This window comes from Tachyglossus aculeatus, chromosome 24 (genome assembly GCF_015852505.1).
Source record: "Tachyglossus aculeatus isolate mTacAcu1 chromosome 24, mTacAcu1.pri, whole genome shotgun sequence".
Lineage (NCBI taxonomy): Eukaryota > Metazoa > Chordata > Mammalia > Monotremata > Tachyglossidae > Tachyglossus > Tachyglossus aculeatus.
The window spans coordinates 4,612,861-4,684,949 of record NC_052089.1 but is presented as its reverse complement, the minus strand read 5'-3'; the positions used below and the strand labels follow the sequence as shown (position 1 = coordinate 4,684,949).

General features: G+C 47.4%; 1 protein-coding gene across 1 annotated transcript; it reads right to left on the bottom strand.

The window, feature by feature from the left end:
* Window positions 1–19,795: 19,795 nt before the first annotated feature.
* Window positions 19,796–29,243, bottom strand: LOC119945103 (olfactory receptor 14A16-like). Its single transcript, XM_038766132.1, has 3 exons — window positions 29,153–29,243; window positions 27,307–27,445; window positions 19,796–20,447 (listed from the first exon to the last, which is right to left on the bottom strand). The coding sequence occupies exons 1-3, from the start codon at window positions 29,241–29,243 to the stop codon at window positions 19,796–19,798; spliced, it is 882 nt and encodes a 293-aa protein (XP_038622060.1).
* Window positions 29,244–72,089: the final 42,846 nt, after the last annotated feature.

The window sequence follows — 72,089 nt, the reverse complement described above, 5'->3', positions numbered from 1 at the left end:
GGGGAGTAACATGCCCAGAGCGTTTCTGGACAAAGACAATCCGGGCAGCGGCATGAAGTATGGATTGAAGTCGGGAGAGACACGAGGATGGGAGATCAGAGAGGAGGTTGTTGCAGTAGTCCAGACGGGATAGGATGAGAGCTTGAACGAGCAGGGTAGCGGTTTGGATGGAGAGGAAAGGGCGGATCATGGCAATGTTGCGGAGCTGAGACCGGCAGGTTTTGGTGACGGCTTGGATGTGAGGGGTGAATGAGAGAGCGGAGTCGAGGATGACACCAAGGTTGGGGCTTGTGAGACGGGAAGGATGGTAGTGCCGTCAACAGAGATGGGAAAGTCAGGGAGAGGACAAGGTTTGGGAGGGAAGACAAGGAGCTCAGTCTTCGACATGTTGAGCTTTAGGTGGCGGGCGGACATCCAGATGGAGATGTCCTGAAGGCAGGAGGAGATGCGAGCCTGGAGGGAGGGGGAGAGAGCAGGGGCAGAGATGTAGATCTGGGTGTCATCAGCGTAGAGATGATAGTTGAAGCCGTGGGAGCGAATGAGGTCACCAAGAGAGTGAGTGTATATTGAGAACAGAAGGGGACCAAGCACTGAACCTTGGGGAACCCCCACAGTAAGAGGATGGGAGGGGGAGGAGGAGCCTGCAAAAGAGACTGAGAAAGAACGACCGGAGAGATAAGAGGAGAACCAGGAGAGGACGGAGTCTGTGAAGCCAAGGTCAGATAACGTGTGGAGGAGAAGGGGGTGGTCCACAGTGTCAAAGGCAGCTGAGAGGTCGAGGAGGATTAGGACAGAGTATGAGCCGTTGGATTTGGCAAGCAGGAGGTCATTGGTGACCTTTGAGAGCGCAGTTTCCGTGGAATGAAGGGGACGGAAGCCAGACTGGAGGGGGTCGAGGAGAGAGTTGTTGTTGAGGAACACCTTCCCCTTCATGTCTGACAGATCACCACTCTCCCTATCTTCAAAGCCTTATTAAAATCCCATCTTCCCCAAGAGGCCTTCCACAACTAAGCCTTCATTTCTCCTGCTCCTTCTCCCTTCTTTGACATCTATGTGCTTGGATCTGTAACTTTTGGGCACTTGATATTCCTCTACACTGTGTTGAGCAATGGACTAAAAGCCAGCTCACACACTTCACTTCACTCCTCTACAGCCAATCCCACTCTGCCACTTGTTTGGTGTGTGACCTTGGACCCGTCCCTTACCTTCTCTGTGCCTCAATTACCTCATCTGTAAAATGGGAATTGAGAATGTGAGCCCCATGTTGAACAAGGGACTGTGCCCAACCCAATTTGCTTGTATCCACTACGGTGTCGCTCTTAACCGATGCCATAATTATTACTATTATTATACTGAACTCACCCAAGCTCTGCATACTGTAAGCGCTCAATAAATATGATTGATTGACTGAATGACCAATGCATGGGAGAATACAGTTGAAGAAACTGAGGCTCAGAGGGGCGAATTAACCTGCCCAAGTTTATAGCGGACAAGAGGCCAAACTAGGCTTCACAATCCACTGCTCTTTTCTGTAGATTGCCCCGCTGAGACCCTCATTTTCCACCCCTCTGCAGTGTCCAGAGGGGATAATCAGAGCTGGTTAACGTCCCCTCCTCCTCGATACCAACTCTCCTCACGTCTGTGGCGTCCCGGGGAATACCCAAGGTAGTCCCTTTGGGCAAGTCACTTCAGGTCTTGGAATCTCAGTTCCCTCAACTTTAAATGGGGATGAAAATGGGACCCCCATGTGGGACATGGACTGTGTCCAACCTGATTAGTTTTTATCTACCCCAGAACTTAGTACAGTGCCTGGCACATAGTGAGTGCTTGACAAAGACCATAGAATTAAAGAAGCACGTCACAGTCACTGTCGCAACCGTTCCATCTTCCTCACGCATCTCAACAGTCTGTGGAGTTTGGATCCGGGGAGATCTGAGAGCTGATGTCACCCCTTCCCTTCCCTTGTTTCCACTGCGGCGTCCCCTGAGGCCACACAAGTATGCATTCTGGGCTCACCCCCAGGGATGCCAACTCCCTAGCCCCTGAAGGCTTCTGGGTAATAAAGTCAAAAGTTTCCCCGCTGTTCCCTGAGGCCCGCAAACAACCAGACACACCTACGGGTTGTCCTTTTTTGACCAGCTACCTGTTCAAATGGAGGCCAGAGCCTTGTCGAATTTACCCAGCAGAAACAGGTGACATCACCATCTATCATTGATCAATCTATTGATTTATGGAGCTTTTAATGTGTGCAGAGCATTATACTAAGCGTTTGGGAGAGTAATAATGATAATGATTATGGTATTTGTTAAGTGCTTACTATGAGGCAAGTACTGTTCTACAGTATAACAGAGTTGGTAGACGTGTTCGCGGTCCACAATGTGCTTATAGTCTAGAGGGGGAGACAGACATAAACATAAATAAATTCTGGATTTAATTCATTCATTGTAATTTATTATATAATATAATACAATATAATGTACAATAATATAATAAATCGGTGGATATAATATACTCTACTCGCCCCTCCCTCAACCCCACATATTTATGCACATAAATGTAATTTGTGGGTTTATACAAACGTCTGTCTTCCCCTCTGGACTCTAACTAAGCTTCTTGTGGGAAGGGAATGTGTTTACCAACTCTGTTATACTGTACTCTCCTGAAGCGCTTAATACAGTTCTCTGCATACATTAAACACTCAATAAACATGAGTGGTTGATTGATTGGAATGTACATAAGTGCCGACTCAATGGCATTTAATAATAAACAACGATAATAATTCCACCACTAGATTGTAAGATTCTTTACGGAAGGGATCATGTCAACCTTTTCTATTGTACTCTCCCAAGGGCTTAGTACAGTTATGTGCACATAGTAAACACTCAAATACCATTGAGTGATGTTGTTAGGCTATGTTAATAGCTTATTTACTAAACCGCTTTTCCCAGTCTGTAGGGGGCAAATGCGGAGATCCAGACTCCCCTAACCCTAGAGTAATTGTATTCCTCTATCATGTCCTTGAAAATGTATCAGCCTACGTTTTCAGCATTAGTATTGAAATTAAAAATCCGGGGCACACATTGCGAAACCAGACCATCTGGTCTGAGTTACCACTCTAGAACATCTGGTGAAGCATGCAACTAAATAGATAGAACGTTTTCTTATGTGTGTCCTCATGTAACACTTATGTCACATCATGTTACATAGCAGGTGTGATCTAGTGGAAACACAAGTGCAGGGTAGTCAGCTAAGACATGTCAGTCAAGCATGGCTTAGTGGAAAGAGCCTGGGTTTGGGAGTCAGAGGACATTGGTTCTAATCCCAGATCCACGACTTGTGTGCTGTGAGACCTTGGGTAAGCCATCTAGCTTCTCTGTGTCTCAGTTACCTCATCTGTAAAATGAGGATTAAAACTGTGAGCCCCCTCAGTGAGACTACCTGATTAACTCATAGTTACCCCAGCGCTTAGAACAATGTTCAGCACATAGTAAGCGCTTAAAAATACCATTATTATTATTATTATTATTGAGCGCTTAGTAAGCTTGGGAGAGTACAACAGAGTTGGTAGACACAATCAAAGTAATCAATGGTATTCACTAAGTGCTTGCCTATTGCAGAACACTGTACTAAGTGCTTGTGAGGGTCCAGTACAACAGAATTGGCAGACACATTCCCTGTCCCAGGAAGCTCCAAATCTAGAGCGCAGAGAGAGTCATTAAAATAAATTACATTTATGTACATAGGTGCTGTGGAGCTGATGGTGAAGTGACAAATCCAAGTGTATAGGAGACACGAAAGTGGGAAAGTCAGGAAAGGTGGGCTTATTTGGGGAAGGCGTATTGGAGGAGATGTGACTTTATCAATGTTTTGAAGGTGGGGAGAATGTTGGTCGGGTGTATATGGAGAGGGAGGGAGTTCCAGGCTAGGGGGAGGCCTTGGAAAAGGGGTCGGCGGTGAGATAAATGAGATCAGAGCAGAGTGACTAAGTTGATGTTAGAGGAGTGGAGTGGGAAGGTTGGCCTGTAATAACAGTAACAATAATAATAATGATAATAATGATGGCATTTGTTAAACGCTTACTATGTGCCAAGCACTGTTCTACGCGCTGAGGTGGATACAAGGTATTCAGGTAGTCCCACTTGGGGCTCACAATCTTAACCGCCATTTTAGAGATAAGGTTACTGAGGCCAATTGAAGTTAAGTGACTTGCCCAAAGTCGCATAGCTGATATGTGGCGGATCCGAGATTAGAACCCACGACCTGTGACTCCCAAGCCCAGGTGAGGAAATGTCAGGAATTGTCTAGTACCTCAGAAGGCACTGCTACCTTCTGAGGTAAGAAGGGAAGAATAAATAATCTGCTAGTGCCTACGAAGACCTGGATACTACTTGGAAAAGACTCACACTTTACTTTTCACTTCTCACTGCCCTCTCATCCTACCAATCTGGATAAGACCATCTTCCAGAAGGAAATGGCCAATCTCACGGAGGTTTCTGAATTCCTCCTGCTGAGTTTATCGGAGGTCTGGGAGCTGCAGCTGATCCAGGCCGCGCTATTCCTTCTGGTCTACCTCCAGGCCCTGATGGGGATTCTCCTCATCGTCGCCGTCACCGCCCTCGACCACCTCCTCCATAACCCCATGTACTTCTTCCTCAGGAACCTGTCCGTCATCGACCTCTGCTTCATCTCCATCACCGTCCCCCAGGCCATTCACAACTCCCTGACCGACCATAGAGAAATCGTCTCCCTGCCCTGTGCTTCCCAAGTGTTTGTGCTCATACTTAGTGCCTGTGCAGAGACTCCCCTGCTCACAGCGATGTCCTTCGACTGCTAAAAGGCCATCTGCCTCCACCTGCGCTACGGGATCATCAAGGATGATGGGGCCTGCGGGAAGATAGCGGCTGTCTCGTGGATCTTTCGCGCACTAAATGCCATGACGCAAATCATCTCCACCTTCTCCGTCCCTGCCTGGAGGTTCAACGTCCTCCCCCAAGTCTTCTGTGACATCCCTCAGCTCATCAGCCTCGCGGGGCCCAGTGGAAATCTCTAGGAACCTGTGACAAATGTCTTTTCAGTCGGTTTCACCTTCGGTTATTTCATCGCCAGCGTTGTCTCGTACGTGTATATCTTCTGGACCATGCTGAGGATGCCGGCCGCCGAGGGTCGGGCCAAAGCCTTCTCCACCTGCCTGCCTCACCTCGCCGTCGTGACTTTCTTCGTAGCAAATAGCGCCTTCTCCTACCTCAAGCCCGTGTCAGCCTCCCCCTCGGCCCTGGATATGCTGATGTCGGGTTCTACACCGTGGTGCCCCCCACCCTGAACCCCGTAATCTACAGCCTGAGGAACCGGGACATGAAGGCCACCCCGAGGAGAATGATAGCGGGGAAAGGGGAAATGCCTCTAAAATGGCACAGTAGAACATCCTTCTTCATGAGGTCATAGGCCCTTCTAGACCGAATAACGCTGGGTCCCTACCCATTGGCATCGGTCCCACAGGACTCACCGGTGATGAGGGAGTCTTCTGTGGAGAAAGATGGCTGGCCTGTTTACTGAGACCTCAGGATCAAGGTCCACCATGCCTGAATTGATTACAGCACCAGCCGTCTACAGATAGCGGTAGCTGTGAAGATTGGCTTTTTTCTGTAGTATTTGTAAAGCGCTTATTACCAATCAATCAATCGTATTTATTGAGCCCTTACTGTGTGCAGAGTACTGTATCAGGCTCTTGGAAGAACAGTACAACAATAAATGGACATTCCCTGCCCACAAGTTAACAGCCTAGGGGGGAGGCAGACATTACTATAAATAAACAAATTACTGATATAAACATAAGTGCAGCGGGGTGGGAGCGGGATGAATAAAGGTTGCAAATCCAAGTGCAAGGACAACTCAGAAAGTAGTAAAAGAAGAGGAAATGGGGGCTTAATTGGAGAAGGGCTCCTGAGGAGAAGTGCTCTTAATAAAACTCTAAAGATGGAGAGAGTGAGAGCTCAGAGGAGGGTCATAAAACTGGTCAGCTTGCCAGAGCCTCGTTCGGTATTGGAATGTCTCTACATTATAGATTCATTGTAATCGGTGACTTTATCTGTTTATTTTTATATTCTACTCCTCCCAAGCGCTTACTACAGTGCTTTGCACGCGCCAAAGACGATTGAGTGTATTTGTGACCATGGACATTCTCGTGGGTGAGGGAGATAATGTTAATGGGACAAACAGCCCTGCTGAACGTCGAGGATAAAGTCACCTCTGGACTCCTGTTCCAGGTAACGAGTCTCTCAGGACGAGCCCAGAGCTGGTCCTACTGGGGGAACCCCTTTCCCAGCCCCAGGAAGAACATCGACTGCTCTCTCCGAGGAGCTCAGAGCACTGGTTTTATGCCCTACTCTTTCCCGTCACTGCCACAAACCCGCATTAGGAGACGAGGAGGAGGAAGTCAGCGTCCCCAACCCTGAACTGTCCCGGTGAGTCAAAGTCAATCGCTCAATCGTAATTATAGACAACTTACTAGGTGCAGAGCACTGTACTGATACAATTGAGCTGATAGGATCTGTGCCCACACAGAGCTTAAAACTGACTGTGCGCAGAGCGCTATGCTAAGTGCTTGGGAGAGTCCAGTATAACAGAATGATGATGACGATGATGATGGTATTTGTTAAGCGCTTACTATGTGCCAAGCCCTGTTCTAAGCGCTGGGGTAAATACAAGGTAATCAGGTTGTCCCACGTGGGGCTCACAGTCTCAATACCCATTTTACAGATGAGATTACTGATGCACAGAGAAGTTAAGTGACTTGCCCAAAGTCGCACAGCTAGGTGATGGAGCCGGGATTATAACCCACAAGCCCAGACTCTTTCCATTAAACCACGCCACTTCTCTAGTGTGTATACACAATGCCCGCCCTCAAGAAGCTTAGAAAGTAGTGTGAAAAAGAGACATTTAAATGAATTACAGATAGATAGTGTAGCAGAATATAAGGATATGTACGTATGTGAGAAGCAGCATGGCCTAGTGGAAAGATTACGAGTTTCAGAGCACCTGGGTTCTAATTCAAGCTCCACCACTTATCGGCTTTGCGACCTTGAGCAAGTCACTTCACTTCTCTGTACCTCAGTTACCTCATCTATATAATGGGGATTGAGACTGTGACCATCATGTGGAACATGGACTGAGTCCAACCTGATAAGCTTGTATCTACCCCGACACTTAGTATAGTGCTTGGCACATAGTAACCTCTTAACGAATACCACCAAAAAAAAGGGTATTTGGTGGAACTGGGATCAGAACCCAGGTTCCCTGACTCCCAGGCTTTCCACTAGGCCAGACTGCTTCCCAATTTCAGACCAGGATGGAAGATATACCTCCCAAGCACTTAGTACAGTGCTCTGCACACAGTAAGCGCTCAATAAATACAATTGATGATTGATGATGATGATATAGAATACAAGTACAGGTTGTAAATAGGGCCCATATAAAAAGCCAGGAATTCAGAGAAGATGGAACCTGAAGTATGGGTGTGATATGAGAGGCCAGGCATGGGTTGTGGGTGGAAACCTTGCCTCTGTGGAAAAGCTATTGACCACCCGAAGGGGAGAGTTAGAATTTAGGAGTTAAGAGGTGTGGACTGCAAACCCTTAGTTGAAACCAGTTGAAACTAAGCTGTCAGGATGCCAAGAATAGGACAAAGGACAATGAAGCTGAGACTAGACTAACCTCGAAGCTCCCTTAGGACAGGGAACTTGTCTTCCAATTCTGTTCTACTGTACTGCCTCCGAGGCTTACTACAGTCCTCTGCACTCGGAAAGTTCTCAATAAATACCATTGATTGATCAATTGCCTACTGGACTGCCTTTGCGGCTATGAATAACCTATTCTACCTACCTGTATCGGATTCCCTCAGTTATTTTCTGGTTGGGTTGAAGAGGAGCCTTCCTGCAAAACACACTCAAAATAAGGAAGGGAACCTATATTCATTTTCTTAACATATATTTATATTAATGTCCGTCTCCTCCACTAGACTGTAAACTCGTTGTGGGCCGGGGTGGTTTCCACTAATTCTGTTCTATAGTACTCTCCCAAGCCCTTAATACAATGCCCTGCACACAGAAAGCGCTCAGAAATCACCATTAATGTTGAAGAAATATTCGGCAGTGTAGGTAATTCTTTCATTTCTAGACTGTGAGCCCTGTGTGGGTAGGGATTGTCTCTGTTACTGAATTATACTTTCCAAGTGTTTAGTACAGTGCTCTGAACACAGTAAGCGCTCAATAAATACGATTGAATGATACCAGCGTGTCATTATGACACACACCAAAAAGGTGCTTGCAGAAATGAACAATTAATCAATGGTATTTATTGAGCACTTACTGTGGGCAGAGCCCTGAACTAAGTGCTTGGGAGAGTGAAATAGAACAGAGTTTGGAGAGTGTAGTAGAACAGGGTAGGTAGACAATATAAAAACATCTTTGTAAAGTGTATGTGTGTGAGAGAGAGAAAGGGGTGGGTGGGTGGGGTGTTAGCACCCCAGACCCTTTTTCATTGCTCCAAAGCCATTGCCTTCCCATCCTGGGTCTCTGCGAAAGTGAAAATGAAGACCTAGAAGCCAAAATGGAACGAGGCCGATAGTTGAAAATAAAAATAGAGATTTTCAGATTCCCTCCTGCAAATGTGATCCTTCTCTGTGCCTCCATGGGAAATCCCCAGAAAATCATGAAAATGGGAAACACCACCAAGGTGAGAGAATTCCTCCTGCTGAGATTCTCGGAGGTCCGGGAGCTGCATCTGGTCCACGCCACACTGTTCCTCCTGGCGGCCCTCACGGGGCCTCATCGTCATGGTCTCCGTCACCGTCCTCGACCTGTGCCTCCACACCCCCATGTACGTATTCCTCAGGAAACTGTCCATTCTCGACCTCGGCCTCATCTCCGTCACCGTCCCCAAATCCATTCATAATTCCCTGATCAATGGCAGAGCCATCTCTCTATGGGGCTGTGTAGCTCAGGTCGCTTTTGTGATTTCATTTGCTTTCTCGGAGTTGTCCGTCCTCACGGCAATATCCTACGACTGCTACACGGCCATCTGCTGCCCCTTGCATTATGGAGTCATCATGGACCGAGGGGCCTGTGGGACGATGGCGGCCTCCTCCTGGATCAGCGGGAGCCTGTTCGGGGAGATGTACACAGCCTGGACATTATCGCTGAGCTTCTGTAGCTCTAACTTGATCCAGCAGTTTTTCTGCAATATATCTTCCTTACCGAAGATCTCCTGTTCTGAAACGCATGTTGTCATCGATGTCAGCGTGGCCACTGTATTTAGCTGGACTTTCATCTCCTACACTTTAATCGTCGTCTCGTAAGTGCTGGGCCGTGCTGAGGATGCTGGCCTCCGCGGGTTGGAAAAAAGCTTTCTCCACTTGCTTGCCCCACCTCGTCGTTGTCACCATCTTCCTCTCGACTGGAGCCACTGCCTCAGGAATCTGACCCTGACTTTCATCTCCTTCACCTCAATAGTCGTCTCGTAAGTGCTGAGCCGTGCTGAGGATGCTGGCCACCGAGGCTGGAAAAAAACTTTCTCCACCTGCCTGTCCCACCTCGTCGTCGTCACCATCTTCCTCTCGACTGGAGCCGATGCCTCAGGCATGTGACCCTGGACCGGCTTGGTGCCCGGCCCTCTGCCCTGAACGCCCTCATCTACAGCCTGAGGAACCGGTACATGAAGGCCACCCTGTGGAGGGTTCTGCGGGGGCATATATTCCTCCAGAATAAAGATCCCCTCTATTTGACCTGACCTTTGCCCCCAGAATGTTTCCAAACCCCCTGGGTTTGAACTGAACTGTACCAAGTGATGTTATTTCTCTTTGGTGATCAAGCAGTCAGTGGTGTTTATTGAGCGTTTACTCTGTGCAACGCACTGTACTAAGCGTTTGGGAGAGTCCAACACAACAGAATTGGCAGAGACGTTACCCTCCCAGAAGGTACTTACAATCTTATCCACTCTTCTCTACCCTATCTCCCTTCCCTTGACTTCCCAGATTCAAAATCCTTCCCTGATTAAATTGCTATTTATCAAAAATCATGGCATTCCGTTTTCAGCTGAATCATGTCCATTACAGATCATTCTCCCTATCTTCACAGCCTTAATGAAGTCAAATCTCCTCCAAAAGGTCTTCCCTGACCAAGCTCTCATTTCCTCTTCTCCCACGCCCTTCTGCATCACCCTAGCACTTCGATTTGCTCTCTTTATTCACTCCTCCTTCAGCCCCACAGGACATATGTCAATATCCATAATTTATTTATTTATATCAATTTCTGTCTCTCCCACTAGTCCATAAGGTCACTGCGGGCAGGGAACTTTTCTACCACCTGTGTTGCATTGTTCTGTCCCAAGCGCTTAGTACAGCGTTCTGCACACTGTAAGCACTCAATAAATACCACTGATTGATTGATTGGCCAATATGGTCCCGGATTACTTTCCGTGCAATATCTTAACATTACGTGGCTAGCTGTCGTCTCTCTAGAAGCCAGCTGCTCTCCCACAATTGATTCCCAATGCTTGCTACTGTTGCAATGTAATAACTGAGGTGGTTGGAGTCGGCAATGTTGAATACTATGCTATTGAAGTCGGCAAAATATAGAGACGGTCCTTACCAACAGCGGGCTCACAGTTTAGAAGGGAGAGACAGACAACAAAGCAAAACATGTAGACATGTGTCAAAATCGACAGAACAAATAGAATTATAGCTATATGCACATCATTAACAAAATAAAGAGTATGGCAAATATGTAAAAGTAAAATAGAGTAATAAAACTGTACAAATATATACAAGTGCTGTGAGGACGGAAATGAGTTAGGGCGGGGATGGGGAAGAGGAGAGGAAAAAGAGGGCTCAGTCTGGGAAGGCCTCCTGGAGGAGGTGATCTCTCAGTAGGGCTTTGAAGGGAGGACGAGACCTAGCTTGGCAGATGTGTGGAGGGAGGAAATTCCAGAACGGGGGAATGACTTGGGCCGGGGGTCGACGGAGGGACAGGTGAGAACGAGGTACAGTGAGGAAGTTAGCAGCAGAGGAGTAGAGGGTGCGGGCTGTGCTGTAGAAGTTTGAGAAGGGTTGTGAGGTAGGAGGGGGTGAGGTGATGGAGAGCTTTGAAGCCAATAATAAAGATTTTTTGCTTCATGAGAAGGTTGATAGGCAACCACTGGAGATTTTTGAGAAGGGGAGTGACATGCCCAGAGCGCTTCTGTACAAAGAGAATCCGGGCTGCAGAGTGAAGCATATAATAAAGCAGGGAGAGATAGGAGGATGGGACATCAGAGAGGAGCCTGATGCTGTAATCCAATCGGGATAGGATGACAGATTGAACCAGTAAGGAAGCGGTTTAGATGGAGAGGAAAGGGAGGATCTTGGCGATGTTCTGGTGGTAAGACCCGCAGGTTTCGGTGACGGATTGGGTGAGTGGGGTGACTGAGAAAGCGGAATCGAGGATGACACCAAGGTTGCGGGCTTGTGAGAAAGGACCGATGGAAGTGCCGTCTACAGTGATGGGAAAGTCAGGGAGAGGACAAGGTTTGGGAGGGAAGAAAAGGAGTTCAGTCTTGGGTATATTGAGTTTTAGATGGCGGGCAGACATCCAGATGGAGATTTCCTGAAGGCAGGAGGAGACCCGAGCCTGAAGGGAGGGAGAGAGAGCAGGGGCAGGGATGCAGATTTGGGTGTCATCAGCGTAGAGATGATAGTGGAAGCCGTGGGAGCGAATGAGTTCACCAAGGAAGTGAGTGTAGATAGAGAACAGAAGGGGACCAAGAGCTGACCCTTGAGGAACCCCTACAGTAAGGGGATGGGAGAAGGAGGAGGATCCCGCAAAGGAGACTGAGAATGAACGGCCGGAGAGATCAGAGGAGAACCAGGAGAGGACGGAGTCTGTGAAGCGTGTTGAGGAAAAGGGGGTGATCCACAGTGTCGAAGGCAGCTGAGAGGTCGGGGAGGATTAGGATAGCCATTGGATCTGGCAAAAACGAGGTCATTGGTGACCTTTGAGAGGGCAGTTTCGGTGGAGTGTAGGGGACGGCAGCCAGATTGGAGGGGGTCAAAGAGAGCATTGGCGTTGAGGAATTCGGGGCAACGAGTGTAGACGACTCGTTCTAGGAGTTTGAAAGGAACGGTAGAAGAGAGATAGGGCGACAAATAGAAAGGCAGGTGGGGTCAAGAGAGGTTTTTTTTAGGTTGGGGAAACGTGGAAATATTTGAAGGGAGAGGGGAAGGAACCAGTGGAGAATGAGCGGTTGAAGATTGAAATTAAGGAGGGGAGGAGGGAAGGGGCTAGAGATTTGATAAGATGAGAGGGAATGGGGTCCGAAGCACAGGTGGATGAAGTAACACTCGAGAGGAGGTAGGACATCTCATATGAAGATACTGCTGGGAAGGATGGGAGAGTAGTGGAGAGGGTTGAAAGCGGGGGAGATGGAGAAGGGGGAGGGATGAATTTGGGGAGCTCAGACCTGATGGAGTTAATTTTACTAATGAAGTAGGAGGCCAGATCGTTGGGGGTGAGGGATGGAGGAAGAGGAGGAACAGGGGGCCTGAGAAGGGAGTTAAATGTACGGAAGAGCTGACGGGGATGCTGGGCATGGGTGTCGGTGAGGGAGGAAAAATAGTTTTGCCTGGCAGAGGAGGGGGCAGGTTTAATGCAGGAAAGGATAAACTTAAAGTGAACAAGTTTGGCCTGGTGTTTAGACTTTCACCAGCAGCGTTCAGCAGCTCGAGCATAAGAATGAAGGAGGCAGACAGTGGCAGTGATCCAAGGTTGTGGGTTAGTGGTGCGAGAGTGGCTAAGGGAAAGGGGAGCGAGCGACTTGGGTTGAGTAGAGAGGGTGGAGTTGAGAGCAGTAATGTGATCATCAAGAGTGGGAAGAGAGGATAGGTAGGCGAAGTGGGGTTTGATGCACTGAGAAAGATGGATGGGGACGAGAGAGTGGAGGTCTCTGTGGAGTTGTAATATAGATTTACAGGGGGGAGGAGTGTGAGTGAGGAGGCAGGTGAGAAGGTTATGATCAGAAAGAAGGATTTCAGAGTTGGTGAGGGTGTAAATAGTGCAGCGGTAGGAGATGATGAGGTCGAGGGTGTGATCAAGTTGGTGAGTGGGTGAGGTCGGGTGGAGCAAGAGTTTGGCAGCGTCAAAGGGAGATTGAAGGTGGGCGGCACAGGAGTCCGCAGGAACATCCATGTGGACGTTGAAATCTCCGAGGATCAGAATGAGCATGGAAAAGGAGAGATAGAAGGTGGGAATGGCGTCAAAATCGTTAAGAAATGTTGAAAGTGGGGCCGGGGGTCGGAGATGAGGGCTACAAGAATCTGGAGCCGGTGGTAGAGGCGAATAATATGGGCTTTAACGGAGGGGAAGGAACGGGAAGGGGGAGGAGGGATAGTACGAAAACGACATTGGGGTGCAAGAAGGAAGCCTACACCTTCTCCATTTCCGGTGAGTCTGGGGGAGTGGGAGAATAAGAGGCCTCCACTAGACAGCGCAGCAGAAGAAACCGTGTAATCCGGGGTGAGCCATGTTTCGGTTAAGGTGAGGAGGAGGAGGAGAGAGCTGGAAAGGAACAGGTAAAGAATGAAAGGAAGTTTACCTATAATGGAGCGGGCATTCCAAAGGCCACACTTGGCAGCAGCTGTGGGGGGACAGGAGGGAGGGGGAAGGGTGCGAGTGGTGGGGAGCGTTTGGATTAGAATTAGTTGGGGAGAGCCTGAGCGGGGAGAGGGGGAAGAGGGATGGCGATGGGAAAGGAGAACTGGGATGGAACGGGGGCAGGCAGGAGGGGAGGGAGGGGTTGAGAGTTGGCGTTTTTACAGAGGGATTTTCGGGAGGGAGTAAGGGGGAGAGGTGGGGGCGGGCTAAAGAGAGGGAAAGAGCTGGGTCGTTTGATAATTCATGTTGAATTGATAATTGATGATAACTGATAATTCATGGTGAGGTCGGCAAGGTAAATGACTGCACAGAGAGTAATTAACAATTAACATGCAGTAGCAATAATGCAGTAGCAATAATAAATTGAGTAGAGGATGATATCACAGAGAGCATTTAACAATTAATGTGCAATAGCAATAATAAAAAAAGCAGGTGATGACATCATGGAGGGAAGTTAACAATTAACATGCGATGGCGATTATAAAATAAGTAGATGACCTCACAGAGAGTAGTTAACAAGTAACATGTGATGCCGGTAAAATGAACAGATGATGGCATCACAAAGAGCAGTTAACTATTAACATGCGATAGCAATAATAAAATAAACAGATGAAGACATTATAGATGGCAGTTAACAATTAACTTGCAGAAGCAACCATAAGATAGGCAGATGATGCCCGCAGCAGAAGAATGAATTGTCCACGGTTCAGTCAAATCAAATCAAAAGGGAGATTCCTTTTGAGAATCCTCCTTTTGGCAAGGAAAGTCCAGGGGCTCTTGGGAGAGATGTCTCTGAGGTAGTGGAGGATGGAGTCCAATTGATGGCAGTTCTGAAGTAGGACAGAACTTCTAAGGGGCGTCATGGGAGAGGAGACACCTGGGAAGGGGAGTAAACATCCAAATAGCATGGGTGGGCTGACAAGTTGCGAATGGGGTTGTTGTGTAAGTAACTCGGTGATAACAAGGGCCTTTTTCCCCGGGGAGGCGAGCAGGGGGATCAGCCATGTCCGGGGAGGTCAGCCATGTCCGGTCCGGGAAGGATGGAGTGGGGGGGGCTCCTCAAAGATGGTCGCTTATAAGGTGGGGGGGATGGAAGCAGGGGGACACAACGTCCCCCGATCCCAGTTGGCTACTTGGACGGAGTGGAAGTGGCTTCGAGGGGTGAGTCTAGTGATGATGGGTGGGGGCAGCCCAGGGGCCTCGGTGTCCTCGGTCAGAGATGCAGAAGTGCGGGCTGGGAACGGCCAGGATCTCGTCCCCAGGTCATGGGCGTCCGATAGCAGGCTGCCAAGGGACGGAGTGAGGGAGATCCCCGGCCCTTGCGGCGGCGCCCTGTGAAGAAGGATCCTCCCGGGAGCAGCAGGTTCTCCACGGTGTAGTGGCGGGCGGGTCTCTCAGGATCGGGATCCCGGGCCCCTGTGGCGGCGCCCTGAGGAGAGGAATCCTTCCGGCAACAGCAGGGGCCCCGCGGTGTGACGGCGGTCGGGCCTCTTAGGATCGGGATCCCGGGCCCCTATGGAGGCGTCCGTAGGAAGGGATCCTTCCGGGAAAAGTAGGGGCCCCGCGGTGTGATGGCGGGCGGTCTTCTCAGGATCGGACACTGGGCTGAAGGCAGATAAAAATTACCTTCCACTTCCATTGTGAGGCCTTGGGTGTGCCTTCAATCTTGAGAGATAGGACCCATATGGAGAACAGGGGAAACACGCGTATGTGGGTTTTCCCCACCTCCACGCACTCTATTTATTCACCGTCCCTTCTGGGTCGCCTGGACCCTTAGGTCTTTACCCCCAAGTACTTGGATACTTACCCTACCCCAGCCCCATAGGGATTATGGCCAAATCCTTACAGTCTGTTGCTTCCCGTCTGTAGTTCACATGAATGTCTCCCTCCCGCATAAGATTGCAAGCCCCTTGAGATAGCCTAGTATTTTCTCCAAGGGCTTAGAACAGTGCTCTGGTAGTGCTCACCAAATGGAGAAGCAGAATAGCCTAGTGGAAAAACCCCGAGCCTGGGAGTCAGAGGACCTGGGTTCTATTCTCCTCTCCACCACATGTCTGCTCTGTCATCTTGGTCAAATCACATCTCTGAGGTTCAGTTTCCTTATCTGTAAAATGGGGATGAAGACTGTGACCCCATGTTGGCTGTTGTCCAGCCTGATTAGTTTGTATGTATCTCCAGTGCTTATACAGTGCATGGCACCTAATAAGTGCTTAAAGGCATCCCGCCGGAGATCGCCCATGTCTCCATGGTGACGGGATTCCTCCTGCTGTGATTCTCAGAGGTCCGGGAGCTGCAGCTGGTCCACGCTGCGTTGTTCCTCCCAGTCTACATGGCGGCCCTGGCGGGGAATCTTCTCATCGTCGCCGTCACCGCCCTCGACCGGCACCTCCACACCCCCATGTACTTTTTCCTCAGGAACCTGTTCGTCCTCAACCTCTGCTACATCTCCGTCACCGTCTCCAAGTCCATTCTTGTCTGTCTGACGCAGAGCCATTCCATCTGCTCCTTGGGCTGTAAGGCGCAGGTCTGTCTGGTGATCGTGTTTGCGAGCTCTGAGTGCTTCGTCCTCACGGCCATATCCTACGACCGCAACGTCGCCATCTGCCTTCCCCTGCACTACGAGGTCGTCATGACACCAGGGGCCTGTGGGAAGACGGAGACCGCCTCATGGCTCAGCGAAGGGCTGATAGGAGTTGTGTTTGTGGCTTCGACCTTCTCCCTGAGCTTCTGCGGGTCCAACGCCGACCCTCAGTCCTTCTGTACCGCCCCTGTCCCTGCTGAAGATCTCCTGCTCCGAGGCCCACGTCGCCATTGATGTGAGCGTCACCGCGGCCGTTTTCTTGGCTTCACTCTGCTTCGTGCTCATAGTCATCTCCTACACGCACATCTCCCGGGCTGTGCTGAGGATGCCGGCCGCCGAAGGCCGGACCAAAGCCTTCTCTACTTACCTGCCTCATCTTGTTGTCATCGCTCTCTTTATCATAACTTGTTTCTGTGGTTTCTTGAAGCTACCTTCAGATTCCTGCTCAGCTCTGGACCTACTGGCGTCCGTGTTCTACACAGTGGTTCACCCAGCCCTGAACCCTCTCACATACAGCCCTAGGAACCGGGACGTGAAGACTGCCCTGTGTCTTCTCCTTGGGGAAATCTCTTCCCCTTTGAAGAGAAAATGCCTATTCCCCACATAATTAATTACACAGCATTATTACACATCATTAATATAAATAAATAGAATTATAAATACGTACGTATATACACAAGTGTTGTGGGGCAGGGAGGGGGGTAGTGCAAAGGGAGTGAGTCAGGGCGATGGGGAGGGGAGGGCGAGCTGAGGAAAAGTGGGGCTTATTCTGAGATGGTCTCCTGGAGGAGGTGAGCCTTTAGTGGGACTTTGACATAACATGGTAGATGTGAAGAGGGAAGGTGCTTCAGAGCAGAGGCAGGATGTGGGAAAATATGACAGAATCATTCACTCAATCATTCACTCAATCAGTAGTATTTATTGAAAACTTACTGTATGCATAGCCTGTATTTTTTGAGCTTTGTAATGGTATTTATCAAGAGCTAACTTTGGGCCAGCTACTGTACTAAGCATTTTGGAGAGGTCCGTCAGCCCGCCAATCATATTCATTCATTAATTCAATCGTATTTATTGAGTGCTTACTGTGTGCAGAACACTGTACTAAGCGCTTGGGATATACAAGTTGGCAACATATAGAGACAGTCCCTACCCAACAGTGGGCTCACAGTCTAGAAGGGGGAGACAGAGAGTATGGCATAATATAACAGAAACATTCTATGCCCACACAAGCTTACAGTCTACATTCTAGAATACAATACAATAGAGTTGCTAGGCAGATTTCATGCTCTCAACTAGTTTATTTTCTAGTCAGGGAAACTGGCTGTAAGAGAAACTAGAAATACATGAAACGGCAGAGTATAAGGATTAGTTAAGGATTTATTTACTGAGCATTTGCTGTGTGAAAATCACTGTACTAAGCACCTGAGAGAGTCCATTATAAAAATACAGACATATTCCCTGTCCACAGTGAGTTTACAATCTAGAGGAGGAGACATGTTAATATAAATAAATTCATTAATTACAGATATGTACATAAGATATTGACATAAGTGCTATGGGGCTGGGGTGAGTATCAGAGTGTTTAGGGGATAAAAGCTCAAGTACATAGGTGACACAATAGAGAAAATCTAGGATAGAGAGATGAGAGATTAGTTCAGCATGACTGCAATTCAGTATTCTTGGTACAGTCTCTGCACACAGTAAGCTCTCAATAATCAATCAATCGTATTTATTGAGCGCTTACTGTTTGCACAGCACCGTACTAACTGCTTGACAGAGTACAATACAACAGAGGCGGTAGAACAAATATGTTAGTAATAATAATTTTGGTACCTTTTCAAGCACTTACTACCTGCCAAGCACTGTTCTAAATGTTGGCATAGATATAAGTTAATCAGGTTGGACGCAGTCCCTGTGCCACATGGGGCTCTCACTCTTAATCCCCATTTTACAGATGAGGTTACTGAAGCCCGGAAAACTGAAGTAACTTGCCCACGTTCACACAGCGAATTGGTGGTGGGTCTGGGATTAGAACCCAGATCCTATCATTAAATACCTTTGATTAATTGAGAGATTAGTCAGGGAAAACTTTCTGGAGGGGATGTAATAAGTAGAAGCCTGTGACACAGTTCCTGCCATAAAGAACATATGGGCCAAAGTGAATATTAAATCAATCGTATTTCCTGAGCGCTTACTGTATGAAGAGCACTGAACTAGGTGCTTTGAAGGTACGATTGGGTAACATATAAAGACAATCCCTACCCAAAAATGGGCTCACAGTCTAGAAGAGTGGAGACAGGCAACTGAACAAAACAAGTAGACAGACATCAGTAGCATCAATATAAATAAATAGAACTTATATATATATAACAACATATAATATTATAATACATACATGTCACTAATAAAATAAATAGAATAATAAATATGTACATATATATATTTATATATATATGTAAGTGCTGTGGGGCAGGGAGGGGTGTAGAGCAGAGGAAAGACGTCGAGGCAATGGGGAGGAGAGGAAGAGCAGAGGATAAGGGGGCTCAGTCTGGGAAGGCCTCCTTGAGGAGGTGAGCTTTCAGTAAGGTATCCAAGGTCACCCCTAAACGACTACAATAGGGGACTAGAGAGGAAAGAAATACTAAATCTTCCTTCCCTCCCCATCTTCCCGACTTCCATCCTCTGCTCTACACCCCTCCCCTGGGTTTGTCACACAGTAAATGCTCAGAAAATTAGATTGAATTAATTAATCCTTATACTCAGCCGTTTCACCTATTTCTATTTTCTCTTACAGTCTGTCTCCCCGACTAGAAAATATACTCCTTGATAGCATGAAATCAGCATAGCAACTCTATTGTATTGTATTCTAGAATGTAAACTGCAAGCTTGTGTGGGCAGGGAATGTATCTGTTACACTGTTATGTCATACTCTCACAAGTGCTTAGTACAGTGCTCTGCACACAGTAAGAGCTCGGTGAATATGATTAGCTGGCTGACCGATCTCTCCCAAATGCTTACTACAGTACCTGGCTTATATTAAGCGCTTGACACATACCATTACAAGGCCCCGAAAATGCAGGCTATACACACAGTAAGTTTTCAACGAATACCACTGATTTAGTGAATGATTCTGTCATAGTTTCCCACGTCCTGCCTCTGCTCTGAAACACCTTCCCTCTTCACATCTACCATGTCATGTCAAAGCCCTGCTGAAGTCGGAGCGATGGGGAGGGGAGGCAGAGCGAAGGAGAAGGGGGCTCAGTTTGGGAAGGCCTCCTGGAAGAGGTGAGCTTTCAGTAATTTATCCAATGACATCCCTAAACAACTCCAATAGGAGATAGGAGAGGAAATAAATACTAAAGACCCTCCCCAGAGGCGCCAAACACTCGGTTGATATAATAGCAAGTCTAAAGTTAAAGAAAAGAGAATGAAGACAAGGAAATTGGCTTCTTCAAAAACGTTGGAATTCTCCCCATCGCTGCCTTCATGTCCCGGTTCCTCAGGCTGTAGATGAGGGGGTTCAGGACGTGGGGCACTACGGCATAGAACGCAGATAACAGCAGGCCCAGGTTCGAGGGAATGTCTGAGGGCGGTTTAAGTAGGCAAAAAAAAACCCACTGGAGAAAAACAGAGTGATGACGGTGACGTGCGACAGGCAGGTAGAGAAGGATTTTGTCCGGCCTTCTTGGGAAGAGATGGTCCTCACTGTGGGGAAGACGCGGAAATGGGAAATGACTATAAAGAGGAAGCAGAAGAAGTCTAAAGTAGCACTGGCAATGGGCAAGAACGCCTCCCTAAGGTCATCATTGGAGGGGGCGAGGGCCAGTAACTGGGTCAAGTCACAGAGAAAGTGACGGATCACGTTCGAGTCACCAAAAGACAAGGAACGTGTACTGGCAGTGTGCGTGAGGCCCAAGAAACCACCCCAAAGGCATAAGGCGGTGGCCATCTTCCCACAGACCCGTTGGTCCATGACGACAACGTAACACAGGGGATGGTAGATGGCCACGTAGTGATCGTAGGACATCAACGTGAGGATGCCTATCTCCGTGGTGGCAAGTAAGACAAGAAAAAATACTTGTGTGACACAGTCACGGACAGAGATGGAACTGTCGTTGGTCAGGGAGTTGTGGGCGGATTGGATGATGGTGACGGAGACATAGCAGACATTGAGGACTAACAAGGTCCTGAGGAAGAAGTACATGGAGGTGTGGAGGCGCCAGTCGAGGACGGTGACGGCAACGATGAGGAGATTCCCCGTCAGGGCCGCCAGGTAAACCGGGAGGAACAGCATGGAGTGGACCAGCTGCAGCTCCCAGACCTCCGAGAATCCCGGCAAGAGGAATTCCCTCACCGCCGTGTGACTGGCCATTTCCCTTGAAGGTTTTTATTCCGTTGTTTTTCCTAATATCGGGGAAGAAACAAATTGCTTCACAATCATCATCAAAGTAGTATAATATTAGAGAAGAACCGTGGCCAAATGGAAAAAAAACACAGGCTTGGAAGTCGAAGACCTGGATTCTAAATCCGACTCCACCACGCGTCTGCTGTTTGACCTTCACTTCACTGTGGCTTAGTTACCTCATCTGTAAATAAATCAGTGGAATTTATTAAGCGTTTACTATGTGCCGCAGACTGTCCTGAGTGCTTCGGGGAACAAAGTGGGATTAAGACAGTGAATCCCATGTGGGAAAGGGACTGCGTCCAACCTCATTACCTTATATATAGTTACCTCATCTGTAAGGCAGGAATTCATTCATTCTTTCAATCGCGTTTTTTTAGAGTTTATTGTGTGCAGAGCAATGTACCAAGCGCTTGGATAGTACAATTCGGCAACAAATAGAGGCAATCCTTACCCACCAGCTTGCTTTCCCTCCTACTTCGACTACAAGACTATGATTGACAGGAAGACCTCCGCTCTCTTGACCCCTTCCATCTTTCTCAGAGCATCACACCCTACCTCGCCCCCCAACCTCTCTACCCAATTTTGATGACCAGATTACTGCTCTCAACTCCACCCTCTCTACTGAGTTCAACTCGCTCACTCCCCTCCCATCGCCTCTCTCGTACCACTAACCTACAGCCTTGGATCAATCCCACTGTCTGCCTCCTTCGCTCCTATGCTCGAGCTGTTGAACGCTGCTGGCGAAAGTCCAAACACCAAGCCAATCTTGCTCACTTCAAGTCTGTCCTTAAATGTCTTAACTCCCCTCTGTCAGGAAAAGCTATTTCGCCCCCCATATTGACACCCATGCCCATCATCCTCGTCAGCTTTTCCGTACATTTAACTCCCTCCTCAGGCCCCCTGTTCCTCCCCCTCCTCCTCCCCTTACCTTCAACGATCTGGCCTCCTACTTCTTTAGTAAAATTAACTCCATCAGGTCTGAGCTCCCCAAAGTCACCCCTCCCCCTTCTCCATCTCCACCGCTCTCAACCCACACCGCTACTCTCCCATCTTTCCCAGCACTATCCTCAGATGAAATCTCCTACCTCCTCTCCAGTGCTACTCCATCCACCTGTGCTTCGGACCCCATTCCCTCTCATCTTATCAAATCTCCAGCCTCTTCCCTCCTCCCCTCCTTAACTTTCATCTTTAACTGCTCACTCACCACTGGTTCCTTCCCCTCTGCCTTCAAATATGCCTACGTCTCCCCCATCCTAAACAACCCTCTCTTGACCCCACCTTCCCTTCTAGTTATCGCCCTATCTCCCTCCTACCCTTCTTTATCAAACTCCTTGAACGAGTCGTCTACACCCGCTGCCTCGAATTCCACAACGCCAACTCTCTCCTTGACCCCCTCCAATCTGGCCTCCGTCCCCTATACTCCACCGATGTCGCCAGTGACCGCCTTCTTTCCAAATCCAATGGCTCCTACTCTATCCTAATCCTCCTCGACATCTCAGCGGACTTCGACACTGTGGACAACCCCCTTCTCCTCTACACGCTATCCAACCTTGACTGCACAGACTCCGTCATCTCCTGGTTCTCCTCTTATCCCTCTGACCGTTCATTCTCAGTTTCCTTTGCGGGTTCCTCCTCCCCATCCCCTCCCTTTACTTTAGGGGTTCCTCAAGTGTCAGTTCTTGGTCCCCATCTGTTCCCTATCTACACTCACTCCCTTGGTGAACTCATTCGATCCCATGGCTTCAACTATCATCTCTACGCTGATGAAACCCAAATCTACATCTCTGCCCCTGCTCTCTCTCCTTCCCCCCAAGCTCTTATCTACCCCTTCCTTCAGGACATTTCCATCTGGATGTCTGCCCGCCATCTGAAACTCAGTATGTCCAAGACTGAACTCCATATCTTTCTCCCCAAACTCTGCCCTCTCCCTGACTCATGCTCCCCTCTCTCGTTCACCCCACACATCCAATCCATCACCAACACCACTGGTCTCACCACCGCAACATTTCCAAGATCCGCCCTTTTCTCTCCATCCAAACCACTACCTTGATAGCTCAATCTGTCATCCTATCCCGACTGGATTATTGCATCAGCCTCCTCTCTGATCTCCAATCCTCCTGTCTCTTCCCACTGCAGTCTATACTTCACTCTGCTGCCCGGATTATTTTTTGTGCAGAAACGCTCTGGACATTTTACTCCCCTCCTCAAAACTCTCCAGTGGCTGCCTGTCAACCTACGAGTCAAGAAAAAACTCCTCACTCTCGGCTTCAAGGCTCTCCATCACCTCTCCCTCTCCTACCTCACCTCCCTTCTCTCCTTGTACAGCCCAACCCACACTCTCCGCTCCTGTGCCGCTAACCTCCTCACTCGTTCTCCCCTCTCCTGTCATCGACCCCCAGCCCACGTCATTCCGCTAGGCTGGAATGCCCTCCCTCCACACAACCGCCAAACTAGCTCTCTTCATCCCTTCAAAGCCCTTCTGAGAGCTCACCTCCTCCAGGAGGTCTTCCCAGACCGAGCCCCATTTTTCCTCTCCTCCTCCCCATCCCGCCCCGCCGTACCTCTTTCCCCTCCCCACAGCACCTGCAGATTTATTACTCTATTTTGCATGTACACATTTACAATGCTATTTATTTTGTTAATGATGTGCATATAGCCTTAATTGTAATTATTCTGACAATTTTAACACCTGTCTACATGTTGTGTTGTCTGTCTCCCCCTTCTAGACTGTGATCCCGTTGGTGGGTAGGTATCGTCTCTATATTTTGCCGACTTGTACTTCCCAAGCGTTTAGTACAGTGCTGTGCACACAGTAAGCACTCATAAAATATGATTGATTGAATTAATGAACCGTATCCGACCTGATAATCTTATATCTAACCCATCTGGGCTCTTAGTAATAGCACAAAATTATTATTATCTACCCAATGCTAAGGAAAGGTATAAATGCATGTTTTAAGGGTGGTGATTGGGCTAATGTGGTTCAGGGTGTTGGAGGTTAGTCAATCAATGGCATTAATTGGGCACCCACTGTATGTAGAGCCCTGAACTAAAGGTTTGAGGGGGTATGATACAACAGAATGGTTAGACATGTTCCCTGCCTACAGTGAGGAGCAGTATGGCCTAATGGATAGAGCACAGGCTTGGGAGTCAGAGGACGTGGGTTCTAATCCTGTATCTGCCACTTGTCTGTTGTGTGACGTTGAGCAAGCTTCTTAACGTCTCTGTGCCTCAGGTACCTTATCTGTAAAATGGGGATTAAGACTGTGAGTCCCACCTGGGACAACCTGGTTGGCTTGTATCTACACCAGCGCTTAGAACAGCGCTTGGTACATAGTAAGCCCTTAATAAAAAACATGATTATCATCATTAATCCCCATTTTACAGATGAGGGAACTGAGGCCCAGAGAAGTGAAGTGACTTGCTCAAGGTCACACAGCAGACAAGTGGTGGAGGCGGGATTAGAACGGGTCCTTCTGACTCCAAGAACCGGGCTCTGCCCTCTGGACTACATTGCTTCTCCCTTTACATCCCAGCTCACTCTCTGCATTCCCCATTGACTATCCCACTTCCCACCCTCCGCTTCTACCCTTACAATCTTCCCTACCACAGCTCTCTCCACCTTCGAATCCCTTCTTAAATTCCACCTTCTTTAGAAGACATTCCTTGATTAATTTTTCTTCTCTCTGGCTCAAACCCTCCCAACTACTATCTCAGCAGTTTTGTACCCTCTCAGAACGTTTACGACATCTTCTCCCTCTAATATACTCTACCAAGTGTTTCGTGTGATGCTTTGTCCAGAGGACATGCTCAGTAAATAGTACTAATATTTTGGTTGATTCAAATGGGAGACGAAGTGCTCTCTAATGATTAGAACCAGGGCCTGGACGTCATAGGTGCCTGGGTTCTAATCGCATTTCGGCCACCTGTCTGCTGTGTGACTTTGGGCAAGTCACTTCACTTCTCTGCTCTAATTGCCTCATCTGTAAATCAATCCATGGTATTTACTGAGCGCTTATTATGTGCAGAACACTGTACTAAGCGCTTGGGGGAGTACAATGGGATTAAGACTGTAAACCCCATGTGGGACAGAGACTGACCCATTCATTCAGTCGTACTCATTGAGTGCTTACTGTGTGCAGAGCACTGTCCTAAACCCTTGGGAAGTACAATTCATCAACAGAGACAGTCCCTGCCCACAACGGGCTCACAGTCTAGAAGGGGGCAACACACATCAAAACAAGTAAACAGGCATCAGTAGCATCAATATAAATGAAAAGAAGTACATATAAACATCATTCATAAAAAATAAATAGGATTATAATTATAAATACGTACCTGTGTGAAGAGGGGGGTAAAGCGGAGGGAGCGAGTAGGGGTGACGGGGAGGGGAAGGGGAGCAGAGGAAAAGGGGGGCTCCGTCTGGGAAGGCATACTGGAGGAGATGAGCTCTCAGTAGGGCTTTGAAGGGGGGAAGTATGCTAGTTTAGTGTATTTGAGGAGGGAGGGCGTTCTAGGCCAGAGGTAGGCCATGGGACTCCCACCTGATTACCTTGCATCTACCCCAACGCTTAGAACACTGCCCAGCACACGTTAAGCATTTAATCAATACTATTAAAAAATGGAGTTTCAGTGAAATGAAATCAATCAATCAATCAATCAATCGTATTTATTGAGCGCTTACTATGTGCAGAGCACTGTACTAAGCGCTTGGGAAGTACAAATTGGCAACACATAGAGACAGTCCCTACCCAACAGTGGGCTCACAGTCTAAAAGGGGGAGACAGAGAACAGAACCAAACATGCCAACAAAATAAAATAAATAGGAAAGAAATGTACAAGTAAAATAAATAAATAAATAAATAAATAGAGTAATAAATATGTACAACCATATATACATATATACAGGTGCTGTGGGGAAGGGAAGGAGGTAAGATGGGGGGATGGAGAGGGGGACGAGGGGGAGAGGAAGGAAGGGGCTCAGTCTGGGAAGGCCTCCTGGAGGAGGTGAGCTCTCAGCAATTATGGAGACATACGCTGAAGGTTGTAAGCAGGATCCCAGGAAGCTACTACGGTTCTTCTGTCCCCTTTCCTCACTCCCTTAAAAGATGCTCGTTATATCTTAAAGGAAAATTAGTCCCATTCCTATCAGAGAATCAAATTTACTCTCTGAACACCAGAGAGCAGCCTTGTTGAGATTGTCTTGGAAACGGGTGACATTCTAAACCTCTTGCTAGCGGCGCAGAGCTCTGAAGAAAGAGAGTTTTATTCCCATGGGTGAAAAGAACACAGTCATCTGTCCTCATGGGCTTGCCTGGATGAATAATAATCGGGGTTTTTGTTTAGCGCTTACTATGTGCCAAGTTCCATACTATGTCCCGGGATCAATACAAGGTAATCAGGTTGGACACAGTTCCTGTCCCACCTGGGGCTCACGGTCATAATCCCCACTTTACAGATGAGAAAAGTGAGACACAGATAAGTGAAGTGACTTGCCCAAAGTCACACAGTGGACGAGTAAAAGAACTGGGATTAGAACCCGGATCTTTCTGCCGAGATGAGCTGAGGATAATTTCAAGGTTACAGGCTTGTGAGACAGGGAGGGTCGTGGTACTGTCTACAGGGTTTGTGTGGGAATATTCATTCATTCATTCAATCGTACTTGTTGAGCGCTTACTATATGCAGAGCACTGTAATAAATGCTTAGAAAGTACAATTCAGCAATAAAGAGAGACATTACCTGCCCATACCGGGTTTATAGTCTAGGGGTGGAGAGTGAGACATCAGAACAAGTAACTAAGCATCAATAATAATCATAATAATTATAATAATGATATATATATATATATATATATATATATATATATACATATACACATAAAAACCAAAAACACCCCCTTCTAGACTGTGAGCCCACTGTCGGGTAGAGACCGTCTCTATATGTTGCTAACTTGTACTTCCCAAGCGCTTAGTACAGTACTCTGCACACAGTAAGCGCTCAATAAATACGATTGATTGACTGATTGATTGATTGATTGAAGTAAACAGGCAAGTTGAGGGCAATGGATGGACAACTGACAGAGGAGTGATGAAGTAATAAATGCCCTCAAAAAATAAGAGAAGGACAAATACACACAGTATAAAAGCAAACAAATCTGGAATCTGATTAGGACACTGAGGACAGAGGGGCGGAGACGGAAGATCAGATACAATGCCTGTCCTCCATGAGGCTCTTATTCTTACAGGGCAGGAGAAAAGGTATCTTATCTCCATTTTCCAGAGGAGGACGTGTGCCGGAAAAGTTAAGGGACTTGTCTAAAGTCACACACACAATATGCCAGAGGCAGAGGCAAGAGTCGAACCTGGTCTTCTGACTTCCAGCCCAACACTTGTTCCCCTCTGCCATGACGCCTCCCTAATGAAACACAAATGAACGATATTTTTCTTTTTCAGAAGAGTTTCCCCCCAAAGAATTTCCTTAGGGCCGCCATAATGTCCTTGTTCCTCAGGCTGTAGATGAGGCGGTTCAGGGTCGGGGCACCACGGTGTAGAACCGGACACCAGCAGGTCCAACGCTGAGGGGGAGTCTGAGGTCGGCTTTAAGTGGGAAAAAACCCAGTGGACAAAAATAAGGTTATCACAGCAAGATGGGGCAGGCTTTGGCTCTGTCCTGCACGGATGGGATCCTCAGCACGGTGGAGAAGATATGGAAATAGGAAACCCCCATGAAAAAGAAGCAGCCGAAATCCACCGTGACGCTAACGCCTATCAGAACGACCTCTGGGACGATGGAGGGAGAGAAGGACAGGGTTAATAACTGGGGAATAATAATAATAATAATGATGGCATTTGTTCAGCGCTTACTATGTGCAAAACACTGTTCTAAGCTCTTGGGAGGATACAAGGTGATCAGGTTGTCCCACGTGGTGCTCAAAGTCTTCATCCCCATTTTGCAGGTAACTGAGGCCCAGAGAAGTTAAGTGACTTGCCCAACGTCACACAGCTGACAGGTGGCAGAGCCGGAATTTGAACCCATGACCTCTGGCTCCCATGCCCGGGCTCTCAGAACTGTCGAATCATGTTGGAGTTGCAAAAAGGGCGAGAGAAAGATGTTGACGGTGTACACAAGACCAGAGAGAACCCCGCTGAGCCAAAAGGCGGCGGGCACCTTCCCACAGGGCCCTCAGTCCATTTTGACCTCATAGCTCAGGGGGCGGCAGATGGCCACCTAGCGGTCGTAGGACTAGGTAGTGAACAGGGCGATCTCCACTGAAATAAAACAAGCGAAGAAATAGAGTTAGTGTCCCAGGTTGACCCTCGGGTACCGACCATCTCAAGGTCAAATGATATCTCGGGGCCTCCTGGGCCAGCAGGCGGAACTCTGAAGTGAGGGTGGGATACCGTCCCCACAACGAAAACTGCTAGATTGACAGCCCAAGCCGGAAATACAGAAGGTGTCCCTCACCGCCCCCCCCCCAAATCAAATTAAGTATGGAGGAAGGGGGAGGGCAGAGACTGGATAAACTCAGGCCGGAAGCTGGAATGGCCTAAGAGAACAGGTGTTAAATCCCTGCAGCCTCTGGCCCTTTGTGCAGAGCATTGAGACTTGCATCAGATGGCTGCAGGGTGCCTCTGTACAGAGCGTGAGAAGCCCGCTCTGCCTGCACAAAGTAAGGAGCCTCCCCCTCCCATTCCCTTACTGTAGGGGTTCCTTAAGGGTCAGTTCTTGGTCCCATTCTGTTCTTTATCTACTCTCACTGTCTTGAACTCAGTCGGTCCCATAGCTTCAACTATCATCTCTACGCTAATGACACCCAAATCTGTTATTTGGGGAGGAGGAGCCCAAGAAGGAGACTGACAATGAACAGCTGGAGAGATTAGAGGAGAACCCGGAGAGGACGGAGTCTGTGAAGCCAAGGTTGGATAGCTTGTTGAGGAGAAGGGGGTGGTCCACAGTGTCAAAAGCAGCTGCTCTATCTCCCTACCTCCAGGTTCATATCTCCTGCCTTCAGGTCATCTCCATCTGGATGTCTGCCAGCCATCTAAACTCAATATGTCCAAGACTGAGATCCTTATCTTCCCTCCCAAACCCTGTCCTCTCCCTGACTTTCCCCTCACTGTAGACGACACGACCATCCTTCCCGTCTCACAAACCCGCAACCTTGGTGTCATTCTCGATTCTACTCTCTCATTCACCCTCCCACCCCCGGTCTGTCTGGAACTATTCCCGTCTTGCTCTGTCTGGAACTATTCTCTTCCCCGCCCCCTTCTCTTTGCTCTGTCTGGACCTATCCCCCCTGTTCCCTCGAGTTCTGTTGGCCTTCTCTGTAAGGTCCTATCTCTCCTTCTCTCTCTGGCTCTGCCCCCCTTCTCTCTCTGGCTCCATCACACCGCGCGGCACCCGCTGCTCCCGGAAGGATCCTCTCCTCAGAGCGCCGCCACAGACGCCCGGGACTCCGTTCCCGAGAGGCCCGCCCGCCATCACACCGAGGGGCCCTCGCTGCTGCCGGAAGTATCCTCTCCTCAGAGCGCCGCCATAGACGCACGAGACAACGTTCCAGAGAGGCCCGCCCGCCATCACACCACGCGGCCTTGCTGCTCCCGGAAGGATCCTCTCCTCAGAGCGTCGCCATAGACGCCCGGGACTCCGTTACCGAGAGGCCCGCCCGCCATCACACCGCGTGGCCCCCGCTGCTCCCGGAAGGATCCTCCCCTCAGAGCGCCCCGATAGACGCCCCCTGCTTCCACCCCCACCCCAACTTAAGCGACCTTCCTTAAAGTGCCCCCCAGCCCCCCATTCCCGGTCCGGACCTGACTGACTCTCCCCGCCCCGCTCCCCCGGGAAAAAGGCCCTTGTTATCACCAAGTTACATTAACGACAACCTCATTCGCACCTACTCAGCCCTTCCATGCTAGTTGGCTGTTCACTCCTCTTCCCAGGTATCTCTGCTCCCTGAACCCCTTAACAGGTGCACACTACTCCAGCACATAATACTTTGTATCTAAGCCTGTCCGGCCGTCGACCCCCGGCTCACGTCATCCCCCTGGCCTGGAATGCCCTCCCTTCCAACATCGCCAAGCTAGCTCTCTTCCTCCCTTCAAGGCCCTACTGAGAGCTCACCTCCTCCAGGAGGCCTTCCCAGACTGAGCCCCCTCCTTCCTCTCCCCCTCGTTCCCCTTTCCACCCCGCCATCTTCCCTCCTTCCCTTCCCCACAGCACCTGTATATATGTTTGTACATATTTATTACTCTATTTATTTATTTATTTTACTTGTACATAACTTTTCTATTTATTTTATTAATATGTTTTGTTTTGTTCTCTGTCTCCCCCTTCTAGACTGTGAGCCCACTGTTGGGTAGGGACTGTCTCTATATTTTGCCAACTTGTACTTCCCAAGCGCTTAGTACAGTGCTCTGCACACAGTAAGAGCTCAATAAATACGAATGATTGATTGATTGATTGATTGATTGATTCACCCCACACATCCAATCCGTAACCCAAACCTGCGGGTCTTACCTCCAGAACATCGCCAAGACCCACCCTTTCCTCTCCATCCAAACCGCTACCTTGATGGTTCAATCTGTCATCCTATCCCAACTGGATTACTGCATCAGCCTCCTCTCTGATCTCCAATCCTCTTGTCTCTTCCCACTTCATTGTATACTTCACTCTGCTGCCCGGATTATTTTTGTGCTCTGGGAGTGTTACTCTGTGCTCTGGGACTGTTACTGCCCTCCTCAAAAATCTCCAGTGGCTACCTGTCAACCTACGAGTCAAGCAAAAACTCCTCACTCTCGGCTTCAAGGCTCTCCATCACCTCGCCCCCTCCTACCTCACCTCCCTTCTCTCCTTGTTCAGCCCAACCCGCAACCTCCGCTCCGGTGCCGCTAACCTCACTGTGCCTCGTTCTCCCCTCTCCCGCCGTCCACCCCCGGCCCACGTCATTCCGCTAGCCTGGAATGCCCTCCCTCTTCACATCTGCTAACGAGCTCTCTTCCCCCCTTCAAAGCCCTACTGAAAGCTCACCTCCTCCAGGGCCCTTCCCAGACTGAGCATCCTTTTTCCTCTCCTCCTCCCCATCCCTTCCCCACTGCCCTACCTCTTTCCCCTCCCCACTGGACTTGTATATATTTGTGCAGGTTTAGTACTCTATTTTACTTGTACATATTTACTATTCTATTTATATTATTAATGATGTGTATATAGCTACAATTCTCTTTATTCTGACTGTATTAACAACTGTCTACGTGCTTTGTTTTGTTGTCTGTCTCCCCCTTCTAGACTGTGATGATGATGATGATGATGGCATTTGTTAAGCGCTTACTATGTGCAAAGCACTGTTCTAAGCGCTGGGGGAGGTTACAAGGTGATCAAGGTGTCCCACAGGGGGCTCACAGTTTTAATCCCCATTTCACAGCTGAGGTAACTGAGGCACAGAGAAGTGAAGTGACTTGCCCAAAGTCACACAGCTGACAGTTGGCAGAGCCGGGATTTGAACCCATGATCTCTGACTCCAAAGCCCGTGCTCTTTCCACTGAGCCACGCTGCTTCTCCAACTTGTTGTTGGGTAGGGACCGTCTATATATGTTGCCAACCTGTACTTCCCAAGCGCTTAGTACATTGCTCTGCACACAGTGAGCGCTCAATAAATGCGATTGAATGAATGAATGACTGTCTACCAACTCTGTTATATTGTTCTACTGGGCTATCCCAAGCACTTAGTACAGTGCTCTGCACACAGTAAGTTCTCAATAAATGCGATTAATTCATTGATTGATCCCTGCCCTCAATGAGTAAGACTGTGAACCCCACGTGGGACAACCTGATTACCTTGTATCTCCCCCAGCACCCAGAACGGACCTTGGTACATAGTAAGCGCTTAACAAGTATTGTTATTATTATTATTATTATTATTATTATTATTCTCTGTGCCTCAGTTACCTCATCTGTAAAATCGGGAGTAGAACTGTGAGCCCCACGTGGGACAACCTGATAACCTTAGATGCTAACCCAGTGCTTAGAACACTGCTTGGCGCATAGAAAGCACTTAACAAATGTCATCATCATAAAGGGTGCAAGTCTAAGTGTAAGGGTGATGCAGAAGGGAGTGGGAGAAGTGGAAATGAGGGCTTAGTCAGGGAAGATTTCTAGGAGGAGATGGGCCTTCAATAAGACAGAGCGAGGGTAAGTCAGATAGGAAGAGGGAGGGAATTGCTGACAAGGGAGAGGGCTTGGTTCATTCACTCATTCATTCAATCATTCATTCAATAGTATTTATTGAATACTTACTGAGTGCAAAGCACTGAACTATGCGCTTCGGGAGTACACCATAACAATAAACAGGCATATTCCCTGACCATAACAAGCTTTCGGTTTAGAGGGGGAGACAGACATCAATATCAATAAATAAATTTACAGATATGTACATAAGTACTATGGGTCTGGGAAGGGGGATGAATAAAGGGATCAGGTCTGGGCGATGCAGAAAGGATCGGGAGAAGAGGAAAGGAGGGCTTACTCAGGAAACTCCTCTTGGAGGAGAAGATCCTTCAATAAGGCTTTGAAGTTGGAGAGTAATTGATGGGAAAGACAGGTTTCCTTTCTTTGCCCCACAAGACCTCCACTTTGTGACTTTTGGGGGCACATGTGGGCTGGGAAAGGGGAATGGAAATGATGCTGTGGGTGTCACACCACAGTAAGGACAGGAAATAATAAGATCTCATTTTTTGCATAGTACCTTTAGCTTTCCAAAGTATTTTCACCGAACATCTCAGGGGGCCACTGGACTCCTCCCCAGAGCGGCCTTCATGTCGCGCTGTAAATGAGGGGGTTCAGGGTGAGAGGCACCACGGCATAGAACAAGGACACCAGCAGGTCCAGTGTCGAGTGGGAGTCTGACGCGGGCTTGAGGTAGGCAATGGCTCCAGTCTAGAGGAAGATGGTGAGGCAGGCAGGTGGAGAACTCTTAGGCCCGGCCCTCGGAGGCCGGCATCCTCAACACGGCCCGGAGGATGTGCAAACTGGCAACAACGGTGACGCTGGTATCGATGACAAAGTGCGTCCCAGAACGAGAGGCCTTCAGCAGGGAGCGGACATTACAGAAGAACTGCTGGACTTCGTCGAGTCCGCAGAAGCCTAAGGAGAACGTCCCGACTGTGTACACTACCCCAAACAACTCCGCGTTGAGCCCGGAGGCGGCAGCTATTTTTACGTAGGTCCCTTGGTCGACGATGTCGCCATAGAGGTCACAGGACATCGCTTTGAGGAGAAACAGCTCGGAGCCGGCAATCACGACCACCAGGAAAACCTGAGACACACAGCCCCAATAACAGATTGAACGTTGGTTGGTCAAGTTGTTGTGGATGGATTTGGGGACAGTGACTGAGATGAGGTAGAAGTCAATGAGGGACATAACTTTATGTCTAAAGTTATAAGACATAAAGGCATGGGGAGATGAATTTGTACCGGACAGGGGTCAGGGAAGCTGGAAACAGCGCAGCCTAGCCGTCAGAACACAGACCTGCAAGCCTGAGGACCTGGGTTCTAATTCCCGCTACGCCCTTTTTCTGCTGTGTGACCTTGGGCAAGTCACTTATGTTCTCTGTGCCTCCGTGTCCTCATCTGTAAAATGGGGATGAAATCCTATTCCCTCCTACTTATTATAATCATAATTATAGTATTCGTTAAAAATTTACTATGTGTCAAGCACTGTTCTAAGCACTGGGGTAGACAACAAGCTGATCAAGTCAGACGAGGTCTCTGTCCCATTTGGGGTTCACTGTCTAAGTAGGAGGGAGAAGAGGACCTGAGTCCCTATTTTACAGCTGAAGAAACAGAGACACGGAGAAATAAAGTCACTTGTCCAAATTCACACAACAAAAAAGTATTCAGAAGTGGTATTCGAACCCACGTCCTCTGACTTCCCAGGGTCATGCCGTTTCCACGAGGCTGTTTGGACTCTGAGCCTTGCGTGTGATAGGGACTGTGTCCAACCGGATTATCTTATTTCTACTCCGGTGCCTAGTACCATACTTGGCACACACTTAATGAATGATGTTGGTGGTAGTAGTAGTAGTAGTAGTAGTAGTAGTAGTAGTAGTAGTAGTAGTCGTAGTAGTAGTAGTTGTAGTATTGAAACGGGACTGTCAGGTATAAAACCACTGCTGACCACCCGAGTCAGAGAGAAGGCTGGAATCCAGTAGGGAGTTGAGTCGGGAGGGGATAGGGAAACGCGGTCATCAGGGAAGGTAGAAAATAAGTGCGTCTGGAGCATTGATCTCAGAAATTCTTGATGAATCTATTCCCTCCGGCTAACCGCCGCTGCTGGCAAAAAAACCGGAGGGGTTAGGAGACATCCCGGGGGGCTGATGTCAGGGAAAAGAGAGGGTGCTTTTATTCTGGAGAAACGGACACCCCCCAGAACCCTCCCCAGGGCGGCCTTCATGTCCCTGTTCCTCAGGCTGTAGATGAGGAGGTTCAGAGTGGGGGGCATCACGGCGTAGAACGTGGACACCAGCAGGTCCAGGATTGAGTGGGAGTCAGACACGGGCTTGAGGTAAGAAATGACGCCCGTCGACAGGAAGATGGTGAAGACAGTGAGGTGAGGCAGGTAGGTGGAGAAGGCTTTGGCCCAGCCCTCGGCAGCCGGTATCCTCAGCACAGCCCGGATGATGCGCGCGTAAGAGACCACGATGGAGATGAAAGAGATGAAACCAAAAACGGCACCAATGGCAACACTGGTATCGATGACAACATGTGCCCCAGAACCGGAGATCTTCAGGAGGGAGCGGACATCATGGAAGAACTGCTGGACCACCCGGAGTCCGCAGAAGCGTAAGGATAACGTCCCTCCTGTGTACATCACCCTACAGAGTACCCCTAGGAGTCACGATGCGGCCGCCACCTTCCTACAGGCCCCTCGGTCCATGATGACCGCGTAGTGCAGGGGGAGGCAGATGGCCGCATAGCGGTCGTAGAACATCATCATGAGCAGGGACAGCTTCGAGGCGGCAAACAGGACAACAAGAAAACCGTGAGCCACACAGTTCCAATAATAGATGAACCATTGGTTGGTCAGGGAATTGCAGATTGATTGGGGTACGGTGACAGAGATGAAGCAGAAGTCAAGGACGGAAAGGTGTCTGAGGAAGAAGTACATGGGGGTGGGAGGCACTGGTCTAGGGCGGTGATGGCGACGATGAGGAGATTTCCCATCAGGGCCGCCAGGTAGACCAGTAGGAACAGCGCAGCCTGAACCAGCTGCAGCTCCCGGACCTCCGAAAATCCCAACAAGAGGAATTCTGTCACTGTGGTGAGGTTCGCCATGATCTAAGAAATGTGAACCAGACATAGAGAATAGTTATATTTCCAACAGGAAATTGGACAAGTGATGAGACAGGAGCCATACGTTCCAACCCCTTACCTTAATTAATCAATCAGTAGTATGTACTGAGCACTCACTCTGTGCAGAGCACTGTTTTAAGGGCTTGGAAGAATACAGTGCAATAAGTGGTAGACATTCAATTATATTAGTGTCTGTTTGCCCCTCTGGACTGCCAGCTCATTGTCAGGAGGGAGTGTGTCTACCAACTCTGTTGTATTGTATTCATTCAATTGTACTAACGATTCATCAATCAAAGCACTGTACTAAGCGCTTGGGAGAGCACAGTATAACATTAACGGGCCTAAGCATTTAGTTCAGTCCTCTGCATAGTGCAAACTCTCAAAAAAAAACCATAGATGATGATTATTATACTCTGTCAAGATCTTAGTACAGTGCTCTGCACACAGTAAGCACTCAATAAATACCATTAATGATGATGATTGTACTCTCCCAGGTGCTTAGTACATTGCCCCGCACACAGTAAGCGCTCAGTAAATACCATTGATGACGATTGTATTCTACCAAGCTCTTACTACAGTGCTCCGCACAATGAGTGTTCAAGAAATTGCATTGATTGATTGATAGATACAATCTCTGCCTACAAGGAGAGTTATCCTTTAGCTATCTCGCACCTCAAGTCTCTACTACGTTCATTCACCAACTACTCGGTTAAGTAAATTGAAATCATCCAGCAGGGTCTCCCCTAAACGCCACCCTGTCCCCTTTCCACCTCAATTCCCTCCCCTCCCTAGAGCCGCTATCCCAGGCATTTCTTAGGCGGGAATTTTTTTAGTGGTATTTGTAAAGCACTCACTATGTTCCAGGCTCTATACTAAGCGCTGGGGTATGTACAAGCTAATCAGGTTGGGCATAATTCGTGTCCCACTTGGGGTTCCCAGTTTTAATCCCCATTTGACGGATGAAGTAACCGAGGCCCAAAGAAGTGAAGCGACTTGCCCAGGGTCACACAACAAACTAGTGACGGGGCTGGAATTAAAACTCAGGTCCTCCTGACTCCCAGGCCTGGGCTCCTTCCATTTAATTTCCCATCTGCTCTCCAAATCTTCGCCCCACTTATAATGGGAAAGCGTAATGGTCAAGAGCTTCCATTTGACCCCTTCTCTCTGAACCGTTTCTGCTGTAGGCCAGCTTGATCACCTCTGGTTACCAAAGCAATCCAGTTCGCAACAAATCTTCACTTTGTTCTCTAGTTCTGAAAAGACTAACTGAAAACAAGATGAAGCTACTCATTTAGTGAGGTTGGGTGGGATTTAAACACTTTGAGAACAAGGTAGAAAACCCCATCCCAAGGAGTGTAGTGGTTTGCCCAACGTCATATGGCAGACAGGTGGCCGAGCTGGGATTAGAACCCAGATCCTCTGTCTTCCATCCCGTGCTCTTTCCACAAGGCCACGCTGTCCAAAAAAGTTAAACCATATAGCAGGTGGAGCTAATAATAATAACTGTGGTATTTGTTAAGCACTTACTGTGTTCCAAGCACTTTAGTGTTCTATACATAGTGAGTGTTCAATAAATACTGTTAATGATGAGACAAGATTATCAGGTACTACATGGGGTTCCCATTATAAGTATGAGGAAGAAGGGAATGAATCCCCACTGTGCAGATTAGGGAACTGAAGAACAGAGAGGTGAGGTTACTTGATGATGATGGCATTTGTTAAGCGCTTATTATGTATCAAGCACTGTTCTAAGCGCTGCGGTAGATACAAGATAATCAGGTTGCCCCACGTGGGCTCACAGTCGTAATCACCATTTTATAGATGAGGTAACTGAGGCACAGAGAAGTTAATTGACTTGCCCAAAGTCACACAATTGACAGGATATAGAGCTGGGATTAGAATCCACAGCCTCTGACTCCCAATCCCGGGCTCTTTCCAGTGAACTATTCTGCTTCTGTTTCTCGACTTGCCTAATGTCACACAGCGTGTAAGCAGGGTTGGGAGTGGGGTGAACGTCAATTGCCCAAAGGTCACAGATACAAGTGCACAGACAACGCAGAAGGGAGAGGGAGAAGGGAAAAAGAGGGCTTAATTGGAGAAGGCCTCACGGAGGAGATATGATCTTGATAATGCTTTGGATGTTGAGAGACCGGTGGTCTGGCCTGTATGGAGGATGAGGGAGAGAGTTCCAGGCTAGGGGGTGGTTGTGGGGAAGGGATCGGCAGCAAGATAGACGAAATCGTGGCCCAGTGAGTAAGCTGGCGCTGGAGTAGCAGAGCGTGCGGCCTGTGCTGGGGTACATTATCAGAGAGGTGAGGTAGGAGGGGATGAGCTGATTGAATACCTTAAGCAGCGTGGCTCAGCAGAGAAACAGCGTGGCTCAGTGGAAAGAGCCCAGGCTTGGGAGTCAGAAGTCGTGAGTTCTAATGCCGGCTCCGCAACTTGTCAGCTGTGTGACTTGGACAAGTCTCTTAACTTCTCTGTGCCTCAGTTACCTCATATGTAAAATAGGGATGAAGATTGTGAGCTCCACGTGGGACAACGTGATCACCTTTTATCTGCCCCAGTGCTTAGAATAGTGTTTAGCACACAGTAAGCGCTTAACAAATACCATCATTTATTATTATTATTATTATTATTATTATTATTATTATTATTATTATACGGATGGTGAGGAGTTCCTGTCTGATGAGGAGGTTAATAGGCAGCCACTGCATGTTCTGGAGGAGTGGGAAGACCTGAACTGAATGTTTGTGTTAAACAGTAAGCTCTCAATAAATACACTGGTTAATTGGTTGATCTTTAGAACTCACAGCTACCACACACGCACAGACACTCACACACACTCCAAACTTTGTCCCCTTTTTCCTCTCTTACACTTCTGAACCGAAACACACCTCTTCGTTCCGAATACTGGGATTAGGCCTTCTCCTGTTCGTATGTGGGGCCTGATGGAGATCTGTGGGAAAGATGAAGGCTCAAAAGCATCCGAGGCCCCTGTGAGACTGTTCAGGAACCCCCCCCGCTCCCCCCCCCACCCGTGAAGACTTCCCCCTCAGGAAAAGCATCTGCTACCCCTTGGGGTCTTGAGCAGGAGACCCATTCAGGGTACTGGGATTAGCTAACCTCCCCCGGACTGGGTCCCGTGCAGCAATGGCCCACACGCCCCGTGGCTCAAATGGGAGTTTTCCCATGGGAATTCCCTCTGCGTTCTGCTCAGCCAACATAATTAGGCAGAAGCAGCGTGGCCTAATGGATAGAGCAAGGGCCTGGGAGTCAGAAGGACGTGGGAGTCAGAAGGACCTGGAGCATGTTACTTTAATTCTCCGTGACTCAGTTCCCTCATCTGTGAAACGGGGATTAAGACTTGGAGTCCTATGTAGGACAGGGGTGTACGCAACCGGATTAATCTAGTGTTGACCCCAGCGCTTAGAATAGTTTCTGGCACATAGTAACCACTTAATAAATACCATTTCTATTATTATTGTCATCATCAATAATAATGGTATTTGTTAAAGACTTCGTCTGTGCTAGTCACTGTTACACTGTCACAGAGTGTGCCCGTTATACTATTAAATTGTACTCTACAAGCACTTAATACTTGCAAACAGTAGCAAACAGTAAGCACTCAATAAATACAATGGGCTGACTGTTCTAAACACTGTTGTAAACATTTCCCCTTTTTACAGATTAGGGAAATGAGGCACAGCGAAGTTATATGACTTCCCCAAGTTCACACAGCAGGGATTAGAACCCAGGTCCTTCTGACTCCCAGGTCCATGCTCTAGCCACTAAACCACACTGCTTCCATGCTTTATGCCACAAAGCCAAAGACCAGTACACGCTTGTCAGAGTTGGCATTTCTGGAGCTGCTGAGAATTCGTTGCTCTCACATTTAGCAGACATTTTCAGGATTTCTCCCCTGGCACCCCACAAAGCACCCTATGTGTGGTAGCTTTACAGAAGGTACCTGTCTTTTGAAGAGAAGCAATGTGGCTTACTGGAAAGAGCACGGGCCTGGGAGTCAGAAGTAATGTGCTCTACTCCTGCCTCTGCCACTTGTCAGCTATGTGACTTTGGGTAAGTCAGATAACTTCCCTGTGCCTCAATTACGTTATCCGCAAAATGGAGATTAAGACTGTGAGCCCCACGTGCGACAACCTGATTACCCTGTATCTACTCCAGTGCTAAGAACAGTACTTGGCACATAGTAAGCACTTAACAAATTCCATGATTTATCATTATTATTATTTTATTATTATTAAAGAGGGTGCCTGGACCATCTTATCAGCGCCACTCTGAGACAATCAGAGAAGCAGGATGGCAGAACACAGAAGAACAGAGTTAGCAGAAAGATTTCCTGCTCACAAACAATCAATAGTATTGATTGAGCACTTACTGTGAGCAGAGCAGTATATTAAGCCCTCGGGAGAGTCCAATAAAACAGAGGTGGCATACCCGTTCCCTTCCCACAATGAGCTTACATTCTTGGAGGAGAGATAGGCGTTAAAATAATCACACAATCAATGGTATTTATTGAGCGCTTACTATGTGCAGAGCACTGTTCTAAGCCCTCGGGGGAGTCTAATAATAATAATAATAATAATAATAATAATAATGATAATAATAGTATTCGTTAGCGCTTACTATGCGCAAAGCACTGTTCTAAGCGTTGGGGTAAATAAAGATTATCAGGTTGTCCCACGTGGGGCTCACAGTCATAGTCACCATTTTACAGATGAGGTAACTGAGTCACAGAGAAGTTAAGTGACTTGCCCCAAGTCACACAACTGACAGGTGGCAGGGCCAGGATTCGAACCCATGACCTCTGACTCCAAAGCCCGTGTTCTTTCTACTAGGCCACGCAGCTTGTCTACTAGAATAGAGTTGGTAGTTGCCCACAATGAGATTAGAGTCTATAGGGTCTATGGGAAGGGGAAAATTCCACTGACGGACATAATCCCTGCCTTCCAGGGGCTGGCATTCGAGTGTCGATGACAAAGGCCTTTGGGGAGAGGGTCAAGGGATTTTTTTAACTCTCCCTCTCCCTCTCGCCTCCTGGTCTGGAACCCTCTAATCCATTTATGGAAGGGAGAGGAAATGGTTGGAAAGAGGGGAAGGACGGAGCTAGGAAGAAGACCCGCTTGCATCACTGGGAGTGATTTACGAGTCCCCCTTATACTGGAAGCTGGTTATGGGCAGGGAATGTGTCTGCTAATTCTGTTGTATCGTACTCTCCCGAGTTCTACGTACAGCGTTCTGCACACATTCATTCTTTCCTTCATTCACTCAATCGTATTTATTGAGTGCTTATTGGGTGCAAAGTACTGGACTAAGCACTTGGAAAGTACAATACAGCAATACAGACAATCCCTGCCCACAGCGGGTTTATAGTCTAAAGGGGGAGATAGCCATTATTATAAAAAAAATTACATATATGTACATAGATTACAGATATTTAATTGCCCACAGTACGGGCTCAGTGAATACCATTGATGGATTGATTGAAGAGAAGGAAAGACGGATAGTAAACGTTCAGTAAATACCACTGATGGATTGGCTGCTAGTAGAGAAGTTGGGCAAGGAACGTGGGTTATAAAGAACCCAGGATCCTGGTTATCCTGATGCTTGGAGACCCCCAGGTTCAGCTTTCATCCATCGGATCAATGCACATATATCTCTTGATTGGAGTGAGGCCTGATTGTGTAGGTCATTACCTCAGGGATCAGAGGCCTGGTATCCTAAGATCCTCCTGGTCTGAAATCCCAGGGGTTAGAGAATCCCAGTCCAGACAGGGCACGGAGCCAATCCTTTAGGCATCGGAAAATACGACAGCTAAGGGAGGAACGAGGTGGTATCTTCGTAGGGGAGAGATGGTGTGGTTCTGAAGCATTTTTCCACCTTGGAGCGGGAGGCAAGGGAAGGAACTCGGAGATGTTCTCTTTCTGACACTTTCCTCAGGCCGCTGTGACCCTAGTGAAGCGGGGAGGCATGACCCTGCATCTGGAAACCCCAGACCCCCAGGTATGTCAGGCGCCCTGAGGGAGACAGGAAGGTCTGGGTGTCTGAGAAGCAACATCTGTTTACTGTGTAACCTTAGGCAAGTAGGTCATAGTGGACAGAAAACGTGTCTATTTTTAAACAGTACATTCCCAAGTGCTTAGTACAATTTGTTCGCTTACTACGTGTCAAGCACTGTACTAAGCGGTGGGGGAGATACAAGGTTATCAGGTTGTCCCAAATGGGGCCCACAGTCTTCATCCACGTTATCCAGATGAGGTACCTGAGGGACAGAGAAGTTAAGTGCCCAAGGTCACGCAGCTGACAAATGGCAGAACAAGGATTAGAACCCATGACTTCTGACTCCCAATCCCGTGCTTTTACCACTAAGCCATGCTGCTTTTCTGCGATTGAATGAATGAATGGACCTCAGTTTCCTTAGCTGTCGAATGAGGATGAAATGTCTGTCCCCCTCATCTCTTAGGCCGTGAACCCTATGTGAGACAGGGACTGAGTCTGATCTGATTGTATTGCTCTTGGCACACAGTAAGTGCTCAGCGGATACCGCAATTAATATCATTATTATTATTATCATTATTATTAATCAGTACCACAGTGAGGAGTCTTTCAGGACAAGACGGCATCCACATCCGGTCAAGAAACACATTCCAATGTCTCACTGAGCGTGTCATTTACCTCCCTCGCCAGGAAGAGATTTCCCAAAACTCTTATTCTGCTGAAGCCAAGTGGGAACGGGTGGATTTCTGCTTTCCCAAGCGCAGTGAGTCACAGGGTCCTGTTGATTTTTCCCAAGTTGGGACCCTCCACTGTGGGATCAACCATTCCGTCCACGGTGTCCGGCTTTCCTCAGGCACAGCCCGGTCCCAATGACACTAGGACGATGGCTAAGTGTGGGCTCCACTGGCCTGATTTTGGGAGGCGGAAGGGAGGTGATCTGTCATAGATCCAGACTTCCAGCTATGCCGTAGACATAGAGAGTGTCCCACGACCATGAAAGCCCAGTCTGAAACCTAGAACTGACTTCAATCAATCAATCAATCGAATTTATGGAGCACGTATTGTGTGCAGAACACTATTCTAAGCGCTCAGTACAATACGACTGCAGTGCTAGTTCAAATCTTCCCAGTACTAATCCAGGGTCCTTTAGACTGAAATGGAATTTTTGAGGAATCTTTGGTGGATGGGGAAGATTCAGAGCTTCGGGAGAGAAGTTCAGCAGGCTCACCCGCAGGATCCAGCTGCTATTTGGCTTCCACGTAGCCCACTCACTAAGCAGTTAGACCCTGGATCAGAAATTCCCTTAGAGTCTGGAGGGAATCGAACATTGCAGGCTGCCTCTCTCTTCCTCAACTCCCCCTCACCTCCAGGATCTCCTCCAGTTTGCTGCTCCTCCTTCTCCTCCTTCTCCACCTCATTGTCCTTCCTTCTTCTGTTCCTCCTCCTTCTCCTTCCCCTTCTCCTCTTCCAACTTCACCTCATCCTCTTACTTCTCCTCCTCCTATCTTCCTCTTCTCCCTGCTCCTCCACCTCATTCTCTTGCTTCCCCCTTTCCTCCTCCACCTTGCTTTCCTCTTCCTTCTTGTGCTCCTATCTCTTCTTCCTCCTCCCCCTCCTGCTCTTTCATCTCGTCCTCTTCCTTCTCCTCCTCCTTTTCTCGTTTCCTCTCCTTTTCTTCTTCTTTCCTTTCTTTCTTTTCTTTCTCCTTTACTTCCTCCTCCTCCTCCTCCTGCTCCGTCACCTCGTCTTCTTCCTTCTTCTCCTTCTCCTCCTCTTCCTTCTCCTCCTCTTCCTTCTTCTCCTCCTCCTTTTCATTTTCCTTCCTCCTTTTTATTTTCCTTCCTCCCTTTCTTTCCTCCCTCCCTCCCTTCCTGCCTTCCTTCCTTCCTGCCTGCCTTCCTGCCTTCCTTCCTGCCTTCCTTCCTGTCTTCCTTCCTTCCTTCCTTCCTTCCTTCCTTCCTTCCTTCCTTCCTTCCTTCCTTCCTTCCTTCCTTCCTTCCTTCCTTCCTTCCTTCCTTCCTTCCTTCCTTCCTTCCCTCCTTCCTTCCTTCCTTCCTTCCTTCCTTCCTTCCTTCCTTCCTTCCTTCCTTCCTTCCTTCCTTCCTTTCTCTCTTCCTTTCTCTCTTTCTTCCTTTCTCTCTTTCTTTCTTTCTTTATTTCTCTCTTTCTCTCTTTCTCTCTTTCTTTCTCTCTTTCTTTCTTTCTTTCTTTCTTTCTTTCTCTCTTTCTTTCTTTCTCTCTTTCTTTCTTTCTTTCTTTCTTTCTTTCTTTCTTTCTTTCTTTCTTTCTTTCTCTCTCTCACGGAACACCGTGAGCACTTACTGTGTGGAGAGCACTGTACTAATCACTTGAGAGAGTCCAATACAACAAAGAAGGTAGACTTGTTTCTTGCCCAAAATGAGCTTACAGGCAAGAGGGGTGACAGACATCTTTGTGAATATAAATATCAATCAATCAATGTTTTTATTGAGCACTTGCTTTGTGCAGAACACTGTACTTCCCACCGTCTAGGCTGTAAACATGTTAAGGGCAATAAATCAATCAATGAATGGTATTCATCAAGCGCTCACTATGTGCAGAGCACTGTTCTAAGCTCTTGGATGAGCGCAAAACAAGAGAAAAAGCACAGACGTTCCCTACCTATAATGGGTTTGCAATCTAGCGAGGGAGGCCAGGGAGTATATCCACTAATTATGTTGTATTGCACTCTCCCAATCGCTTAGTACAGTGTTGTGCACATAGTAAGGTCTCAGTAAACGGATGAAAAATACAGTTAAAATGTCTATATCAAATCAGAGAAGTTTCACTGTAGTAAGTAGAGAGAACAAGATTGTAAGGTTCTTGAGGGCAGGGAATGTGTCTCCCAAATTTATTGTATTTTGTGTTCTCCCAGGCTCTTACTACAGTGTTCTGCACACAGTAAGGACTCAATAAATATCAATGATTGACTGAATATACGAGAGAAGCAGTGTTGTCTAGTGGATACAGCACGGGCCTGGTAGTCAGAAGGACATGGGTTCTAAATCCAGCTCGGGCACTTGTCTGCTGTGTGACCCTGGGAAAGTCATTTCGCTTCCCTTGAACTCAGTTCCCTCATCTGTAAAATGGAGATTAAGACTGTGAGCAACATGTCGGAGTCATGTACTGTGTTTAACCTCATTAGCATGTATCCCTGGACTTAGTACAGTGTCTGGCACATAGTACGTGCTTAACAAACACCTTTGATTGGCCTGTCATTCATTCCTCATGACCCCAACTGGTTATCAGGTAGCCACTCAATTTATCAGTCAATGGCATTTAACCCTGTCTCTTCCCATCTCTTCTGACCTTCCTCATCCCCTAAACTTAAAACTTTCTCCCTCTCAACCCTCTCACTTTCTCCCTCTCAACCCTTTCACCCCGCTCTCTGGCTTTCAACATTATTCCTTTTTCCCTGCCTCCCTTCCCCTCCCACCCCTCAACAACCCCCGACCACACACCTCCATGACTACTGGAGCTAAATCCAGAAAGCATCTTAATATTGCAAACCTGAAACTGGGTGAAACTGTAGACATACTCGTGATCAGCTCTCCATTTTACAGATGAGGTAACTGCAGCCCAGAGAAGTGATGTGACTTGTCCAGGTACACACAGTGTATCAGTGGTGGAGCTAGGATTAGGACCCAGATCCTATCTTTAAATACCATTGATTGATCAATTGAGAGATTAGTCATTGAAAACTTCCTGGAGGAGGTATAATAAGTAGAAATCGGTGACATAGTTCCTGCCGTAAAGAACATATGGGCCAAAGTGGATATTCATGCAATCGTATTTATTGAGCGCTTACTGTTTGCAGAGCATTGAACTAAGCGCTTGGAAAGTACAATTCGGCAACAGAGACAATCCCTACCCAACAGCGGACTCACAGTCTGGAAGCGAGGAGACAGACAACAAAACAAAACAAAACAAAACAAGTAGACAGGCATCAATATATAAATAGAACTATAGATATGTACACATCATTAATAAAATTAATAGAATTATAGATATGTACAAATCTACACAGGTGCTGTTGGGTGGGGAGGGCTGTAGAGTAGAGGGAGGGAGTCGGGGTGATGGGGAGGGGAGGAGAAACAAAGGAAAAAGGGGGCTCAGTCTGGAAAGGCCTCCTGGAGGAGATATGCTTTCAGTAGGGTATACGAGGTCACCCCAAAACGACTCCAATAGTAGATAAGTGAGGAAAGAAATACTTAAGACCCTCCCAGAGGCGCCAAACTTCCGGTTGACATAACTACAAATCTACAGTTAAAGAGAATGAAGGTGTGGGGAGAACCCCCCCAAGTCAGCTGGGGTCGCCGACCAGAAGGCGGCTCCGGGTTCTTTAGATTGGGAGACGACGAGCCAAAGACCAGACCTAAAGCCAGAGTAATCAGTTCTGCCTCTTTATTCGGTGTACTCGCATAGCTGTAGTGCAACAAGCAAGTGAAGGAGGGGGTCCGAGTCCTCCCAGTCAGCAGGGCAGACTCTGCAGTGCTCGGTCTAAATCCCTACAATTAATAATAGCAGCAATGCCTCTTATATACAAAGACCCCTCGTACCGGCTAGCCCTCCCCATATTCTCAGGGTGTCTATCTGATTGGAGCAGTTCCCGTTCCTCATCCTTGTAGTGTAGCAGTTCCCTGTCCTTGCCGTGGGATGGTCAGGCGAAGGGAGGGGGTGAATTCAAAGATAGGGCACTCTTCCCCCACTCCACCCCTTCGTCCCCTCCGTATGCCTAGAGCAACCTGGAGCTGGGGACCACGATAGTGGAGGGCCTGCATAACAGGATCCTAGTACCAAAGCTGCGTAGAGCACGACACACCCTAGCACGATCCACTGGGACCAATGTCTCGTTCCCACACTCCCACACACCAACAACCATGAGAACCATCCACAGTCTGTCATCATCTTTTCGTTCAGTGTCCGTATCTGCCGTCTGGCTTTGGTTAGGCAGAGGGCGGTGTGGTTCCAATCTCTCTGTGCGTCACCCAGGGGTTGTCGTATCACTTCCATGGCCTCCTCCACCTGCTCCGGCCAAGGTACCGAGTCCACTAGATCCCTCGGGACGTCCCAGAAGAGGGTGTGGTGTTCATGCCGCTCCCATCCGGAGAGGTCAATGCGATTACCAACGTGCAACCTTACTAAAGGCGTAAGAAGCAGCGTGGCTCAGTGGAAAGAGCACGGGCTTGGGAGTCAGAGGTCATGGGTTCTAATCCCGACTCCATCAATTGTCAGCTGTGTGACTTTGGGCAAGTCACTTAACTTCTCGGGGCCTCATTTACCTCATCTGCAAAATGGGGATTAAGAGAGTGGGACAACCTGATTACCTTGCATCCCACCCAGCGCTAGAACATAGTAAGTGCTTAGGAAATGGCATCATTATATTATTGTTATATTACTACAAACAAGCGTTAAATTAGCACAGGCAGCACTAACAGTATAATTAAAAGTGATCATCGTTATGTGTATCTGTTCTCCGCATGCTCAACAGAATTTCCCATTACTCAAATACCAGTAGTCTCCATCTTCCACCCGAGCGATGGAAGTCGGCCAACTGTCCTGTACGCTTTCATGCCCCCTGGGGCCATGTGAGCAGAATCAATCCCTCTTTACTTTGGTACAACCCGAAGGGCAGAAAGGCTCCCATTAATTCCTGGACCCATTCCACTATTCCCACCTCTCTCCCAGGGGAAACATCGGCTTGTGATCCTGCACTATCCCTAATACTACTAGGGCCGTGGCCCGTAGGTGCTGGTTGCCCATCAGGTTGGGTACCTTCACCATACAGTAATAGGTGGTAAACCTGCCATATAGTACCTGAATGGCAGGCCATGCAACAGAGGCTCGTTAAAGGTGAGGCAGGCTGGGGGACCACTGTGCTTGGTTTATTTCTTCTGTTACGGTGGTGAGAAATGGTAGCAGTCCTAACTGACACTGGATGCAGGTATCTGACCAGGCGGTGCTTTGGGCTCAATGGGTCAACTCCCCTGTGAGGATGCGCCCACGTTTTCAGAGCTCCAGCTGACAGTGCCACTCTTTTCCACTCCCTGGCATCCTACAACATTCCAGTGCTAATTAGCAGCTGGATCTGGCTTTCATATTGGAGGTCTCGTCCCCATAGGCCTTGCATGTCCGCTTGGTTCCCTACTCCCAGCTCGCTGCTAACCCACCCAGTGATGTCATTATTTCACCGTCCGAGGGCCCTTTCCGGCGACCGGTTTCCTACCCACCGGGTCCACTGTCGGCGGAGCTGTGCTAAGGTAGTGGAGCAGTTCGGGTGATGGGCATCTACCCACCACGGTTCCAATGACCAGGAGATTGCCTCGGTAGTACATCGAGTGTGGGTGAACAGGCAAGCCCCTTCCAGGGTGGCTTCCCTTAGGTATGCGGCCCTGGTCCCTGGGTATGCATTGTCCATATTGTCCGGTATTACTTCGAATGCCAGCAGGGGCGTGCCCGAATTCCAGGAACCATCTGTGGCATTTTCCTTGCCTGGGGCAGGGTCGTTCAGTCAATAACCATACTTGTGCCATGGAGAAGTAATATGGGAAGGGCATCTCCCAGGCAGCGCGATGGGTGCCGCTAATGCTCCCTGAGCCTCATATCCATCCGGTTTCTTGGTTATCGGTTTGAGGCACAGCCCGGCTGTTCTCCTACCTGTGTCATTGGTATTTGCCACGATGTGGTGCCCACCGGGGTGACATTGGTGACACTTTTCTTTGACACCGTGACGTTCACACTCCGATCATTAGAGTTATCCAGCATGTGGCAGGGCACCTGCAGAGTGACGTTGAATACAGTCACAGTCTCCCACTTCTTATTGTATTCTCCGGCTGCGATTAGAGTGGCAGGCAACCGTCATCCTTTAGTGGCAGTGTCCCACCACACGTCGGTTCTGCTGTTCACCGGTGCTGGAGTGGCGCTGTCACCTTCTAGTCGGGTAAGGGGCACAGAATGTCATGTGGCGTGGCCTACTCCTTGACCTCGTGCCCCGTAAAGTGGGTGCCCTGATCAGGATCTATGTAAGCGGCAAGCCGTATCCAGACCACATTACCTGAAGACCTTGTATAGTAGCAACCTACGTGGCTGCTGTCACTGGGTAGGTGAACGCCAGTCCCATAGGAGTAACCACCGCGGTGAGCGCGTATCTCTTTCCCTGGCATAGGGGCAGGGGCCTTTGTACTCAATCTGCCATCTCTCCCCAGGTCGTCTTCCTCGGTGGATGGAGCCTTGGTGGTCATAGGACTCCGAATTCTATTGCATGCAATGTGTACAAGAATTGGCTTACCTTCCTGCAGTTTCCTTCCGACCGCCGTCCCCGGAAGGCCCGGTACGTGGCATCCACCCAGCTATGAGCTAGTGCCTCATGAACCAACTGGATGGCATTGGTGGGCCATGCCTCCCGCACATGTGCGACCACGTCTGCCTCCTCGTTCCCTGGCGTTCCCCAGTGATCTGGCACATGGTACACGGTGAGGGGGGCCTCTCGGGCACTGAATATTCGGTCGATGTCACGAAACATCTCTTTTCCCCATGCCTTGTCCCGTGCTACCATCCACTCTTTAGCTTCCCACACCCCCAGGTGTGTGGCTAAGTCGTTGTATACGGACCACAAGTTGGTTGCCAAGGCGCCTACATCAGGGTGTGTGGATAGGAGCATCCATATCGCCCTAGGTTCAGCCCATTGGCTGGACTGACGGACCCCTTCTTCCCAGAGGATGGTATCCGTAGGGGGATGGACTGCAACCGCAGCCCAGGTACTCGGGTTCCCTTTGACTGACCCATCAGCTATCATGTGCCAGTTGGTAGCGCCCCCTTCCCCTTCAGCACAGGCCAGTCCTCACAAATTCGTACCGAGCGGATCGAGGGAGGGGGTCCCGGGTCCTCAAATGTCACCACTCCCAATATACACTCGGGTACCGCCGTGATACGTACCTGATAGGTGGCGGGGGCCAACCGGCCCAAACCCAGTCGGAGGGTGGTTCTCACGGCGGAGGTGCTGTGCCCCCCCAAACCCTTCTATCCACATACGGGGGCCCGTGAATTTGCTGGGGTCCCCGTGTACAGTGGTGACTTCTGCATCAGTGTCTACCAAGGCAAGAGTGGACTGAATATTCTGGGGACCCCAGTAAATGGTCAAGGTAATGTATGGCCTCCGATCCCCTCCGACTGACCTGACCCGAAGGGAGGACCCTTGTCCACTTCTCTACGGCTTGCCTTTCTATTTGCTCAGGTCCGGTACAGCAGTGCAGAAGGCACCACCCGGGGCTGAGTGAAGGGGCCCCCTGTTTTGTGTCCGTTGACACTTTTGGGTGCTCCAGCAGTGGGTTTACCTTCCCCTGTGGTATGCCTCTGATACTTAGGCAATTTTTTCTACAGGGCGAAAAGCAAGGTGTTTGGCTGCTTATCTATCTTTTCTCGTTTGGTCCCAGCCGCTACTAAATCTCTCCACATTTGGGATTGGGATACCTTCTGTATTGCTCCTTCTGAAGCGTTGGGTTTTGTTGGTGCCACCTCTAGAATCTTGCTTGGTTTTGCAATCAGCCCCTCCAGATTCCCCAAAGCCAATATAAATTCTATGATAGGCTTGCCCAACTTTTCCTTAACCGGGGTCAGCAACACTCCCTGTAGGTTGGGGGGCACCGACAGGAAGAGTTTACTGCGCATCCCAGAATTCATGTGTGCTGCATCGGGGCTATTTGCTATTTGACATATATTTGCTGTTTCATTCCCAATCTTCTCAATAACGCACATGCCTCTTCTGTGCCCACCCAATCTTCTGGTTCAGCGGATAGTTCATTCGGAGTGGCTCAGGTGTCGTTTACGGTGACCAGTACCTAGTCCATCATGGGGTGGTTGCCCCCGTTGGCCTGCACCTTATTTTGCAGGTGATGGAACTGAGGCATAGAGAAGTTAAGTGAGTTTCCCAATGTCACATAGCAGACAAGTGGCAGAGACAGAATTAGAACTCAGGTCCTCTGCCTACCAGGCTCAAGCTCTTCATCACGGTAAGCTGCTTCCCTCAAGTAGATCCCTTCATCCTCTTCTTACTCCAGCAAGAAAGAGGGTCGGTTCATCCCGGAAATGAAGTTGCTGGAGAACATCTTCCCCAGGATGGCTTTCATGGCCTTGTTCCTCAGGCTGTAGATGAAGGGGTTCATAGTGGGGGACAGCACTGTATAGAAAACAGACACCAGCAGGTCCGGGATTGATGGGGAGGATGAAGGCGGCTTCAGATGGGCAAATGAACCCATGAAAAGATTCAGAGAGACCATGGCGAAGTGAGACAGGCAGGTGGAGGAGGCTTTGGCCTGGCCCTCAGTGGATCTCATCCTCCGTGAGGCACAGACAAGGGAAATGACTTAGGGTCACACAGCAGGCAAGTGGAGGAGCCAGGATTAGAACCCAGGATGATAATGCTGATGCTGATAATAATAATAATAATAATAATAATAATAATAATAATAATAATAATAATAATAATAATGTATTTGTTAAGCGCTTACTATGTGACAGGCAGCACTGGACTAAGAACTGGAGTAGATGCAAGAAAATTGGGTTGGAGAGTTCCTGTCCCATTTGGGGCTCACAGTCTCAATCTCCATTTTACAGATGAGGTAGCTGAGGCACAGAGAAGTGAAGTGACTTGTCCAAGGCTACACAGCAGACAAGTGGCGGTGATGGGATTAGAACCCTTGACCTTCTTTGACTCCCAGTCCCATGCTCTTTCCAGTAGGCCACATTGGTGTTTTTTTAACCTAATTAGTCTTACTTATTGAATGCTTACTGTGTACGTGACACTGTAATAATGGCCTGGGAGCACACACTATAACATTATAATCAGATTGGTAGATATGTTCCCTGCCCACCATGAGTTTACAGTCTAGAGGGGGTGACAGACATTGAAATAAAAATCAGGTGGATAGGTGTTTACTCCTGATTTGACAGAGGAGCAACATGAGGCACAGGGAAGTTAAATGACGTGCCCAAGGTCACAGCAGAGTGTGGTGAAGCTAGGAGCAGAACTCCAGTCTTCCACAGACATCTTTGCTGTCCACATTAGCCATCTCTTTGGGCGAATTCTTACTGGATCCACCCACCTCATACAATGCTGACTATTTGGTCAGGAACCTCCCCCAGAGGTGGCCCAATGCCAGGAGGCATAGCTGGGGCTTGAATTGGCCTAGTGAATACAGCCCGGACCTGGGAGTCAGCAGGACCTGGGTTCTAATCCGAGCTCCACCAATTGTCTGCTGTGTGACTTTAGGCAAGTCATTTCACTTCTCTATGCTGCAGTTACCTCATCTGTAAAATGAGGATTAAGACTGCGAGCCCCATTGTGGGACAGGGACTGTGTCCATGCCTATTTGATTGTATCTTCCCCTGTGCTTAGTTCGGTGCCTGGTGCAGAGTAAGCTCTTAACAAATGCAACAATTATCACTATATTATCAGTTCAGGGTCTCTCAATTTCCAAGGTCATGTTCTTTTCCCCAGACCCACAGCAGCGTGGCTTAGTGGATATAGTGGTTTGGAAGTTAGAAGGACCTGGCTTCTAATTCCAGCTCCATCACGTTTCTACTGAGTGACTTTGGTCAAGTCATTTCACTTATCTGAGCCTCAGTTACCTCATCTGTAAAATGGGGATTAAGACTGTGTGCACCATATGGGGCAGGGACTGTGTCCAGCCTTATTAAAGTATATCTACCCCAGCACTTAGAACAGTGCTTAGCAAATACCATAAGCAAAACAAGCAACAACAACAGCAGAGCTTAACTGAAAGCAAACTGACACTCTGGTGACTGTTCTGTTTCCCAGCGGAGCAACCAGGACAGGTCTTGGGGGTCCTCCAAAGAAACTTACCTGCAAGGCTCTTCAGTGAAACGCCAGTAATGAGGTCCCAGTCCCATCTCCCAAGGAGTCCCTTCACCCAGGGAATCCTGGCCTCTCCTAACAAGTTAGAAGCGGCCATTGATCGTTTTGCCCTTGGTGAGTCAAGATGAGTGGGGACCAAGAGGGCTGGAAAGCCTCTTCCTCCTCACCAAGTGTTTTCAGGCTCGAAAGGCGAAGCCAGTGATGTGAATCAGCATGAAAACTGAAGCCGAGGCCTGACACTATAAGTCCTACTAGGAGGTACATGAGGAGAGCAGGCCAGGGAGGGAGTTTCACAGGAGAACTGCGACTGGGGGAAATGAAAGTAGGAATCTCTCCCATTTCCTTGTAGAAGACAAGGCAAATAAATCCATATGCTCCGTATAAATCCTCCTCATTAATAATTATGGCCTATATTGAACACTTCCTATTTCTCAGACACTGTCCTAAGCACTGGGATAGATGAAAGATAATCCTGTTGGACACAGTGCCTGTCCCACGTGGGTCTAACTGTTGAAGTCAAAGAGAGAAAAGCTATTGAGTATCCATTTTCAGATGAAGAAACTGAGGCATAGAGAAGTTAAGTACCTTGCTCAAGATTACACAGCAGACAGGTGGCAGAGTTGGGATTCGAACCCAGGTCCTCTGACTCTCAGGTTTTTGCTCTCTCCACTAGGCCATGCTCCTGCCCAGTAGCTATCTTCTTCCTCTGCTTCATCCTCTTTTTTTCATTTTTAATGATATTTATTAAATACTTACTTTGTGTCAAGCACTGTTCTAAGTGGCTTGGGTAGATTCAAGGTAATCAAGAAAGACACAGGCCCTTTCCCACATTTGCCTCACAGTCGAAGTACTTAATTCACATTTTACAGCTGAGGAAACTGAGGCACAGAGAAATTAAATGACTTGCCCAAGGTCACACAGCAATCAAGTAGTAGAATTATGTTAAGAAATTTGCCTTTCAAAGGCTTTAAATATGAGACAGAGTATTGTCTGTCGGGTATGAAGAGAGAGGCAGTTCTAGGTCAGAGGCAGGTCATTAGAGAGGGTTCGGCAGTGACGTAGATGAGATCGAGGTACAGTGAATTGGCACTAGAGGAACGAAGTGTGCCGGATGGAATGTAGAACGAGAGCAGCGAGGAGAGTTAGAGGGATCACGGTGTTTGAATGTTTTAAAACTGATGGTGTGGTGTTTCTTTTTGATGCAGATAAGATCCACTGTCCAGGTGGACCAATGAGAGAGGGAGAAATATCGAACACTGAACTGTACTTCCAATGAAAGGTGAAGTGAAACTTGACTCAACTGTCCTTTAGACTGTATGATCATTGTTTGTTGGAGGACATGTCTACTAGCTCTGTGGTATTGTACTCTCCGTGTCCTTAGTAGAGTTCTTTGCAAACAGTTATCTCTCAGTAAATACAATTGATTGATAAATTGATTGATCAATTGGACTGAGGATGTGGTCTGACTTCTGGGGTAAAGTTTCTGACGGAAGTACCCCCTGGAGCCTTGTGGGTAGGAAACCTGTCTATCAACTCTGTTTTTTTTCTTTGATCGTATTTGTTAAGTTCTTACTATATGCCAGACACTTCACTAAGCACTGGTATAGATACAAGTTAATCGGGTTGGACACTATAGTCCCTGTTCCAACTCAGGGCTCTGTCTTAATCGCCATTAATCCCCACGATCACACAGTAGACAAGTGGCAGAATCAGGACTAAAACTCAGGTCCTTCTTATTTCCAGCCCCATGCTCTATCCACTAGGCCATACTGCCTTTCAACTTAATCAAACAATCATGGTTATTGAGCACTTACTGTGTGCAGAGCTTCTCTGTTATATTGTATTCTCCCAAGAGATAAGTAAAGGGCTCTGTACAAATTAAGCAGTCAATAAATATCATTGATCGCTTCCATGAGGTTCAGCTGGAATCTCAATTAAGAGTTAGGTAATGTGAGCAGAGAAGAAGGCAACGTTTGTCAAAATAACTTCCAGTTTGATCATAGAACCTTGGCAGCAGGAAGGAAGTGTGACCTATGGGGAAAAAGAGCAGTTAGATTGTAGAACCTTGGCAGCAGGAAAGAAGTGTGACCTATGGGGAAAAAGAGCATAATCCTTGGAGTCAGAAGCCCTGGGTTTTAATCCCTGCTCCACCACTTATCGCTGGATGACTTTAGCAAGTCACGTCACTTTTCCGTGCTTCAGTTTCTTCAAAAAGTGATTTGGTCAGCTGAGTGAAGTGTGGACTGGAGTGCAGAGAAACAGGAAGTAGGGAGGTCAAGAAGGAAGCTGATACAACAATTAAGGCAGGAGAAGCTAAGTGCTTGGATTAGTGTGGGAGCAGTCGGGATTTAGAGGAAAGGGCAGATTTTAGCAATGTTGTGAAGTAAGAAACAACAGGATTTGGTGACATTGAATGTGAGGGTTTAATGACAGAGATGAGTCAAGGATAGTACCAAGGGTATGAGCTTGGGAGACTGGGAAAATAGTAGTGCTACCTACAGTGATGGGAAAGGTAGGAGAAAACAGGATTTGGATGGGAAAATGGGGAGTTCTGTTTTGGATGTGTTAAATTGGAGGCATCAGTGGGATATTTAAGTGGAGATGTTCTGAAGATAGGAGAAAATAGAAGACCGCAGGGAAGAACGAGGCCAGGGCTGGTGATGTAGATTTAGAATCATCAGCATAGAGATGGTAGTTGAAGCCATGGTAGTCAATGAGCTCTAAAAGGGAGAAGGTGTAGATAAAGGATAGAGGATAAATGAGTGTATTTAAAAGCAGTGGGGAAGAAACCATTGGAAAGTGAAAAGTTAAAGATCAAGGTGAGGAAGGGAGGAAAGGAGGTGGCAAGTGATTTTATAAGGTGCGAAATGATGGAGTTGAAAGTGCAGTTGGAGGGGGTGGATTTTGAGAGGGGTCAGGAGATTTCCCTGAGATACTACTGGGAAAGATGGGAGGGACAAAGGATCCTTCAACATCCTTCATCTTTCATCATCTGTCATACTCTCCCTTCATTTTTTAATGGTACTTGTTAAGGGCCCACTATGTGCCAAGCACTGAACTAAGTGCTGGGGTAGATACATTCATTAAATAATTTAATCGTATTTTTTGAGTGTTTACCGTGAGCAGAGCACTGTACTAAGTACTTGGCAAAATAAAATACAATAATAAACAGTGACAATGCTTGCCCACAGTAAGTTTACAGTCTAGTCTCATCTGGAGCCTAATACAATATGGCCACCAAACTCCGTTTAATACAATCTTCCATAGGGTGGGCTCGCCTCCTTGGTTAAAATTTGTACTTCCTCATTTCATTGTGGGTCAGCGTGCTACCAAGGTAGCAGAATTCTCTGAAGGCATTTAGCCCTGTGACCATAAAAAGTATTTGATTGGGTTTAGGTGTAGGCTGATTCAGCAAAACGGTAGGTTGTCTTTGGTGTGTGATTCTAGGGTACAACCATCTCCAAACAGCAATTTCTGAATGACTGTCTCTAGGATTTTGATTGAGGATCCAGGTTAATTGAGTCCCAAGAGCTACCCAGAGGAATGAAAGGGTGTTCTACCACCTGCGTCCGTGTCCCTTTTTGCATTGTTCAGGAAGGTTGAGTGGCATCGGTTCAACAGCACCAGGCCCACATGCAACCTTGCTTCACTCCACTGATAGTGGGGAAATGGATAATAATGATAATAACAATAATAATTGGGGTATTTGTTAATCACTTACCTATATGCCCAGCACTGTGCTAAGCGCTGGGTTGTATACAAGTAAATCAGGTTGGACACAGTTCTTGTCCCACTTGGGGCTCACAGTTTACACCTATTTTTCCCCATTTTAAAGATGAGATACCTGAGGCGCAGAAAAGTGAAGTGACTTGCCCAAGGTCACACAACAGGCAGGTGGCAGAGCTAAGATTAGAATCCATGACCTTCTGACTCCCAGGCCGGTGCACAGCTTCCCTGTCTATGCCTTAATCTTAGAATCTGAATGAACTTTTGAAGAAGTATTAAGTAGGTTTCAGTGCCAAGATCATCATCATCATCATCAATCGTATTTATTGAGCGCTTACTATGTGCAGAGCACTGTACTAAGTGCTTGGGAAGTACAAATTGGCAACATATAGAGGCAGTCCCTACCCAACAGTGGGCTCACAGTCTAAAAAGGGGAGACAGAGAACAAAACCAAACATACTAACAAAATAAAATAAATAGAATAGATATGTACAAATAAATTAAATAAATAAATAAATAGAGTAAAAAATATGTACAAACATATATACAGGATCTACTTATCATGTCAAAGGCTTTCTTAAAATCTACTACGACATGACATCTTAATTAACTTGGGAAAAAAACGCACTTGTTTTGTATTTTTCTCACAACTGTTTAATCCAGAGAGGGATGGATACTAGACCCGAGTTAGGAGTATTCTAGAACTGGGGCCCTGGTGTTCTAGGCTCAGTTAGTCCGAACTGCCTGGCAGTCATTTAAAGGGACTTAGTTCATTAACCACATAGGAGAGGAACGGTTACCCAATATCAGTTCATGAGTCCTCATTGTTAATCAGGTTGGACAGTCCCTGTCCCATATGGGGCTAACAGTCCAAGTTAGAATCTGCCATCATTCTCCACTGTCCTCCTTCATTCTCCATTATTATTCATAATCCTCCATCAACCTCCGTAATCCATCATCATCTGTTATCTTCTGTCATCCTCCATTATTCTCCATCATCCTCTATCATCGTCGATTATTCTTCATCGTCCTCCATCAACCTCCCTTATCTATCATCATCTGTTATCTTGTGATCCTCCATTATTCCCCATCATTGTCTGACGTCCTCCATCCTTCTCCTTCATCCTCCAATATCCATCGTCCTCTGCCATTCATCATCCCCAATCCTCTATCTTCCACCATTCTCCATTTTCCTCCATCATCCTTCATCATCAGTTTTTCAGTGTTTCAGCCACGTCTCTCATGAGTTACTATACAAATGGTAAGTGGCCCCAAACGTTTGAATAGGGTATTTTGTAAAACAATGTTCTAATTAGCAAATCTTGGGTATCTTTCTTCTTCCTCCCTCAACAAGTAACATGGAAGGCTCCAGAAGATGAGCAGTCACACCTCAGTGACCAAATTCCTCCTCCTGGAGTTCTCGGAGGTCCGGGAACAGCAGCTGGTCCATGTCGCGCTGTTCCTCCTGGTCTACCTGGCGGCCCTGACGGGGAATCTCATCGTCGTCACCGTCACCACCCTTGACCGGCGCCTCCACACCCCCATGTACATCTTTCTCAGGAACCTGTCCGTCCTTGACCTCTGCCACATTTCCGTCATCATCCCTAAATCCATCCTCAACTCTATGTTCCCAAACAGGTCCATATCCTTCCTGAGTTGTGTCTTCCAGGTTTTTCTAGTGATTCTGTTTGCTGCCTCAAAGATTTTTTTCCTCACGGTGATGTCCTATGACCACTATATGCCCATCTGCCGCCCCCAGTGTTACAAGGTCGTCATGGAGAGAGGGGCCTATGTAAAGATAATGGTCATCTCATGGCTCAGCGGGGGGATTCTTGGGGTTTTGTTCTCCACTGGTATATCCTTCCTGCCTTTCTCTGAGTCCCACGAGGCCCAGCAGTTTTTCTGTGACATCTGCTCCTTAGTGAAGATCTCTTGTTCTGAGAAGCAAACGGCCGAAGACATGAGCATTGTCAAGGGGAGCTCCTTCGGTTTCTTCTCCTTTGGATTCGTAGTGATTTCTTACATTCACATCTTCTAGGCTGTGCTAAGGATCCCGTCATCTGATGGGCGGTCCAAAGCCTTCTCCACCTTCCTGCCCCACCTGGTCTTTGCACTCTTTTTATCACTACAGGCGCCTTTTCCTACCTAGCACCCCCCTCAGTCTCCCCTTCGACGCTGGACCTGCTGGTGTTGGCATTCTACACCGTGGTGCCCCACATCCTGAACCCCGTCATCTACAGCCTGAGAAACGGGGACATGAAAGTCACCCTGGGGAGGGTCCTAATGTCTCATAAACGGTTCATTCTAATGCCATGAACTTCTAATATGCAGAGTGTTGTCCCTACCCATCCACTTAACACCAACTGCAGAGCACTTTCCCAGGCACTGCTAATCCCCTTCGCCTCTCAGTCAGTGAATCTAGACTGTGAGCCCACTGTTGGGTAGGGACCGTCTCTATATGTTGCCAACTTGTACTTCCCAAGCGCTTAGTACAGTGCTCTGCACACAGTAAGTGCTCAATAAATACGATTGATTGATTGATTGATTGAATCAGCAAGTCAATCGTATTCACTGAGCAACTATTAAGGGGGAAATCACTCCGTTTAGCACTACAACAAAACCAGAACAACGTTCTAGTCAATCAATCCATCCACCAATAGTATTTATTGAGCACCTATTGAGAAGCAATCTACTAATGGATTTGGAACATACTGAGTAGGACTGGACAGTTGTCCAGAAAATCAATGTTGAGCCTCTCAAACCGGGGACAGGAATCATTCATTGGTTGAGGAAGCATTTGAAAGAAAGAGTGGATGGAATGTTGGAAATTTCATAGTAGAGCAGTTTTGGAGTATTGGCTTAGACCCATTATCCTTGGAGGAGTGAAAGAGCTGGTGGAGGCCAGCCTAATTCAACCAGTAGCCATAGTAGCAGTAGTAACAGTAGTATTCACAGTAGAAAATAGTAGCAGTAGTGAAAGTAATAGTCATAGTAATAGCAGTAATAATCATAGTATTAATAATAAGAATTGTGCTATGTATAATAATAATAATAATAATGGCGTTTTTATTAAGCGCTTACTATATGCAAAGCACTGTTCTAAGCGCTGAGGAGGATACAAAGTAATCAGGTTGTCCCGCAGGGGGCTCACAGTCATAATCCTCATTTTACAAATGAGGTATCTGAGGCACAGAGAAGATAACTGACTTACCCAAAGTCACACAGCTGACAAGTGGTGATAATGATAATAATAATAATGTCATTTATTAAGCGCTTACTATGTGCAAAGCACTGTTATAATTGCTGGGGAGGGTACAAGGTGATCAGTTTGCCCCATGGTGGGCTCATAATCTTAATCCACATTTTATAAATGAGGTAACTGGGGCACAGAGAAGTTAAGTGACTTGTCCAAAGTTACACAGCTGACAATTGGCTGAGCCGGGATTTGCACCCACGTCCTCTGAGCCCAAAGCCCGGGCTCTTTCCACTAAGCGCTTATTATGTGCCAGGCACTCTACTAAGTGTTGGGGTAGATACAAACAAATCAGATGCGACACAGTACTTGTCCCATATCAGGCTCATAGCCTTAATGCCCATTTTATGGACAAGGTAACTGAGGCACAGAGAAGTGAAGTGACTTCCCCAAGGTCACACAGCAGACTAGTGTTTAGAATTCAAATCCAAGTTCTTTCTGACTCCCAGGCCCGTGCACTGTATACTAGGCCATGATGTTTCTCTTAGGTATTAGTAGTAATAATACTAATAATAGTAATAGTAGTAGCGATAGTATTAGTCATAGTAATAGCAGTAATATTGGTAGTAGTATTACCAGTAGTAATAATGGTGGTAGTAGTATAGTAGTAGTGGTACTAGCACTACTAGTAGCCGTAATAGCAGTAGTAGTAAAGTAAAAGTTGTAGAAATAGTAGTAAGTAGTATTAGTAGTAGTGATAATAGTAACGGTACGAGTAGTTTAGTAATAGCAGTAGCAGTAGTAATAACAGTATTAGTATAGTAATAGTAGTAATAAAGATTCCCTTGAGTTCCCTTTGAGTGTAAAACACTGAGGTCAGGAACGTACAACGGAAGGATGAGTCTTTGCCTACAAGAAGTACTAAAAGATGATAGATACTGATAGTGGAATCAGAATAAGTAATCGACTACACATTCATGAATCAAATCAATGATATCAATCTAATTGATTTGATTCATTAAATTCTACACTCTTTGATGACAGGATAGTATATTTTGTATTCTCCTGGTACTCCTTTAGCGCAAAGTACTCAATAGGCACATAGTAGGTGCTCAATAAATTCCACTGGATAAAAAATTTGAGTATATATCTAACCACAAGCGCTAAGACAGAGTGGGGAAAAAAGATCTCGAATACGAGAATAATCGACCTTTGTTGAAATTGAATCCAATCTTCCCTATTTCAGAGTGACATTATTGTTCGCATGTCAGTCAATCGTATTTATTGAGCACTTACTACGTGTAAAGCACTGTACTAAGCACTTGGGAGGGTACAGTATAACAATACAGCAGACACAGTCCCTGCCCACAAACAGCTTATAGTCTAGAAGGAGATACCAACATTATTTTAAATAAATAAGTTTCAGATACGTACAGAACAGCTGTGGGGCTGGGTTGGGGGTGAATAAAGGGAGCAAGTCAGAGTGATGCAGAAGGGAGTTGAAGAAAAGGAAAAGAAGGGTTAGTCAGGGAAGGCTTCTTGGAGGAGATGTGCCTTCAATAAGGCATTGAAAGTGGGGAGAGTAGTTGTCTGATACGAGAAGGGAAAGACATTCCAGGCCAGAGGCAGGACTTGGGCAAGAAGTCAGCAGTGAGAAAGATGCGCTTGTGGTACAGTGAGAAGGTTGGCATTAGAAGAGCAAAGTGTGTGGGCTGGGTTGTAGTGTGAGAGCAGAGAAGTGAGGTAGGAAGGGGCAAAGTGATTGAGTGCTTTAGGACCAATGGTGGGGAGTTTCTATTTGATGCGAATGTCGATGGGCAACCTTTGGAGGTTCTTAAGGGGAGGGGAAACATGGTCTGAACGGTTTTTTTTTAAAAAAAGCTGCTTCCACAGAGAAGCAGAGTGGCCTAGTGAATAGAGCACGGCCCTGGAATTCAGAACGACCTGAATTCTAAATCCAGCTGCACGACTTGCCTGTTGTGTGAGCTTGGGCGAGTGACTTAAATTTTGGGGGTTTCAGTTTCCTCAACAGCAAAATGGGGATACAGTAACTGTTCTCCCTCCTACCTACAGACTGTGAATGTCATGTGGGACAGGGATTATATCCAGCCTGATCGATTTGTAAATACCCCTGGGTTGAAGGCAGAGGGTACTCATTAAACGCCATTACTACTACTTGGCGAAGCAGCGTGGCTCATTGGAAAAAGAAGGGGCTTTGGAGTCAGAGTTCATGGGTTCAAATCCAGGCTCTGCCAATTGTCAGCTGTGTAACTTTGGACAAGTCACTTAACTTCTCTGTGCCCCAGTTACCTCATTTATAAAATGTGGATTAAGATTATGAGCCCACCATGAGGCAAACTGATCACCTTGTACCCTCCCCAGCGATTATAACAGTGCTTTGCACATAGTAAGCGCTTAATAAATGACATTATTATTGTTATCATTATCATTATTATTATTATTATTGTTACTAGACTGGGCAGGAAAAGAGTCTGTGAAATCTGTTGTATTGTACTCCCCCAACACTTGGTAAAGCGTATTGTATCCAGTGGGCACTTAATTAATGCAATTACTCATTGTGGGCAGGGAATGTGTCTATTGTTATATTGTGCTCTCCCAGGCGCTTAGTACAGTGCTTTGCATACAGTAAGTGATCACTAAATACAATTTAATGAATTAATGAATAAATACTGTGGCTTCTGTCACTACTGTTGCTGCAATTATAGCTATTATTTGATCCCAATCTTTATGTCATTGTACACATGCACAGGTAAAATTCAGAATCAAACAGCTCAGGTATGTTTTACGTGCACAGCTGGGCCTACAATGAAAATAGCAGAGAAGACCGTGCCTCTAAGCTGCTTTGTTAAGTGGTGGTACCTTCCCCAGTGTACCTATAATTCAAAATGTATCCCAGGCCTGTTTCTGCTTTAGGAGCCTCTCTCGAAAGCCCTCAGTTAATAACATTTTTTTATATCCATGGAGACAAAATCACCAGACTCCCTGAGAATGCTCACTGGCATCCTCAGCTCTGCTCTTCCTATCCAGACGTCCACAAATCTCTGTCCCCAGGGGTGGGAGGGAAGAATAAAGTCTCTTTTCCAGAGGCCCTTGCCTCACTGCCCTGGAACCAGACATTCCAAAAGACCAACAGATCTGTCATCAGTCTCACCGGCAGCCCCCTTTTTGTTGTCCCTCAGCTCCTCTTGAGCACCAGGCGAGCTGAGCCTAAGGACTATGTGGAGACTGACCACTCCCAGTGGTGACCGGCCTTGAGCTGTAGAGGAAAGGAGGCCAACGCAGATCAGCGAAGCCCAGACGACCCCGACACTGCACGTCTCCTGGTAAGTGCAGAACCTGAATCAATAAATATCCATTGTCACCATCCCCTTGCCCCTCACATCCATACAGAGACCCTGCTCTGCGCTACTTTCCAACTCAGAACAGAGAGTGCTGGGTCAAACCAAGGGAATGGTTTGAGTGTCCATCATTCAAGCAAATATCCACTGTCCCAGGGTGCTGTTGGGTGATTTATCGGGGGCTAGGAACCCCCTCCAGGCACTTCAGAGAACCTATGCCCCTACATCTGCCTCTAACTGTTTCTGGAAGAAGCCCACTTAGCTAGTTCAAGGATGAATTTCAATTCCCAAATCGGATCCCAGGGAGTGTCCTTATCCTGACCTACCTTCTCCGGTGCTCTATCTTGGATGTCACGAAGGAGCATAGCCTAGGGAAAAAGCATGGGCCTGGGAGTCAGAGAACCTGGTTTCTGATCTCATCTCCTCCATTTATCTGCTGAGTGACCTTGGGAAGTCAACTTTCTCAGTACCTCGGTTTCCTCATCTGCAATATGGGGATTGATTCCTCCTATGCCTGACTTAGCCTGTGAGCTTCGAGTGGGACAGAGACTGTATCTAACCTGATTATCTTGTATCTACCCCAGTGTTTAGTACAGTGCCTGGCACATAGTAAACACGCAACAAATACCATTACAAACTAACCAATCTGGGTACCTGGACGGGGGCTGGAGTTGGTGCTGGATGTCTGTCTACTTGTTTTGTTTTATTTTGTTGTCTGTGTCCCACTTTTAGACTGTGAGACCGTTGTTGGGTAGGGTTTGTCTCTATCTGTTGACGAATTGTACTTTCCAAGCGCTTAGTACAATGCTCTGCTCACAGAAGGCGCTCAATAGATACTATTGAATGAATGAGTGATGAATGCTGGCTGGAGAGGCCTTGCTGCCAACGTCAAAGGTCTATGAGGGGGAGGCTCTACTCAGAAAGATGGAAGGTGGTGTGAGTGAGAGGTTGGTGAGGAGCAGAGGCTGTATTGGCCTGGCCTTGGAAATGCAAGCTCTCCAGACAGTGGGGGTGAATAATAATAATAATCACTGTAATGTTTGTTCTTCCTTTGTGCCAAGCACTGCATTAAGCACTGGGGTAGATTCACAATACTCAGGTTCCATATGGGACTCACAGTCTGAGTAAGAGGGAGAAAGCCACATGGCTTAGTGGAAAGAGCACGGGTTTATGCGTCAGAAGACGTGAGTTTTAATCCCGGCACTGCCCCTTGTCTACTGTTTGACCTCGGGCAAGACACTTAACTTCTCTGTGCCTCAGTTACTTCAACTGAAAAAAGGAGATTAAATTTGTGAGCCCCACGTGGAACAACCTGATTACTCCGTGTCTACTTCAGCGCTTAGAACAGTGCTTGGCACATAGTAAGCACTTAACAAATGCCATCATTATTTTATTATTATTAAAAGTTATTGAATCTCCATTTTGTAGATGAGGGAACTGAGGTACACAGAAGTAAAGAAACTTGTCAAAGTTCACACGACAGACAAATGGCAGAGATGGGATTTGAAGCTGGGTCCTCTGAATCTGAAGAGATCCGGCCTCCCCTCTCTATGCCCCTACAGGTTGGGCAAACCCATTAAGGCTTTCACCTGTTTGGAGCCCGAGGTTTTGGTCTAAGAGAGCAATAGTCCACTATTCCAGAAAGGTCACAGATCAGAATGCAAAAACTAAAAGAAATAGGATGTGCAGCTCTTTTTAGTGGAAAGAACCAGGAGCTGGAGCTGGGTTTGGAATTGACTGTCATAAATAATCTTTCCCAGACTTTAAACTCTTTGCTAAAATCTAGAAAGTGGCGGCCGCCTTCAATGGGAGTGGAAAGCACTGTCAGTTCCATCCTGGAAATTCTAGACTGGAAGCTTCCTCCCTCGACTGTAAATTCCTTGTAAGCAGGGAATGCGTGAACCACCTCTGTTACATTGTTCTCTTCCAAACGCCTAGCACAGTTCTCTGCACATAGTAAGCAATAAATACCAACGATGAAGATGAGTATTATTTCATCCCTCAGATAAGTAGCGTGGCTTAGGGGAAAGAGCATGGGCGTGGGTGTCTGAGGCCGTGGGTTCTAATACCGCCTCTGCCATTTGTCAGCTGTGCTACTTTGGTCAAGTTACTTAATTTCTCCGTGCCTCAGTTACCTCATCCATAAAATGTGGCTTAAGACTGTGAGCCCCGTGTGAGACAACCTGATTACCCTGTTTCTCCTCCACGGCTTAGAACAGTACTTGGCACATAGTAAGCGCTTAACAAATCCCATAATCGTCATTATTATTATTACCTTTCACTTTTCATGGTAGAAATCAATCTATCAGTGTTATTAATTGAGCATTTACTACATATAGATACCAGTCCTAAGTGTGAGGGACAGTATGATAGAACAGAGATGGTAATAATCATAATAATTATGGTATTTATTAAGAGTTATCTTTGTGCCAAACACTGTTCTAAGCATTGGAGTAGATACAAGGTAATCAGGTTGCCCCATGTGGAGCTCAAGGTCTTAATCTCTACTTTACAGATTGAGATCACTGAGGCACAGAGAAGTTAAGTGGATTGCCTAAGGTCACCCAGCAGACAGATTGCAGAGCCAGGTAGATAAGTTCCCTTCACACATCAAGTTTATAGTCAAGAGGTGGAAAGAGAGATATTAATATAAATAAATAATTTATGCATATATCTCCTCACTCCCCACTCTTCAAAACTTTTCAATGCACTCCCATTCATCTCTTTCCCTCTTACCTATCCACACTCTTCTCCCACTAAAAGCCCCAGCTTGCATTCTTTGTGCATAATCAGCTCACTGGGCCTCATTTCGTAATAATAATAATGATAACAATAGTGATATTCATTAAGCACTTACTATGTGCCAAGCACTGTTCTAAACGTTGGGGGAGAAACGAGATAACTGGGTTGGTCACAGTCCCTGTCCCACATAATAATAATAATAATAAACAGTCTTAAGCCCCATTTTTCAGTTGAAGAAACTGAGGCACAGAGATGTGAAATCGTTTGCTCGAGGTCACACAACAGACATGTAGTGGTCCTTCTGACTCCCAGGTCCGTTCTCTATCCACTAGGAAACTCTGTTTCTGCTTTCTTACTTTTATCCCCAAGTTCACACATTTCCCTCAGAAATCTTCCCACTTCCAAGCTGCCAGACCTCAGCTCTTCCATCTTCAAAAACCCTTTGGAAAAACCACCTCCTCCAGGAAGATTTTTTAAATCGTACTTGGTAAACACCTATTATGTCCCAGGAAGTATACTAATTCCCGGGGCAGAGGATACAAGATGATAAGGTTGGACAAAGTGAATGTCCCACATGGAGCTCACAGTCTAAATTGGAAGGATAGCAGAAAAGAGGTGAAGCTAGGATTCATTCATTCACTCAGTCATATTTACAGAGAGCGTACTGAATGCAGAGCACTGTACAAAGTGTTTGAGAGAGTACACTACAACAATAAACATACACATTCCCTGCACATAACGACCTTAAAGTCTAGAGCAGGAGAGACACACATCAATACAAATAAATAATTATAGATATGTATGCAAGTGCTGTGTGGCTGGGAGTGGGGAAGAACAAAGGGAGCAACTCAGGGTGATGCAAAAGAGAGTGGACGAAAGGGATGGGGGTGCTTAGTCTGGGAAGGGCTCTTGGGGGAGATGTGCCTTGAATAAGGCTTTGAAGGGGAGGAGAGTTATTTTCTGTCAGATTTGAGGAGGGGGGCATTTCGAGGCCAGAAGCAGGACGTGGGTGAGAGGTCGGTATTGAGACAGGCGAGACCCAAGCACAGTGGGAAGGTTAGCACTAAAGTGTGCTGGCTGGATTGTAGAAGGAGAGTAGCGAGGTGAAATAGGACGTGTATGATGATGGAGTGCTTTAAAGCCAATAGTGAGGTGTTTTTGTTGGATGAAGAGTTGGATGGGCAGCCACTGGAGTTTCTTGAAAAATGGGGTGGCATGTCCTGAATATTTTTATAGAAAAATGATCCGGGCAGTAGAGTGAAGTATGGACTGGAGTGGGAAGAGACAAGAGGTTGGGAGGACAGTATGGAGACTGATGGAGTAATACAGGCAGGATAGGATGAGTGATTGCGTTAACGTGGTAGCAGTTTGGATGGAGAGGAAAGGGCAGATTTTTCCAATGTTGTGAAGGTGAACGAAAAAGAGGAGTCAAGGATAATTCCATGGCTATGGACCTGTGAGACAGAAAGGATGGTGGTGCTATCTACACTGATGGGAAAGTCAGGGGGAGGACAGGGTTTGGGTAGGAACGCAAGGAGTTCTGTTTTGGGCACGTTGAGCTTGAGGTGGTGGGAGGATATCCAAGTAGAAATGTCTTGAAGACAAAAGGAAATGTGAGACTGAAGAGAGAAAGAGAGAAACCAGGACAGGAGATATAGATTTAGGTATCATCTGCATAGAGGTGGTAGTTGAAGCCATAGGAGTGAATGATTTCTCCAGGGCAGTAAATGGAGAATAGATGGGGATTAGAACCCTGGTCCTCTGACCCCCAAGCCTGGGTTCTTTCCACTAGGCCACGCTGCTTCCCTTGACCAAAATACATAAGCATTTGGAACGTCCTCCCTCCTCCCTCCTCAAATCCATCAAACAATCACACTTCCCTACTTTAAACTCCTTCTGAAGGCTCACCTCATCCAAGAGGCCTTCCCAGACTAAGCCCTCCTTTTCCTTAGCTCCCCATTTCCTCAGCAGCGCCCCGACGTGTTCCCTATGCTCTACCCCTTTCTCGCTGCCCCGCAGTACTTGGGTTTATATGTACCTATCCATAATTCTATTTATTTATATTGATGCCTGTGTACTTGTTTTGATGTCTGTCTCCCCCTTCTAGAATGCAAGCCCGGTCTAGGCAGAGATTGTCTCTATTGCTGGGTTGTATGTTTCAAACGCTTAGTACAGTGCTCTGCACATAGTAAGCGCTCAATAAATACGATCGAAAGAATGAATGAATGAATGAGAAGCTGAGGAATAGTATGTTTTCAAATTGGACATCCAGCTGGAATTCTTAATGAATTCCAGTTAACCACTTTCTCATTTCCTGCCCACATTTTTTCCAGGAAATCCAAGTAGAAAATGGCCAATATCTCCATGGTGATGGAATTTCTCCTTCTGGGAATCTCAGAGGTCCGGGACCTGCAGCTTGTCCGCGCCGTGCTGTTCTTCCTGATCTACCTGGTGGCCTTGACGGGGAACCTTCTTATCGTCACCATCACCGTCCTTGACCAGCGCCTCCACACTCCCATGTACGTTTTCCTCAGGAATCTGTCCCTCTTAGATATCTGCTACATCACCGCCATCGTCCCCAAATCCATCCTCAACTCCTTGACCAACAACGTATCCATCTCCTTCCTGGGGTGCACTACACAGGTCCTTTTAATGATTATTTTTGGAGGTTCAGAAGTTTTCATCCTTACAGCAATGTCCTATGACCGCTACGCAGCCATCTGCTGCCCCTTGCGCTATGGCATTATCTTGCCCGAGAGGTTTGTGGGAAGATGGTCGCCACCTCCTGGCTCAGCGGGAGTCTCTATTCCCTAATGCACACTGCCGGCATTTTTTCTTCCCACTTTTGCTGTCCTCGCATCATCCACCAGTTCTTCTGTGACGTCCCCCAGTTGCTCAAACTCATGTGCCCTGGAGAGGCCCGAGCAGAGGTCTGTGTTCTTGTCCTCAGTATTATTTTGTGTTTAGGCTGCTTTGTATCCATCCTCGTGCCTTATGTCCACATCTTCTTGGCGGTGCTGAAGATGCTGGCCACCGAGGGCTAAACCAAAGCCTTCTCCACCTGCCTGCCTCACCTCGCCGTAGTCTCTCTGTATATTTTCACGGGTTCGTTTGCCCATCTGAAGCCATCCTCATCCTCCCCATCGACGCTGTACCTGCTGGTGTCCGTGTTCTACAGTGTTGCACCCCACCCTCAACCTCCTCATCCATCTACAGCCTGAGGAACATGGACATGAAGGTAGCCATGGGGAAGATCCTCTCTGTTCACTTCATTTCAGGGGTTAACTGATTCTCTCTCTTTGCCATGGATGTGTATAGAGAGCTCTCCTTAAGGGAAAGCTTGGCCAAAATGGTCCTCAGTTTAGAGCTTTCCTTTTCCCTTCCCTCCACTCCCTCCCTGGCATTCCTAACACTCTAGAGAGTCAATGCTCAATAAATAGCATTAACTGAGTGATTGATTAATTAATTGATTGATCAGGAGAGTACAATGCAGCAGAATTGATAGACAGGTTTCCTGCCCACAAGAAGCTGAAGTAGAGAGAGAGAGTAAGACTCATTATGGGCAGGGAACATCCCTGTTAATTCTGTTGTATGGCATTCTCCCCACCACTTAGGTCAATGCTCTTCACATAGCCAGCACTAATAAATACCATTAAAAAAAGAGATCGTCTGAGAGAAGAATCTTCTTGGACATTTGGCAAGAAGGTCAGGCTAAGCCAAATCCTGGAAATGATAGTAGTAGTAATGATATTTATTAAGCACTTACTGTTTTCAGGGCACTGTAAGCACTATGAGAGAATAAACAGATGGTAATTAGACATGGTCCCCTCCCCAGGGCGGGAGGCTCACAATCTAAGATCGCTCATTACAGAGGAACCCATAGTTGTGGAAGTTACCAAATGATAATTTGTGTTTTTTATTTTGTTTTGTTTTATTTTTATGGTAGTTGATATGCACTTACTATGTGTCAGGTCCTGGTCTAAGCGCTGGGGTAAACACATGTTCATTAATGGCAGAGCATTGACATTGGTTGTGGTATTGATGGCACCACTTGGAACAGTGCCCAGCACTTAGAACAATGCCCCGAGTTAGGACAGTGCCTGATACATAGTAAGTGCTTAGCAATCATCATAAAAGATAAATAAAAAGAACATTGGAACTATGTTCTAGTCCCTTTGGCTATCAATGGGACCTACTAAATGATGGTATTTGTTAAATATTTACTATGTTTCAAGCACAGCCTCTAAAAAGCCAGTGAGTAGGTGCAGTGAGTACTCAGACATTGAAGAAGTGAAGTATTGTAGTAGATTAGCCAGGTATGGTAGGAGGGGGCAGTCTCCTTTGTCTATACGTTCAGAGGAAGCAGCGTGGCCTAGTGGTTGAAGCCCAGGCCTGGGAGCCAAAGGACCTGGGTTCCAGTCCCTCCTCCACCATTTTTCTGCTGTGTGACTTCGGGCAAGTCACTCATGTTCTCTGTGGCTCAGTTACCTCATCTGTAAAATGGAGTTTGGGACTGTGAGCTGCATTTAGGACATTGTGCCCAAACTGATTACCTTACATGTACCCCAGTGCTTAGAACAGTGCCTGGCACATAGCAAGAACTTAACAAATACCACTAAAAAAGCTTACTGTGGGCAGGACATGTGTCTACCAACTGTGTTGCATTTAATCTCCCAAGTGATTACTTCATTCATTCATTCATTCATTCGTTCGTATTTACTGAGCGCTTACTGTGTGCAGATCACTGTACTAAGGGCTTGGGAAGTACAAATGGGCAACATATATAGACTGTCCCTAACCAACAACAGGCTTACAGTCTAGAAGGGGGAGACAGACATTAAAACAAAACAAGTTGACAGGTGTCAAAATCATCAGAATAAATATATTCATATAGATATACACACCATTAATAAAAATGAATAGAGTAATGAATGTGTACTAATATACACAAGTGCTGTAGGGAGGGGAAGGAGGTAGGGCAGAGGGAGGGATGGCGGCGATTAGGAAGGGAGATGGAGGAGGAGAGGAAAAGGGGGGTTCAGTCTGGGAAGGCCTCCAGGAGGAGGTGAGCTCTCAGTAGGGCTATGAAGGGAGGAAGAGAGCTAGTTTAGCGGATGTGTGGAGGGAGGGCATTCCAGGACAGAGGCAGGACGTGGGCAAGGGATCGACAGCGGGACAGGCAAAAACGAGGCACAATGAGGAGGTTAGCAGCAGAGGAGCAGAGTCTGTGGGCTGGGCTATAGCAGGAGACAAGGGAGATTAGGTAGCAGTGGACGAGGTGATGGAGAACTCTAAAGCCGAGAGTGAAGAGTTTTTGCTTGAATCGAAGGTTGATAGGCAACCACTGGATATTTTTGAGGAGGGGAGTGACATGCCCAGAGCGCTTCTACAGAAAGACAATCCGGGCAGCAGAATGAAGTATAGACTAAAACAGGGAGAACCAGGAGGATGGGAGACCAGAAAGGAGTCTGATGCAGTAATCCAGTCGGGACAGGATGAGAGATTGAACCAGTAAGATAGCAGTTTGGATGGAGAGGAAAGGGCGGATCCTGGCGATGTTGTGGAGGTGAGATCGGCAGGTTTTGGTGACGTATTGGATGTGTGGGGTGAATGAAAGAGTGGAGTCAAGGATGACACCAAGGTTGCGGGCGTTTGACACGGGAAGGATGGTAGTGCCGTCTGGAGTGACGGGAAAGTCAGGGAGAGGATAGGGTTTGGAAGGGAAGATAAGGAGCTCAGTCTTGGGCATGTTGAGATTTAGATGGCGGGCAGACGTCCAGATGGAGATGTCCTGAAGGCAGGAGGAGATATGAGCATGGAGGGAGGAAGAGAGAACAAGGGTAGAGATGGAGAATTGGGTGTCATCAACATAGAGATGATAGTTGAAGACGTGAGAGCGAATGAGTTCACCAAGGGTGTGAGTATAGATGGAGAACAAAAGGGGACCAAGAACTTACCCTTGAGGAACACATACAACAAGTGGATGGGAGGGGGAGGAGGAGTCCACGAAGGTGACTGAGAATGAATGGACAGAGAGATACCAGGAGAACCAGGAGAGGACGGAGTCTGGGAAGCCAAGGCTGGGTAGCGTGTATAGGAAAAAGGGCCTGTGTAGAAGGCACTTCCACTGTGTAGAAGGCAGCCGGGAGGTCGAGGAGGATTAGGATAGAGTAGGAGCCATTGGATCCGGCAAGAAGGAGGTCATTGGGGAACTTTGAGAGGGCAGTTCCGGTGGAGTGTAGGGGACGGAAGCCAGATTGGAGGGGGTCTAGGAGAGAGTTGTAGTTGGGGATTTCGAGGCAGGGAGTGTAGACGACTCGTTCTGAGAGTTTGGAAGGGAATGGTAGGAGGGAGATGGGGGATACCTGGAAAGGGAGGGGGGTCAAGAAAGGGTTTATTTTAGGATGGGGGAGGCGCGGGCCTGTTTGAAGGCAGCGGGTAATGAACAAGTGGATAGTGAGCGGTTGAAGATTAAAATCAAGGAGGGACAAGAGTTCTCATAAGATGAGAGGGAATGGGGTCGGAAGAACAGGTGGATGGAGTAGCACTTGAGAGGAGGGTGGAGGCCTCATCCCAAGATACTGCTGGGAAGGATGGGAAAGTAGAGGAGAGAGCTGACAGAGCGGGGGGTGTTGGAGAGGGAGGAGGGATAACTTTGGGGAACTCAGACCTGATGGTGTTAATTTTACTAATCAAGTAGGTGGCCAGATCGTCGGGGGTGAGGGATAGAGGGGGGAGTTAAATGTCCGGAAGAGCTGAAGGGGGTGATGAGCATGGGTGTCAATAAGGGAAGAAAAATAGTTTTGCCTGGCAGAGAAGAGGGCACACGTAAGAAGGAAAGGATACATTTAAAGTGAACTAGTTTGGCTTGGTGTTCAGACATTCGCCAACAGCGTTCAACAGCTCTAGAAAAAGAGCGAAGGAGGCATGCAGTAGAAGCGATCCAAGGCTGTGTGTTAGTGGTGCAGTGCGAGAGTGACGAAGTGAAAGGGGAGCGAGAGAGTTGAGTTGAGTAGAGAGGGTGGAGTTGAGAGTGGTAATCTGGTCATTAAGAGTGGGTAGAGAGGATAGGGAGGTGAAACAGGGTGTGATGCACTGAGAGAGATGGATCGGGTCGAGGGAGCGGAGGTCTGTGTCGGAGAGTAATATAG

Coding starts and splice junctions, on each gene's coding strand:
- LOC119945103 (XM_038766132.1), bottom strand. CDS start 29,243: ATGGCGGGCGGGCCTCTCTGGAACGTTGTCTCGTGCGTCTATGGCGGC. Junction 27,446..29,152: donor GCAGCAGCGAGGGCCCCTCG/GTGTGATGGCGG, acceptor CCATCGTCCCAG/AGGTCGTTCTGATAGGCGTT. Junction 20,448..27,306: donor AAAGCCTGCCCCATCTTGCT/GTGATAACCTTA, acceptor CTTCTTCCTCAG/GACCTTGTTAGTCCTCAATG.